Genomic DNA, 72,089 nt, shown 5'->3' on the forward strand with positions numbered 1-72,089 from the left:
AAGAAGGACATGGGATTCAAAACACAGTTTTTTGCTTTCAGCACTTGAAAAATGTGCCATTTCTTTTTGGACTCCATTGTTTTAGATGAGAAATCTGTTGTCATTGAAATTGGCCCTCCTTCCTATGCAATATCTCACTTCTCTCTGGCTTTTTAAAAATTGTATCCTTGTTAGTTTTCACGAGTTTGTTAGCTTTTAGAAGTTTAATTATGTTGTGTGTTGGCATGGATTTTGGGATTTGCTCAACTTCTTGAATCTGTAAGTTTCTCTCTTTTGCCAGATTTGCCAATGGGCTTTTCTGCCATTATTTCTTCCAATACATATTCATTTCCACACTTTGTCCTCTCCTACTTCTGGGGCTCTCCTAATATGAGTTCTGTGAATGCTAGACCTCCTTTTTCTATAGTCTTTTACGTTCCTGAGGGTCCTTTGTTTGTTTGTTTGTTTTTGTCAACTATGTTCTTTTTGCACAGACTAGGTAAGTTCTACTGATTTGTTTTCATGTTCATTGATGCTGTTCTCTGTCATTTTCACTTACTATCAAGTCTATCTAGCAAGTTTTAAAATTTTATTGCATTTCAGTTGTACAATCTCCACTTGGTTCTTTTTTCCCATTTTGTTCTTTATAAGTTCTCTTTCATTCTTTAAAATTTTATTTTTTTATTTGTTTCAAGAGAGAATTTGTAATTGATTATTGAAGCATATTTATGCCAACTGCTTTAAAATCCTTGTCCACTGGGGTTGCTGGGTGCCTTAGTTGGTTGAACGTCTGCCTTCAGTTCAGGTCATAATCCCAGAATCCTGAGACCAAGCCCAGCATCTGACTCCCTGAACCCTGCTTCTCCCTCTCCCTCTGCTGCTCCCCTGCTTGTGCACTCTCTCTCACTTTGTCACATAAATAAGTAAAATCTTAAAAAACAAACAAACAAACAACACAAACCAACCCAACGAAATCCTGTCTGACAATCCATATTACTTATCTTGGTATTCGTGTCAGCCAGTTTTCTTTTCTTAATTGAATTGCGGTTTCACTGGTTTTTGGTATGAGGAATGATTTTTCTGTTATGTCCTCAGTGTTTTTGTCATGATGTTGAGATTCTTTACCCCATTTTAGTATTCTGTTTCGCAGGTGGTTTTGCTGTTTAGGGTTAGCCTTTAGATTCCTACCTATTTTTTGTGAGCTTGACAGTATAGCTTCAGTCTTGCAATGCTGTTCTGATCTGCTTCATTCTTCTGGGGCTCCAGGGACTCCTGCTCAATTCCCGCTGGTGTTGTCTGTGGGGACAGGGAGTGTTCAACTGGGTTATCTGGTGTCCCTGTTGAAGAGGGGGGTTGGGTCACCTTCTGTTGAAGAGGGGGTTGGGTCAGAGGCCATTTCTTTTGGGTCTACTTATGCCATGGGTAAAGAAAGGGTAGGGAGACCCAGGGCTTTGCTGCTGCCGCTGCCATGAGCTGCTTTCTGATGACTCAGCTGTGGAGTGAGGGTTTAATTTCCTCAGTCTCTGTTGGGATTCTCCTTTCTTGTCCTTTGGCCAGTGAAAGCAGGATTTTATTATTGTTATGGTTTTGTATATACCAATTGGTAGTTCCGTGTTCCAAACCTCTCTGACCTGGATATATATGAGAGATATTATATTATATATTAATATAAGTCCTGGATATATATGAGAGATTAAACACATACACACGTGTGTACACACACACACACACACACACACACACAGGGAACACACCACATGTCACTCCTCAAATCACGAGGTTCCTAGTCAGTTTACTTTTATTTTTCCAGACTTTAGAGTGTCTTTTTACCGTTGTTTTCAATAATAATTTCTGAGGTATTCTGTTGCACGAGAAGGGAGAAGCAGGAAATAGTAAGTTTATGTCATCTTGTTATGGTGCTGGTGTAGCTAACATTGCCTTTGAGGAGAGGCTTTGCTGACCACCTCACTCTGACACTCTGGAAGTCCTATCCCTAAATCAGTTTAATTGTACATTTTCTGACAAAAGTCTCATTTATCCCATACTTGTATCCTCTTCTCAAGGGTCCTAGCACAGTCCCAATACCCCTCAACTATTCCCATGAATTTTAACTGTTACTTAAAATCTGCTTTTTAAATGGGTAAAGAAACTAATTGTATTACATAAACATTTGGGGGAACATTTTTTCCTGTATTCCTGGTCTGTTCTCTAGGTTCACCTTTGTTCTTGCTGAAATTATTCTTCAATAATTTCTTCAGTGAGGCTGTATGGGAGTAAGTTCTCTTGATTATTTTGTATCTTCAATGACTTTTTTTTCCCCCAAAAGACTTTATTTATTTGACAGACAGAGACCACAAGTAGGCAGAGAGAGAGGGGGAAGCAGGCTCCCAGGGAGCGTGATGCAGGGCTCAATCCCAGAACCCCAGGCAGAGGCTTTAACCCACTGAGCCAACCAGGTGCCCCTCTTCAATGACTTTTTTTAGACCTTACTTTTGAAATATAGACAGGTATAAAGTTTTTAGGCTGATACATATATCCCCTGATATATCCCACTGATATACCCCCTGATATCCCACACTGATATCAGGGCATGGTTATCTGAAGACACTGTAAATTTTGAGTCTTTGGGCAAGTACTTTCCCATGGACAAGATTTTGTGTTCTGGTGCCATAGTCAGTAATCGAAATGTGGACTCGTATGTGTTGGGTAAGTTACTAATCCTGTTTCCTTAAAGATAAAAGGGGGATAATCGTAAGAGTTACAGAATGCTTCTATAAGTCTCCCATGATGTCAAGTGCTTTGCCATTATTACCCTTTTTATTCCTCATGTAGTTCACTATTATTTTTGTCTTTTATAGATGATGGAGCTAAGATCCAGAGCAAACTTGAGGACCATGACATCATGACTCTTCTGCATATGAGCTAACCCTCAAATCTGAGTGTCTAGGCTTTACTCTGTGCTTGTAGTGCAATATTACATTCCATGTAGGGTCATTTTGATACTTAAATAAGATAATCATCTAAAGTGCTAACTGTGGTATGTGCCTTTTACTTGTGTTTGGTACATTTTATCCCTTATTACTTCTTCCTCCTCTGCTGGCCATATCTGCGGCCCCACACTCCCTTAGAAAATCCTCCCATTCCCCTTGGCTGCCATAGGAATGCTCATGTGTTGGCTGAGGATGACCAGACAGATGCTTCTCAACTTCTCATTCCTCAAGCCGCCAACAGAGGTGCTGGCCTTCATGTAGAGCCCACAGGAGCACTGCTTCCTCCCCCCAGATCTACTGTCTGGGTCATGACATGGAAACATCTGCATTCATGTCCAGAGCATCATAAAATCTCTCTTCAGTAACACCATCAATGTCTCCATAGGTGCTCAGATCAGTATATGGGATTGAGTTGAGGAGAGAGGTCAGTCTTTTGTCCCTAGACACCTTCCTCCTGTCTTGCCTGTGTCCCCTCCTCCAAATTTCCCTTGTCTTCTTATCCCATTGTCCCACTCACAGCCACTCATCTTCTCCATTGCTAGCTTTTTTGAATCAGACTTGGTTTCATGCTCTAGGATGGTGAGAGACACAGGGCAGAGCTTCAGCAGTTCAAAATAAAGGAGAACAAGGTGCCTGAGACCTGAATCAGAGGTAATTCCTGAAAGACAAGGGGTAGGTTGAGGCAAGGTGTGCCACCAACCCCAGAACAGAGGACTCTGTGAAGGCAGTGCCAGAGGAGGGCTAAATTGTTCTAGACTGGACAGAGACAGATCTGCTGGGAGGAGAGCTTAGTGTTAGAGAGAGGAATGATCCCGCAAGTGCCTTTCGAGGGTATTAAGGAGGGGGAGGTCCCATAGCAGCATCTCTTGGGCTGTTCACTGTGGAATGACAGACATGTGACAGGCACAGTAAGACCCTTACTGCATTTGTTTACTACAACCAATGCTGAGTCCCAGGGTGTGGCTGTAACCAGGGGACTGGGAAAGTTGACTGTGTCCAGAGCTCCTGGTCATTCCCCTAGCAGTGATCAAATAGATACAAAACAGGCCGGCCCTCAGCTCAGGGCCTCCAGATATAATGGATGATTCAGAGGACATGCCAAATGCCACATGGCTTATGTGCAAAGGGCAGTGTCTAGCACAGCTTGAGAGATCCTGGGTTCCTGGAGGGGTAGATGCTGACCTGAGGCAGGAGTCTCCCCTGCTGCCACTTCTGAATGGTCTCCTGAAAAGCACAATGCTCTGGCTTCTGCAGGTGAGACACTCTCCCAGAGGCATTAGATTTATTATCTGAGATGCTGCATTTTGCCCTGAGAGGCAGGGCCTGGATCTTTCCTGAAGGATGTGGCTACCCCACATCTTATAAACCAAGGTGTCCACGGACAAGTGGGTAGGTACAGAATAGCAGATGAGAGCCAGGTAAAAAAGGGAAGCCTGGGGACCACTGCTTATTTCCCTGTTAAGTCAGTGGAGTCAAAAGAGGTAGGTATGCCGCCTTTTACAATGCAGCTTTCAAAAAAACAAAACAAAAAACCAACTTCTTTCCCCCCTTCTTCCCCTGCATTTATCCAATGTTAACAACATTCTCAAATGAATGTATATGTATATACATAAATGGCACACAGAAAAAGTTGGTCACCACCTGTTTTACAAAAATAGCATTATAATATATATATTTCTCTGCCTCTTAACACACCTAAGAGATCTGCATGAATCAGTTAATAGGGATCTAGCACTTTCCTTTTAAGACCCTAATCCTGAGTGTCACCTTAACCCTAAAGGACCAAACCAAGTTCTAACCTTCAGGTTTTAAATTTAAGGCCCTAACTCCAATCCTAACATTAAGGTCCTCACCAGACCCTTAATCCCCACACCCTAATCCTACCAACCCTAATGGTGCTAATCCAAGGGGGAGAGAAACTGCAACGTACCCCCGCACTATTGAGGAACACCAGGATTTTTGCAATAACTTCCTTGTATGTGATCTTAATTAGTTATTTCCTCAGAATAGATATCCAGGAATGAGAGCAGAGGGCCCAAGGGTAGATATATTCTAATGCTATGAGGCATTGTCAAATTGTTTTTAAGGGTCTGAAAATGTTTCCTCCTGTGATGTGTGAAAGGACCCCCCCCCCCATTTTTCCTCATCACCAACCAGATATAGGATTCATCACTTCCAACTTCTTCGCATTTGAAATAGCCACTGACCAGGGGAGCTGGGTGGGGAAACAGGTCGCACTCATTCATTCCTAAACCTAAAAGGCCCAGAGGTGCCCAGGACTCTGCTCCCTCCTATCCCTCTGTTCTGCTTTGGAAGAGGAGAAGCATACTTGGGAAGAGAACGTGCTAACATTCTCAGAGCATCCCAGGGCCGCCCCCCACCCCCCGGAAATGAGTGAGGCCCTAGAAGAGCGTCAGACTGGGACAGACTGTGGGATCATTAAGGCAGAGTGATGGTGTCCTGGTCACCCAGGCCAGGTAGCGCTCACTGACATACACCCCGTGATCTTTGCAATGTGAGTTGGAAATATCCAGGTCCCGGGGCGCTGTCTGCTGCCCTGTTTCTTAAACATTGGGACAGATCTGTTTCATTGGGGGTGGGAAAGCCAAGATGGGAGAATTTGGCAACTAAGAATGGGAGGGTGGGGGGCAGAGGGTGCAGAACAGGCAAAGCTGGAAAGAAACCAAAGGGAGCACGGAAGGGGACTCAGAGAGTGCTAATGGGGATTACGGGAGAGAGGAATGGGACAGACACAGAAAGAAGGCAGGCGGCTGGCACAGCGCCCTGAGCGGGGTCCTCAATCTGGAGCCACCAGTCTGCCTGCGGGAGCTCCTTTCTGGCTGGACATGGGGACAGAGAGGCACCAATCTGGCGGGCTGGTTCTAAGCTCATTTGCATACACATTGACCCCTCGGGGGCGATTCCTGGGGGCACCACCTCTGTGCTAACTGAACTATAGTTGGGGAATTTCCTGCTATAGTGAAAGCCGAGCTCCCAGTCTGAGGCACTCTCCCCGAAGGATCCAAGGACCCCAACAGGGCTGATCCAGGAGAACAACGCTCCTTGCATTAAGGCACAGAGCAAACCCATTTAAAAAGCATTGTGAAAATGGAGAAAAGTGGAGAATTTCTAGAAAAGATGGGGGGAATAGGATAAAAGGAGGGTGGGATTGTGAACAGGGCAGGGGAAAAAATAAAGGTCCCCGCCCAGGGTCCAGTAACAGCCCTGGGGGAAGGGGTTTTGAGGCTTGGCCAGCTCATTGGTGGTGCTCTCTCGGGAGATAGGAAGTCAAGGACAACAGCGAGTTGGGGTCTGGGGCAGAGGGCCTGTTAGTGCTCACAGCATCCAAAAGGAGGCAGCACTGGGGGTTTTAGGAGGCTGGGCTCAGCTCTAAGGGCAGAAGAGAGCTCCGGAAGCAGACTAGGGGAAGTTCCAGGAGGTGGACCCGAGGGGACTCATGTCTAGCTCTGCCTGTCCAGAATGCAACCAGTCAACCCTGGGGGGAGATCCTGGAGAGGAAGCACAACCCCCCAGGAATACTCTCCAACTCCCTCCCTGGTCCTTCACTGCAGCCTTACTCTCCTCTGGAAGGCTAAATAGTTCTAATGTATTGGCCAGCCCTGCACCATGGTACAGAGATTCTCTCCTGCTGTGCATAGTAGATTCCAAGGTGTTTCTAAGGTTTGGAAGCTGAACACTGTCTTACCCATCTTGAAACCAACACCCTCATCAGGACACCTTGGTTTCCTGGTGGCTTGAATGCATCTCTGACCCCCTCCACCATCTCAAGTCCAGCCGGGTGTCCCACTGGCGAGGCAGTTGTGGACCAGCAGGTAGGGCCTGGCCAGTTTGCCAAGGCCTGGGGCTCTGCTGGGTCGGAGTGGAGAGAGAAGGGCAGTGACCACTCCTCCCCGGGCCAAAAGGGAACCTGAGCCCAGCTGCCAGGAACAGGGAGCTTTAGGGCAGATCAGAGGGACCGGCATCCGGGCACTTCGAGGGGAAGAACATTGCTCCCCCGGGGGAACGTGTGTTTCCTATTGCCACTGGACCAAAGTGCCACCAGCTTAGTGGCTTCAAACAACACACATCATTTAGCTTTACAGAAGGATTGCTGAGGTTCCCCATCTCAGGAAACCATGAGATCCTGAGGCCCTGCTGGCTGATACTTTGGGGGTGGGGTGGGGTTCCCTATAACTGGAGTCCTGTGGAAAGCAGCCTTTGCAACCAAGTAGACCAGGGGGCAGAAGGCACAAGGCAGAGATGTCTCACAGGGGCACAGGTTAACAGAACGGCAGTTGACTGTCGCTGGCCAGCGCTGGGCTCATGGACTCTTTTTCTTCCCGGGCAGAGGGCAGTTAGCTGGAGCTCCAGTATCTGACTGCACTCAGAGGCTGCACATTCCTACCTCCAGCCAGAGAGAGGGCAGGAACATAGCTCCCCCCACTCCCTCCTTTCTCATCTCCACTTTTTCCTCTTCTCTTCCCCTCCTAGACATTCCCTTCTGGACCTTCTCATCTTCTCCCTCCCCTGAGCCCCTGATCCTGCTCCTGGTCCCACCTCTATCTAAGGCCATCAGGAGCGAAACCAGGGGAGGATGGAAGGCTCTTGGGCTCAAGGTCCCCAGGAGGAACTTCTGCCACTCTTACCCCCAAGGTGGACACCCTGCTTTTGCTTCCTCTTCTTTCAAGCACCACACAGACTCAGGCCCTGGGATCCTGAATCTCCATCTGGGGTCAGGCACGGGCCCAGTCAATAGTCCCCATATGATCTACCAGGTAGAACTGCCATGTCCCCTCCTATACCTTTAGTCTCTTCTCCTGCAGCATCACTATTGGGTTTGCACATTGAAGTCCTTCTCCCACTGCCTTGAGGGCATGGGTTCTGACTCATTGACTTTTGTATCCACAGTGCCTTGAGGACCCCATTAGAAGCATGGGGAAATTGAGGCAGGGGGTGGGGCTCTCATGGCCCTTGGCAGTGTTCTGCAGGACACCCTTTCCTGAGATGTCTGTGGATCCCTTTATTCTGGGTAGTCAGGAGACTTTCTGCTTGGGGCAGAGGAAAGGGAGGGAGCATTGGACCTGCTCAGGCAGCAAGAGCAAAGGCCTTGAACAGAGAGAGCGTTACCTAGAGATGAGACTTCTATGTGGGGCAGGTATTCAGGACCAACTCTGGTGGGATGGTCCTCTAGGCTATGGATACCAGGGCCTGCCTGGAAGACAAAGGGTGCCTCTCTTAAGCCTTGCTGGAGCTCTACTCAGTGGGACAGATTAGCCTGTAATGGGAGGCTTGGTTTCAAACTTGACTTGGCTTTGAGTCTATCCCTCCTCAGTCTCTTCCAGTTCTTGGTCCCCTCACTAGGTTTAACCTCCTGGGAGAAAAATGCTGCAGCTGGCAGGTACCTTATGGGTGCCTCACTGAAGGATGAGTATAATATTTGCTCCGTGGATGCCTGGGGTCTTGTATTAGGATTCTCCGGAGAAACAGAACCAACTGTGTGTGTGTGTGTGGGGGGGGGGTAGCTGGTGTTTATTATAAGGAACTGGTTCACATCATTATGGAGTTTGAGAAATCCCACCATCTACCATCTGCAAATGGGAGACCAGGAAAAGCTGGTGGTGTAATTGAATTCTAATCTCAAGGCCAGAGAAACAGGGAATCCAGTGGTGCAGAGTCTAGTCTAGGTCTGAAGGTCTGTGACCCAGGAGTCCCAGGGGCGGGGAGCAGAAGACAGTTGTCCTAGCTTAAGCAATGAGGTGGAAAAGGGGTGAATTCTACCTTCCCTCACCTTATGTTCTATCCAGGCCCTCAAGGGACTGGATGATACCCACATTGGGGAGGGCAATTTACTTTAATGAGTCCTCTGATTCCAATGTTAATCTCATCCAGAAACACACATGTTCACAGCCACACCCAGAAACAATGTTTGATCTGGCTACCCCACTGATCAGGGAGCCGAAGGCAAGCTGAGGGCAGAGCACAAGCTGATACCTCACTCCACTGCCCACCCCCATACCCACCCCCAGGTTGGCTGTGTGTGGCTGGCATTCCTCAGGCACTCTGGCTGCCAGAAAGCTAAGGGAAAGGAAAAACAAACGGTGAACTGATAAAAATTAGAGGACCCGAGTCTTCATCAGTTTACCAATATCTTAGAGATTTACAAGAAAAAAGATTTCTTAACCAATCACCTAACTTCCAGAGACCCATAAGTCAAATTTCCTGGAGCCCTAACATCACCCTCCCCTCCACCAGGATGTGGGAAACAGGCAAAGGGAATGTAAACAAAATTAAATTACTTTATATCCTGCAGTCTATTGACAAGGACTTGTAATAGAGTATAGCATTCCTCAGGCATCTCCCAGCTGTCCTATTAATGCCTTTTAGAAGGAAAAACAACCTTAACTTGGCAAGAGCAACACCTCCGAAACTGAGTATTCTTCAGCATATGAAAGTCCTTTTGGACACCTCCCTTTATCCTTACCTCCCCCAGCTCCCAAGTATATAATCAGCCACCCCGCACAGCCCCGGTGAAGCAGCTCTTTCTGTCCACGGGTCCTGTCCCCCCTGCTTTAATAAAATTGCCTTTTCTGCACCAAAGACGTCTCAAGAATTCTCTCGGCTGATGGCTCCGGACCTCATCAACACATTCCAAAACTATCACCATGGCCAGTCAAAGTGACCTATAAAATTAACCATCACAGGCCTCTTCACGTTTTCATAGTTGTTCTACTGGAGTTCCTGTTTTATCTTCCTTTGGATTTTTTTTTTTCTGCAGGGGCACAGACAGGTGTAACTTATTTTCTGAAAACACATATCATATATATGTACATACACATAAGGTGTGGTGGATACAGAGATGGGCTACCTGGAAGGGGGGACTTGCTGGCTCACCTGCAAGGAGGTTGTTCAGGGCACAGCCCTTGGCTATCAGCTCCAGCAGTCACCTTCAGTGGCAGAGAGATGCCTCCTGAGGTCAGGTCCTTCCCTGGAAGCCCCTTCCTACGCCAGGGAGAGGTGTGGGTATAAAGATCTGGCCCCCGCATGTTGACCTAGCCAGCTCTCATAGGTCATGCTCGTTCTGGAATCCCTGTCGGCTGGCTGAGCTTCTTCTGAGCCGGCATTACAGTATCACGTCCCCCTCTGCCCAAGCCTGCTTCCGCTGACTTCTTTCATAGATGTGGACCCCTAATTGCTGCTTCTCCTCCAACCCACGGTCCCTCCACCATCTGCTCTGAAGAGCCCGATCTGTGACACAGGTGTATGTACTGTTTTAAAACCTGTTTTCAGTTAATTTAGCAACGTATGTAGTCAATTCAATGACAAGATAGTCACAGTATCATTTTTAATAACTGCACAGTGGTCTAAACAATTGCATATTTTTCTTAATTTTGCTATGATAAGCAATGCTTCTGTGTAATCCTTTAACTCACTACCCCTTTTCCTACTTCATGATTAATCCCTAAAAAAGGAACAGCTAGATCAAAGCAGACGCACATTTTTTTTTTTTAAGATTTATTTATTTATTTGACAGAGATCACAAGTAGGCAGAGAGGCAGGCAGAGAGAGAGGAGGAAGCAGGCTCCCTGCCGAACAGAGAGCCCGATGTGGGACTCGATCCCAGGACCTTGAGATCATGACCTGAGCTGAAGGCAGTGGCTTAACCCACTGAGCCACCCAGGCACCCAAAGCAGACGCACTTTTAAGAAAGCCTTTGGATTCCTTGATCCTAAAGGCTCACGGGAAGAGCACCTCATTTTTAATTTCCCACCTGGCCAGCTTACGACAGCCATAACCTCTTCTTGTAACGTTTCCCAGTCTGGTGGGAAAAACAATGTTCCTTGGCTCACAAGGTACTCCTAGGCCCCGCTGTCACTGTGACTTGGGAGGGTTTCCCATCATCCTCAAAGCCACCAAACATTGACCACAAAGGGGCGCTGCTCCCCTGTCCATGTCCTGGGGCGGCACACTCTCCATCCAGCTGCCTTTCCGGGCCAGGAATGCAAAGTTCCAAGCAGGGTTTACAGAGAGTAAGAAAACAGCCTCGATCCCGGGAAGCAGGTACTCCGGCCTCTTAAACGTCGTTTTCCCGCAACTTGTTTTCAACTCCGGTCAGCTGCAGCTCCGGCGGGGACCCTGAGCCTGCAGAAGGGGTGTGTCCGCGCCTCCGGCTCAGAATCCCTGGGGCACCTGTAGGGCAAGCCTCCAAGGGAGAGCCCCAGTACCACACCCGCCAGATTCGGGGGCGCCCCCAGGGGTCGTGTGTAGGAGGCAGAACCAGGAGGAGCAACTACATAAAATACAGATTGCCATCAGCAGAAAAAGTATTTTTTATCTATGGAACATTTTGTGCAAACCTTACAGGAACAACAGAACCACACTCCAGCGCAAAGAACAGCCTAAAACCAACAGAAGGGAGGGAATAATCAAGATGAGAGCATGGGAACAGCTGTGTAGCTGTCTGGAGCGAGGTCTTCGCAGAAGCGGGCCAACCGCAGCTCCAAGTGGACACTTCCCGTGATTCAATACTGAACATTGAAATACAAAACTCAGGCCAAACCTGGTGGAGAGGGTCAGCATCCTCCATGCTCTCCCCCACCCGCAAAGGACTTGGTGCATTGCAAACCCGCACTTTGGGGGCGCCTGCGTGGCTCAGTGGGTTAAGCCCCTGCCTTGGGCTCAGGTAATGATCTCCGAGTCCTGGGATCGAGTCCCCCATCGGGCTCTCTGCTCAGCAGGGAGCCTGCTTCCCCCTCTCTCTGCCTACTTGTGATTGATCTCTGTCAAATAAATAAATAAAATCTTTAAATAATATCTTTAAAACAAACCCTCTTCGTGGCCAGGGCCCAGCCCCCTACTAGGACCGTGGGTTTCCTACCCGAGAGCTTCTCCTGCTCGCAGGCTACCGCCGACTCTGCACTGCCTTAATCCCAGGGAATACAGGCACGGATGATGTCCCATACCTTATGATGTCCCCTGACTTTCATCTAATGTCCCCTGGCCTTCATTTAACCTGTCCTTGAGTGGGCTGGTTGCAGCTCGCTACTGGGTGTATCACGTGGGGATTAGAGCAGGTGGTCCTGAGAGGCGCCAGAGAAGACAGGTGACCCCTCCAGGCTGTCTTCGCCCAGGCCCAGCAGGGCTGCCTCCAGGCTAAGAGGACGCAATGGGCCTATTGTGAGGCAGCCATGACGGGAAGGCGTTTCAGGGACGTTGGTCCTCGGAGGCCCTATGGCCATTACCCTGCTCTCCCCTGGAAAGGGAGGACCCTGGGTGCCTGGATGGGTCACCCTCCCCATGCACCGAAGAGCGGCCCAATCTCCAGCTCCGGAATCGGGGACAAGGTGGCAGAGGGCGCCGGCGTAGCCCAATTCTCAGAAAGACTGAGACCGGCTCCCAGAAGTTGGGCTGAGTGTTCGGCACTAACTGTGGGTCTCTGCAAAAGAGGCTACGCGACTCCAGACTGCAGGCTCTGCGTCCCGGGTCTACCTTGCCATGGCTGACCTCGGCGAGGTGGCTTTACCTCTTCCAACCCCAGCTTCCAAACAGAACGTGGAAGGAAGCTGAGCTAAGCAGGAGAACCAAGCCCCGCCCGGACTGAGCCTAGAGCCACACAACACACCACCACCGAGGAAAACGCTGCGCAGGCGCGCTACAGGCTTCCGCCAGAAGGGCTGGCCAGGCGGAAGTGACCGCAAAGGCCTCTGGGGAGTGTAGTCTTTGCGACGAAAGAGTCCGAAGAGGACGGGCTTCCCTTGAGAGGTCACCGGCGGCTTCGCTTTGAGAAAACAGCGAGTGAGCCACCAGGGGCTGTAGTTCAGGAGGCGTGGCCTCGTCCTCTCAGGAGCGGGCCGAGCCCTCCAAGGATTCTGGGGACTGTAGTCCCGGTGTCTCTGTTAGCGGGTCCGTGAAGGGTGCTGCCCACTGTCCTTCAGACGTGGGGCGTGAGCGACGTGGGGGTGGAGGAGAGTCAAGAGAGGCTGCCGGTGGGGGGGCGGTCTCTGGCAAAGCTTAGGGTGGCGATCTCGATTGTTTCTCATTTTGGGAGAGAATGGGGGTGAATAACTGGCAGCTCGAGGAGAGAATTAGAGGAAGGAATTAGAGGTGGCGAGGCTTGGTGGTCAGTCCGTGGGTTGCGGGGCGTGCCTCGAGCAGAGCACCCAGGGCTGCCGGGCCACGATTTCTCTTTTGGGGGGAGGTGCGGGACTGTTTTGGGCCACAGTATTGGAGGTAGTAGTGCCCCAGCTCTAGTTTTCTCTTCACGTGGTGTGTGGGGCTTAGGATGGAAGACACCAGGGTTTTTGTGGGGTTGTCATAGTCCAGGTGGTGGTGAGGGGGTTGGGACTCCCCAGAGTATTTAATGGGAGGGGAGGGGCGTGAAGCCTGAGCGGTGTGGTGGTGGGTTAGAGCTCCTACCTGGATGAAGTTCAAGGTGTTTGCTAGCTTGGGGCTAGCTGCCATTCCCCAATTGTGGGGCATATTGGAGAGTGGGACAAGATTTGGCTTAGAAAAACTGCGAAACATTCCCAGGTGTGAATGGGTTGGGGTGGGAGTCGGTGGGGAGTATGTAGTGTGTTTTTGGGTGGTTAGGGCAACTTACCTTCTACAGGTTTGCTGTCCTACTCTTTGCTTCCGGCGGGGAGTATTGGCTTGGTTCAAAGGTCTTTGGGTTTGGCTGGAAATCCGAGTGACCAGTTTTGTTTGCCCGATTCCCTTTTAGACAGTGGGTGTTAATTGGCTACTTTCAGGGTTGGGACTGAGGACTGAATTCAGGGGTGGGTGGGTAGGTGGGGGAGGTAGACGGTGGGAGCCACTGGGTCTAGGTGTCAACAGCCCCTGGTGGCTGTTAGCTGACACCTAATTCACTGATAGAGGCCTCTCTGGTGGACTTTAGGCTTTGGGACCTTTATTTTGAGTTTTATATTATGACTTTATTTATTTATTTTTTTTAAAGTAGGCTCTACACCCATCTTGGGGCTTGAATTCCCAACTCTGAGATCAGAAATTGTGTGCTCTACCCACTGAACCAGCCAGGTGCCCCTGAACTTTATATTATGGAAAAAATTCAAGCATTCACTTTAGTAGAGAAAATAATGCAAGGTACCGTTGTGAATCTGTCTCCTAATTCCCACGCTTACCAACTCTTGGCCAACAGTGCTGTATCTAAGCCCGCAACCTCACTTGACTGGCTTACAGCTAGGATGACTGGTTAAGTGCATGACCTTCTACAGCCAGAATTTAAAGCCAAGTTAAGCCACTTTCTAGTCTAGTCTAGTCTAGCCTTACTGTGGCTTGGTTTTTTCATCTGTAAAGAGATTTGATGATGGGGCGCCTGGATGGCTCAGTGGGTTAAAGCCTCTGCCTTCGACTCAGGTCATGATCCCAGGGTGCTGGGATCGAGCCCCACATCGGGCACTCTGCTCAGCAGGGAGCCTGCTTCCTCCTCTCTCTGCCTGCCTCTCTGCCTACTTCTGATCTCTGCCTGTCAAATAAATAAATAAAATCTTAAAAAAAAAAAGAGATTGGATGATAAAAAGAGCAGTGGAGAGGCCTAGATGAGGCAAGACTCATACAACAACTGAACAGTCTTTGGTGTATAGTAAGTCCTCAAAGAGTGTTAACTCCTACTATTAATAATAAACCTTGAATTCCTGGAGCCACAAAGAGAATGGATTCTACTCTCTGTAGCACATCCAAGAAGGCTGTGTTTCACGGTGTCTAGTCCTAATGTCTAGAAGATTTGAAGGGCCTTATCACTCTGTTGTAAGTATTCTGACACCATTCATCCTTTGTGTTCCCCCAAACCCCTCACTTTCCCCAGGCTTTCACTTGGAGATTTCCAGCCTGGACTCTAGAAAGCCAGTGACAATCCTGGGGCTAGTACCACGTGTCTCTTCCACAGGCCAGCTTCTCAGCCTCCTGCCTTCCTGGAAAAAATGGCTTGTTGGGAGGGAAGATCCCAACAGCCCACTCTAAGATATGTATTTATGGTCCTCTAGAGTCTTTTTTGCTCCAAATAGTAGTTAGACTGCCTTTGTTAGTCCTTGACTTCTTGGGCCATGCAATGGCCCATTTGGAATTTGGAGCCTTAGGTGATCTGCAGGAAAGAAGACCATTCAAAGGACAAAAGCCTTTCACAGAATATGGTTCCCCAAACCTGTGGCCCTTGCATGGGGTTCCTCCATCATTGCCCCCAGCCCTTCTCCCACTCCCTCCAGGTGGCTGCATTCCCAGGCCCACCAGTGATGTGAAGTATGTGTCTGTCTGTGTGACAATACCATGCTGTTTTGATTACTACAGTTTTGTAATGTAACTTGAAGCCTGGAATTGCGATGCCTCCAACTTTGCTTTTCTTTTTCAAGGTTGCTTTGGGTATTCTGGGAATTTTGTGGTTCCATACAAATTTTAGGATTGTTTGCTCTAGCTCTGTGAAAAATGCTGATGCTATTTTGATAGGGATTGCATTAAATGTCTATATTGCTTTGGGTAGTATAGACATTCAAACAATATTTGTTCTTCCAATCCAAGAGCCTGGAATGCTTTTCCATTTCTTTGTGTCCTCTTCAATTAATTTCTTTCTTTCTTTCTTTCTTTGAGATTTCATTTATTTATTTGACAGAGAGAGATCACAAGTAGGCAGGGAGGCGGGCAGAGAGAGATGGGGAGGCAGGCTCCCTGCCAAGCAGAGAGCCCGATGTGGGGGCTTGATCCCAGGACCCTGAGATCTTGACCTGAGCTGAAGGCAGTGGCTTAACCCACTGAGCCGCCCAGGTGCCCCTTCAATTTCTTTCATAAGTGTTTTGTAGTTCTCAAAGAATAGGTCTTTTACTTCTTTGGTTGGGTTTATTCCTAGGTATCTTATGGGTTTTTGTGCAATTGTAAATGGTACTGATTCTTTAATTTCTCTTTGTCCTGCTTCATTATTGGTGTACAGAAATGCAACAGATTTCTGTATATTGATTTTATATATTTTATTTTATATATTTATTTTATTTTATTGTTATTTTATTTTTTATTATTTTATTATATTTTTAAATATTTTATTATATATATATTTTATATATTTATATATATTTTATATATATTTATTGATTTTCTGTATGTTGATTTTATATGAATTTTTATATCAGTGCCAACAAATTTTTGGTGGAGTCTTTCAGGTTTTCTATGTAGAGTATCATGTCCTCGGCAAATAGTGAAAACTTCACCTTTTCCTTGTTAATTAATTTGGTTACCTTTTATCTTTTTCTTGTCTGGTTGCTATAGCTAGGACTTCTACTACTACACTAAATAACAATGGTGAGAATGGACATCCCTGTCTTGCTCCTGACTATAGAGGAAAAGCTCTCAGTTTTTCCCCATTGAGGATGGTATTAGCTGTAGGGTTTTCATGAATGGCCTTTATTTTGCTGAGATATGTTCCCTCTAACCCTACTTTGTTGAGGTTTTTTGTTGTTGTTGTTGTTATTGTTGTTTTTTTTAAAATCAGGAATGGATGTTGTACTTTGTCAAATGCTTTTTCTGCACTTACTGAGAGGATCATATTTTTGTTATTCTTTCTTTTATTAATGTGGTGTAACATATCAGTTGATTGCAAATATTGAACCACCCTTGCAGCCTAGGACTAAATCCCACTTGATTGTGGTGGATGACTCTTTTAATGTACTGTTGGATTTGGTTGCTTTTTAAAAAAATTTTTTTTGTAGTATTTTATTGAGAATTTTTGCATCCATGTTCATCAGGGATATTGGACTACAGTTCTCTTTTTTTAGTGGAGTCTTTATCTGGTTTTGCTAACGGGGTAATGCTGACCTCATAAAATGAAGTTGTAAGTTTTCCTTCATTTTCTTTTCTTATAAACATTTATTTTTATCCCCAGGGGTACAGGTCTGTGAATCGTCAGGTTTACACACTTCACAGCACTCACCAAAGCACATACCCTCCCCAGGTCCTGAGTTCTTTTCTTTTCTTTTTGAAATAGTTTGAGAAGTATAAGTATTAATTCTTTAAATGTTTGGTAAAATTCACCTGTGAAACCATCTGGCCCTGGACTTTTGTTTGTTGGGAGATTTTTGACTTTGGATTCAGTTTCTTTGCTGGTTATCAGTCTGTTTAAGCTTTCTGTGTCTTTCTGTTTCAGTTCTGGTAGTTTTTATGTTTCTAGGAATTTACCCATTTCTTCTAGGTTGTCCAATTTGTTGGCATACAGTTTCTCATATATTCTTTTATAATTGTTTGTGTTTCTGTTGATTGTTATTTCTCCTCTCTCTTTTGTGATTTTATTTATTTGGGTCCTTTCTCTTTTTTTCTAGATAAGTCTGAGTAAAGATGATCAATTTTATTGATTTTTTTTTTCAAAGAACCAGCTCCTGCTTCCATTGATCTGTTTTTCATTTGTTTTTTTCTTTCTATATTATTTATTTAGTCTTTACTATTTCTCTCCTTATGCTGGCTTTAGGCTTTCTTTGTTCTTTCTTTAGCTCCTTTAGGTGTAAAGTTAAATTATTTATTTGAGATTTTTCTTGCCTCTTGAGGTAGACCTATATTGCTATAAACTTCCCCCTTAGAACCACTTTTGCTGTATTCCAAAGGTTTTGGACAGTGTGTTTTCATTTTCATCTGTTTCCATGTAATTTGAAGGTTTCTTCTTTGATATCCTGATTGACTATTTCATTGTTTAGTAGCATAATATTTAACCGCCATATATTTGTGGTTTTTCCAAATTTTTTCTTGGGATTGACTTCGAGTTTCAAGCATTATGGTTAGAAAAGATGCATGGTGAGATCTCATTCTGTTTGTATTTCCTGAGTTCTGATTTGTGACCTAGTATGTGATCTATTCTGGAGAATGTTCCATATGTAGTGGAAAAGAATGTATATTCTGTTGTCTTAGGATGAAATGCACTGAATATATCTCTTATGTCAACTGGCCCAGTGTGTCATTCAAAACCATTGTTTGTTTGTTGATTTTCTGCTTAGGTGATCTGTCCATTGATGTAAGTGGGAGTGTTAAAGTTCCTTACTATTATTGTATCATTATCAATGAGTTCCTTTCTGTTCAATTATTTTATATATTTGGGTGCTTCCATGTTTGGTGCATAAATATTTACAATTGTTAGATCTTCTGTTGTATAGTCCCTTTAATTATGCTATAGTACCCTTTTTCATCTCTTGTTACAGTCTTTAAAAGTCTAGTTTAAAGTCTAGTTTTAAAGTCTAGTTTGTCTGATATAAGTATGGCAACACCAGCTTTCTTTTGATGTACTTTTGCATGATAAATGTTTCTCCATCCTCTCACTTTCAATCTGCAGATGTCTTTAGGTCTAAAACGAGCCTCTTGCAGGCAGCATCTAAATGATCTTTGTTTTTTCATCCACTTTGACGCCCTATGTCTTTTGATGGGAGCATTTAATCAATTTACATTCAGAGTAATTACTGATAGATATGTATTTATTGCCATTTTGTTACTTATTTTGTGTTTGTTTCTGGAGATTTTCACTTTTGGTCTTTCCTTTCCACTCAAAGTCCCCTTTAGTATTTCTTGCCTGGCTGTTTTAGTGTCATGAACTCCTTTAGTTTTTCTTTGCCTGGGAAACTCTCTCTGTTCTGAATGATAGCCTTGCTGGATAGAGTATTCTTGGCTGCAGATTTTTCCCATTTCAGTATGCTCAATATATCTTGCCATTCTCTTCTGGCTTGCCAAGTTTCTGTTGAGAAATCTGGGTCTTCTCTTGTAAATTAAGGACTTCTTCTGTTTTGTTGCTTTTAAGATGTTTTTCATTATCACTATAGTTTGCAAATTTAATTACAATATGTTTTGATATTGACCTGGGTTTGTTGATTTTGATGGGAGTTCTCCGCTTCTTGGACCTGGTTGTAGGTTTATTTCCCCGATTAGGAAATTTTCAGCTAGGAGTTTCTCAAATCAATTTTCTGCCACTTTTTTCCTCTCTTCTTTTCCAGAGTTTTCTATACGAATGTTATTACATTGGATAATAAAACATCACTGAGTTTCCTAAGTCTATTCATGACATGTTCCATAATTTTGTTCAGCTTCCTATTTTTCATTATTTTATGTTCCGTATCACTTATTCTTTTGTTTCTTCCAGCTTTTTATTCCTGCATCAAGCCTGTTTCCAATCTCAGTTACTGCATTTCATCTGTTTTTTAACTCTCTTATCTCTGTGATAAGAATCTCCCTGATGTCTTCTACTCTTTTCTTAAGCCCAGTGAGTATCCTTATGGTTGATGCTTTAAATTCTCTATCAAGCATATTATTTAAATCTGTGCCCCTTAGATCTCTGATCTCTGTCCTTATCTTGTTCTTTCATTTGGGTTGAATTCCTCTGTCTTGGCATTTTGTCTAATTCTCAGTCTTCTCTGTGTTAGAAAAGCTCATTATGTTTCCTGATCTTAGAATGATGGCTTCCTGAAGAACAGGCCATATGGTGTCCAGGGTTTGACACTTAAGGAAGGGTCTCTGGTGTGTGCTGAGTGCCTTCTGCTGTTGTGTTTTGGCTGCTCTGTCATTCAGACCCCATTGTCTGTAGAGGATCTCCTTGCCTGAAGTGCACAATGTCTGGTCCTCTGCCAGAATTTGGTGTTAAGTGAGTTGTTTTGGTCTGCTTGTGAAATGAGACACTGAAGCCCTGCAGAACACTGTGGTTGGGAGATTTGGTGTGGGCAGGGTTTTGGCTTGTCTTCTAGGGAAGGGCCTGTGGCTCTAGGACTGTCAAGAGCTTGACTGAGAGGGGCAGTCCCACGAGAGCTCAGGCGTGTGGGACTTGGTGTAAGCAGGTTAGGCAGCCCGTGTTGCCACTGCACTGCTTACATCTGGGAGCTCTGTGTTTTTGCTGAGTGGCAAGGGAGGGAAATGGCACCAGCTGGCTCCTTTGTCCCTGAAGAGGAATCTTCCTGATTGTTTTCCCTCTGGGAAGCACTCTGAGCTAAGTGAATAATCTTCCTTCCCTCTGCGTGTCCCAGGTGTTTTTCAGATTGCTGTTTCCACACTACCTGCCTCTTGGTTGTTTGCCTGACTATCCCCAGGAACACTGACTTTTAAAACTCCAGGTTTTAGGGACTTGGTGTTGCGGAGAGTCTGTACTGGACTTCTGGGGGAGGGGCCCACTGTGCTGAGCTTTAGGCAAGCTTGTCTGAGCAAGACACTCTTGGGCCAGTAAGCAGCCAGTGTCATGCTCAGCTATTTCCCGTAGGTGGCTCTGTGTTTATGCCGAATGGTTGGGGAGGGACATGATGGCTGCGGCTCTTTTGTCCCGAGACGCAGCTCTGTGAAACTTGCTTCTCTGGGAGGCACTCCAAGACAAGCGAACAGTCTGTGTGCCCCAGGCATTCTTCAGATTGTTTCCAAGCTGTCTGCCCCTGTCTGCCTGCCTTCACTCCAGGAGCAGGATAGCACTCTTACGGCTCTATCCCGGCAAAGCCAACTGACCTTTAACACTCCAGTGTTTAAGTCCTGGTGGTTTTAAGAACTCATGGAAATTAGCCTTTCATATTTTCCCAGCTGGTGGGTCTGGGGAAACGTTCTCTGTGCATTCCACCATGTGCTTCTGTCTCTGTTTCTCTCTTTCTCCTGTCTCTGCAGCTTTGACATTCTCCCCTCCACAGCACCAGGGATCCGTTTCTCCCCCAAACCAAGGCTCTGCCCTTAACATCTTGGATGTGGCGACTTCCCTCCCTTTACTTTGGAATTTCAGTCTTCTTGATTTCTGGGGTATTTAGAATGATTTGATAGTTATCTATTTGTGTTTGATGAGGAGAGGAATCTAGGGTCCTCCTCCTCACTCACCATCTTAGCTTCTTCCCCCATTCTTTTTTTTTTTCTCTTTTCTTTCTTTCTTTCTTTTTTTTTTTTTTTTAGAATTGTTGTGGCTATTTTTATTTTTTTTGTGTGTGTTTCCACACATATTTTAGGATTGTTTCTTAAAAGGGTAGCCCCCTTCTACTTCTCCTGGTAGGTATGATGTGGGAAACAAAAGCAGAAGAAAAATTATTAAACTTCCTTACTACTTACAGCCCACTGACAAGTTCTTGAAAGAAGCAGAGTGACATTCCTTTAGGTACTCAACTACCTAGATGTTGACACTTCGATAAGGGCAAAAGGCATTCCTAGCCTCAACCCCTTTCTTCTTCCTGTGAGTCAACTTTAACATATAAGAATTCCTTTAGAAATTTCCTTTATCTCTAAACCCGGGAAGATATGTGTTGGCAATCATCCCCCAAGCATATGGCCCACTGATATACATCTAAAGGGTCTCATGCCTAAGGTTTTATTAGCAGTAATTTAATGACCTTTTCCCAACAATTGCTAGGCCCCTCAAGGTCCTGGAAACCTTGCTTCCAAAATTCCTTAGAAACTTATGCCATCCCTAACCCCGACCCAACTTGAAAGTATATAATGGGCCATTCATAAAACCACCTGTTTGCACCAAAGACGTCTCAGGAATTCTTTTTTGGTCATGGGCTTCGAACCCTAATGTCTTTCCTATATCATTCATTATATCAAGTGCCCTCCTTAATGCCTATCACTCAGCTACCCCATCTTCCCATTCTCCTCCCCTCCCCACCTTCTAATGTACAGATGTGTGGATATCTCCAAGGTCCTGGCATGTTATGCAGAAGAATCTTTTTTGGGTTATGTAAGACTTAGTAGTCATAAATTGAAGAAGAAAGACACACAAAGCGACTCACACTGCCATGGTGCTGTCACTCATTATCCTTATATTTACCTAAGTGGTGGCCAGGAGAGACACACAACACTATATTAAAGCCCATTGGCCAAAATTAGTCACATGGCCAGGCTGGCTGCAGGGGGCTTCTGGTGTGGTCTCCTGTGTTCCCCGGGACAAGACTCACAGAAGCCAGTGAGTGGTGATTGGTGGTCTGCTGAGGATGAATGCTGGGAGTTCTTTTTAAAAAATTTTAAAATTTATTTATTTATGAGAGAGTAGGGGAAAGGAGAAGGGCAGAGGGAGAGAATCTCAAGTGGACTTCCCACTGATCATGGAGTTCCATGTGGAGCTAGTTCCCATAACCCTGAGATCATGACCTGAGCCAAAACTAGAGTCAGAAGCTTAACTGACTGAGACCCCCAGGTGCCCCTGCTGAGAGCTCTTATAGCTGATGTGGTCAGAGGAAGAAAGCCCTGACAGGCATATTTTCTTACCTTCTGCTTCTCCAACATGCTTGGACAAAGGTCAGAATTAGGCCTGTAATCAAAATGTTACAGAAATATAATTTCAAGGATGGCAGAACCTAAATTTTTACCTGAAAGAAGTGTTCAGTTGCACCAAGCACACCGGTCTGATTGGGATAAAGTGAGCTGCTGAGCCATTACTGAGGGCATTGTCCACAGGGTGGGACCTTGGTCACAGGTCAAGGAGATCAGTACTCTGGGCACAGTATTCAGGAACCTAGGTCTACCAGAGTGCTAAGCTATTGGGTATTAGCAGACACTGTGCTGGAGTTAATAGGTGGTTATACGAAAAGATGCTGTAAGATAATGGGAAGATGCAGGCTATGGCCAAAGTGGGCTGGTCAGATACAATGCTGTGTCTGGGAGATCAGCAGACCTTTTGCTGGTAGCTGAAAGTGGTGACAAAACAAGAGTCCGTGAGCTAATGGTGAGTCAGCACTGGGAGACTGGTCCTGCCCCATTTTGAGCTCTGTCTTCAAAATATAGAGAGGCTGGTTTGAAGCAAAAAGTCCTGGATTCAAAGGGCGCAGGTAGTGACTCGTCTCTCCAGGTGGGGTCTTTATGTCTCCAGGGACCCTCATCGGTGCCCTCTGCCCCGCCCCCCCCCCCGCAGGTGACTCCACCTTTGGCCAAAGCCACACTGCCCCATCATTGGAGTGTAGGTGGGATACTCCATGATGCTCAAGTTGGATCAATATGGCCTGGGAGCCAAGAACCTGGGTTCCAGGTAGGGCTTCTCCCTCTGTGGAACTCAGTCTCCCCACCTGAGTTACAACCAGGGGATGGCAGATCCAAGCTTCTTCAGACACCATCTGATAGAGGCACCTGGGTCTTCATCAGCTGTCCTTTTCAACTTCTGAAACTTATCATTTCATATCATAATAAGAATAGTAATACCCCTTTTGGTAAAGTGTTGTTAGGGGAATAGATGGATAAAATACAGAAAAAGTACCATGTTATATATCAGTTATATTTCAATAAAAATAAATGGGTTAATAAAAAATGATGAATATTCTGAAAATGTAGATAAATTGAAGGAAATGCTTTATTTTAATGTTTATTAATCCCAAAATATTTCAGACTGACAAAAGTTATAAGGAGGAAACTCCTGTGATGGTTAGTTTTATGTAACAACTTAAGTGGGCTTAGGAATGCCCAGATATCTGGTTAAATATTATTTCTGGGTGTGCTCATGAGGGTATTCCTGGAAGAGATTAGCATTTAAATTGGTTGTAAAGTTGATAGCCCTTCCCAGGGTGGGTGGATATCATCCAATACACTGAGACCCTGAATAGAACAAAAAGGTGGAAAATGTTGAATTTTCTCTGCCTGACTACTGTGCTGGGGTATTGATTTTTTTGCACTTAGTTCTCCTGATTCTCTTGCCTTCAGACTTGGACAGATACCTATGCTATTAACTCTCAGTCCTTCAGGTCTTCAAACTATACCACTAGTTTCCTGGGTCTCCAGCGTGCAGACAGTAGATCATGGGACTTCTCAGCCTCCATAATCACGTGATATTATACCTTATAATCTTTTTATATAGGAATGTACACACACATACACACAATAAATATACTATAAATTCTGTTTCTCTAGAGAACTCTAACTAACAAAGCAACTAGACATCATGATCTAACTATTTAGATGAAAAACACGCAGTTCCAGATGAAATACCCATTATTATCCTTCCTGATCATATCCTCTTTCCATCCCAACTCTAAAGCCACTCCCCAAAGCAACCACTCTCCTGAATTTTGTGTTTATCTTACCTATGTTTTTCTTTATTTTTAATTTTTCTTTTTCTTCCAAGTTTTTACTTAAATTCATTAGTTAATACACAGCTAGTTTCATGTGTAGAATTTAGTGATTCATCACTTACATAAAACACCCAGTGCTTATCACAAGTGCACTCCTTACTGTATACCTCAAACATCTAATCTTTCCCTCCAACACCCCGACACACCTCCCCTCTAGCAACCCTCAGTTTGTTCTTTATAGTTAAGAGTCAGCTTTACGGTTTTTCTGTTTTTTCCCATGTTCATCTGTTATGTTTCTTAAATTCCAGATATGACTGAAATCATATAGTATTTGTCTTTCTGTGACTGATTTATTTCCCTTGCATAATACTCTCTAGCTCCATCTACATTATTGCAAATGGCAAGATTTCATTCCTTTTTATGATTAGGTATATATGGTATTATATACACCACATCTTCTTTATCCATTTATCAGTCAATGGACACTTAATTTGGCTATTGCTGAAAATGCTGCTATAAACATTGGGGTACATGTGTCCCTTTGAATCAGAATTTTTGTATCCTTTGGGGAAATACCTAGTAGTACAATTGCTAAATCATAGGGTAGTTTTATTATATTGATTTTTGTGATAGCTTATGTTTCCATATTTTACAAAAGTATATCTTATACCTTAAATTTTATAAATATGTTGTACTATATGTATTCTTTTTTGTCTATTGTTCTATGCCTTCAAAAAGTTTATAGATTGTTTCTATGTTGATTTTAGAATATTATTCTAGTAAAATAGGGCTCATAAATAAACTCAAAACATTTCCAATAATTTGTTCTTTTTTCTTTTCCTATAAATTATTGCCAAGATTCTTTAGGTACAGAAGAAAGCTGTCCCTTTAAAAGGGGAATTCTGACTTTTGAATGGGCATAGATGGAGATCCTACTTTTCAGTTTTGATCAAGTTTTGATCATCAAGCAGTTTTGATCATCTGTCCAAGGGCAGATATTTGGGTAGTAAGATGAGAGAAAAACAGTGATATTCTCTAGTCTCAGGCTTTTCTATGCTAGACTACCTTGTGCTGTCTGTAAAAGAACATTGGCATGTAGACATTGATCTAAAACATGAAGAACACACATAGGAAATCTCATAGGAATATGGCATTTAGGAATGCATTGCATGGTCAGGTCCAAACTACTTGGTTTTATAAGTATTGTGATATCCAGGAGTAATATTAGTGGTGCTGCTATAGTTATTGTTGTTTTAATCATCTTGATATAGATCAGCATGTTGATGATTCAGAAGAAAAGGGAAAAGGGCCGAATCCATGTTAAGATTTTCAGTTTGAGCTATCTTACAGTTAATGGGACTGATACCAATGGCCTGAAAGCTACTTAGAAAATAAGTTGTTCACAGGAAAAGACCTCAGGAAATGGAAAGAACATGACAGCCTCATAACTAAAATTATTAAAAATGTGTCTAATTTTGAAGACTGACATTCTTTCTGTCATGACAGAAATGTCATGGCATTTGTCCGTCTGACAAAGTTAGTGGCTGAGATCATGTCTGCAGGCCTGCTTTGTATGGCTGACTTAACAAAAGTTTGTATGTATAACAAGAAGTGCAATGAGTTTCCCAGGAACCCAAAGCCAATTTTAGAGATGGAGAAAATCTTCAGAAACACATCCATTGGAAACATTGTCCTCATGGCTTCTTTAGATCTTTAGAATGCAGGCAGCACAACCTAAAAAAATCATACAAATACAATTTAAAATGAAAAGTTAGAAGTAACTAAACCTTGGAAAAAGAAAACAAGACGTCTTTAGTGCTTCATTATTCATGTATAGAAATGTGAAATTTCTGTACATTGACTTTGTATTCTACAACTTTACCAAATTTGTTTATCAGTTCTAGCAGTTTTTGTTTGTTTGTTTTTTTATTTTGGTGGAGTCTACTGGGTTTTCTACATAGAATATTATGTCATCTGCAAACAGTGAAAGTTTTACTTCTTTCTTGCTCATTTGGATGCCTTTTATTTCTTCCTGTTGTCAGATTTCTGAGGCTAGGACTTCCAGGTCTATGTTACCTAACAATGGTGAGGCTGTCCTGTTTGTGACCATAGAGGAAAAGCTCTCAGTTTTTCCCAATTGGGGATCATATTAGCTGTGGTATTTTTGTATTTGGCCTTTATTATGTTGAGGTATGTTCCCTCTATCCCTACTTTGTCGAGGCTTTTTATTAAGAATGGATACTATGCTTGGCCAAGTGCTTTTTCTCCATCTATTGAAATGATAATAAGGTTCTTCCTTTTTATTTAAGAATTACTTAAATTCTTGATAGTTTCATGTGATATTAGCTTAGGTGTACAATTCAGTGATTCAGCACTTCCATACAACACAAGTTACTGATTACAATAAGTGAATTCCTTAATCCTTATCAGCTATTTAACCCATCTCCTGACCCACCTCCCTTCTGATAACCATCAGTTTGTTTTCTGTAAGTAAGAGTCTATTTCTTGGTTTGCTTCTCTCATTTTCCCCCTTTGATCATTTGTTTTGTTTCTTAAATCCCACATATGAGTGAAATCATGTGGTATTTGTCTTTCTCTGATTGACTTCTTTCGCTTAGCATAACACTCTCCACATCCACCCACATCATGGCACACACATCATGGCAAATGTCCAGATTTCATTCACTTTTCATGGCTTAGTAATATTACACACACACACACACACACACACACACACACACACATCTCACATCTTCTTTATCCTTTCATCCGTTGATGGGCACTCAGGCTATTTCCATAGTTTGGCAATTGTAGATAATGCTGCTATAAACATTGGGGTGCATGTATCCATTTGAATTAGTATTTTTTGTATTCTTTGGGTAAATACCAGTAATACAATTTCTGGAGCATAAGGTAGTTCTATTTTTAACTTTTTGAGAGACTTCCATATGTTTTCCAGAGTGACTGCATTAGTTTGCATTCCTAGCATAGTGCAAGAAGGGCTCCTTTTTCCCTCATCCTTGCCAACACCTGATGTTTTCTTGTGCTGTTGATTTGGAAAACTGTCTATTCGTATCTTATGCCCTTTTTAAGTTGGATTATTCATTTGGGGGGTTGGATTTTATAAGATTTTTAAATAAATTTTGGATACTAACTCTTTATCAGATATGCCATTTGTAAAAATCTTTGCCCATTCCATAGGTTGCTTTTTGGTTTTGTTGATTTTTTCTTTTGCTGTGGAGAAGTTTTTTATTTTGATGCTGTTGCAATAGTTTATTTTTGCTTTTGTTTCCCTTGCCTCAGGAGACCTAGCTATAAAGGAGCAACTATGTCTAATGTCAGAGAAGTTACTGCCTATTTTATTTTCTAGGGTTTTTATAGTTTCAGGCCTCACATTTAGGTCTTTAGTCAACTTTGAATATATTTTTGTGTATGGTGTCAGAATGTGGTCCAGTTTCATTCTTTTGCATATTATTGTCCAGTTTTCCAACACCATTTGTTGAAGAGACATCTCCCCGCCCCCCTCCCCCCCCCCCGGATATTCTTTCCTGCTTTGTTGAAGATTATTTGGCCATATAGTTGTGGGTTCATTTTTGGATTTTCTATTTGATTCCATTGATCTATGTGTCTGTTTTGGTGCTAGTACCATACTATTTTGATCACTACAGCTTTGTAACATGAAGTCTGGAAAAAAAGAAAAGCTTTGCTTTCTTTTTTTTCCAGGTTGCTTTGGCGTTTTAGGGTCTTTTGGGGTTCCATACAAATTTTAGGATTGTTTGTTCTAGCTCTAAAAAAAATGTTGTTGGTATTTTGATAGGGATTGCATAAATATGTAGATTGCTTTTGGGCAGTAGAGATTTTAACAGATGCAAAAAAAGCATTTGACAAAGGACAACATCCATTCATGATAAAAGTCTTCAACAAAGTAGGGCTAAAGGGAACATATTTCAACATAATAAAGGCCATCTATGGAAAGCACTCAGTAACATCAAACTCCATAGGGAAAAACTGAGAGCTTTTCCTCTATGGTCAGAAAAAAGACAGGGATGTCCTCTCTCACCACTGTTATTTAGCACAGTACTGGAAGTCCTAACCTCAGAAACCAGACAACACAAAGAGATAAAAGGCATCCAAAATGGCAAGGGAGAAGTAAAACTTTCATTATTTCCAGATGACATGATACTTTATATAGAAAACCTGAAAAACTCCACCAAAATTTTGCTAGAAATGATACACAAATTTAGTGAAGTCACAGGATACAAAATCAGCATATGGAAATCTCTTGCCTTTCTATAAAACAATAATGAAGGAGTAGAAAAGAAATTAAGGAATCAATCCCATTTATAATTGCACCAAATACAATAAGATACTTACAAATAAACTTAACTAAAGAGGTAACAAGCATGTACTCTGAAAAATATAAAACAATGATGAAAGAAATTGAAGACACAAAGAAATGGAACGATATTTCATGCTCATGAAGAACAGACATTGTTTTGTGTTTTTTTTGTCATTTTAAAATATATTGGCATAAAGTTGTATTTTTTTAATTAACATATATTATTTGTTTCAGGAGTACAGGTCTGTGATTCATCAGTCTTACACAGTTCACAGTACTCAGCATAGCATATACCCTCCCTAATGCCCATCACCCAGCCACCCATCTCTCTCACACCCTTGCCCTCCAGCAACCCTCAGTTTGTTTCCTGAGATTAAGAGTCTCTTATGGTGGGACGCCTGGGTGGCTCAGTTGGTAGGTTCCTGGGATCAAGTCCCGCATTGGGTTCCTTGCTCAGAGGAGAGCCTGCTTCTCTCTCTGACAAATAAATAAAACCTTAAAAAACAAAACAAAAAAAGTCTCCGATGGTTTTTCTAAAGAACAAACTGTTAAAATGCCTATTTTACCCAAAGCAATCTACATATTTAATGCAATTCCCATCTTCTTTTTTAATAGGACAAAATTTTTAATTCATTTTTTTAATGTGTAGATTTCCCAAATTTTATACCATCTTGCCTTAGTAAGTAGTACAATTAAAGGGCTTTCTATGGTCAAGTATTGTGGAGAAGCTTCAAGTAAGGTAAAGTTACAGATGTTTACTTACTGAATTAGTTGGGATAACTAAGTTGTTTAAGGTTATAACAATCAAAATAAGGTGTTTTGCAAATGCAGAGAACATGATATATTTTATTCTCCAAAAATTTGTTAATTACCTTTGACCCTCATAGTTCAATATGCTTTGGGTAAACTAGTTAAAACCAGATCAACACGGTTTTCCCATTCCTAAATTTGAAACTACGTGTTTTTTTTAACAACGTGGATGGACCTCGATAGTGTAAGTGAAATAAGTCAGTCAGAGAGAGGTGAATACCATATATCTTCCCTCATATGTGGAATTTAAGAAAGAGAACAAATAAACAAACAAAGAGAGGGACAAGCAAAAAATCAGACTCTTAAAGTAAGCCCCTTCTCTTTAACAAATACCGAACTGAAAACCTGATTCTTGAAGTACCATAGAAATGGCAAACATTATTCTCAATTGTTTGGTTACTTTCTACTTAGCTTCCTAGTCTCTTTCCTTAAACATTGCAAGGACTGCTTGATTTCTTAGGAGAAATATAAATTACTTTTCATGGCCTTCCTACTCTTTGGAACCTGGCACTAAAATCCTGAATTTCTTAGGAGCTTGACCTCCACTTTGTCTCTTCGGTCCTATAAAGTCATCAGAAGCTCTCCTGGCTTCTCTGTTCCTTGGAAAAATGTTTTCAGTGCCTCCATAGTTTTTGTCTCATGTCAATGGTTGGAATAATTCCCATGGGGAAATTTTCTTATAAATTATTAGGCCACTATATGCAGTTTTTCCTACTCTATGACCTCGGTTTTTCAAATCCTCGTCATGAACAGTTTCCTCAAAGATTTGTTTTGTTTTCCTCAAATTTTAGCTTTCCTGGGTTATAGTTTTGTTCTTCTAAAATTTCTCTTAAGGCAAAGCAGAAACCTGTATTCATTATTTCTGATGAAGAAATACTTATTCTGTTTTAGGTATTTTGTTATTTTTCAGTTATTTACTTCCTTTCTAATAACAGCACAACAAAAATGATTTTCAGTGATGTGATATTCAGAATTTTCTTCTAAAATTACACAGTTTTGGTTTTGCGGTCACTTATGACCTATACTGATATCTTATTAATTTGTGTTTAATAAAGAACTCCACAGGTGAGATTATGTGAACTTTGGCTAATATGTTAATTAAAATTTTTAGGAGAACACACAGATTAAATATTCTTTTGACTAAAAAAATTTTCTGGATGGTGGCTATAATGTAAATTTCCCAAGAGGCAAAGGAACTTTCTATCTGCCCAATATATTTATTGAACATATTCCAATCCCAGCAACTCCCATTGAGCACAGATCAAACCAAAGCATCTGTGTTTATTTTTATTTCCCCCTTGTTTCTCTTGTTTTGGATTATCAACATGCTAAATAATATCCCAGACATACAAAATAGCATGGATATAAACATCTCTTGTTGGGTGTAGTTATCTAGGAAATATTATACACCAGCAGGGAACAATGTTCAATTATGAGAAGCATAGTTATTTGTAATTTCCTCTTTGTGTTCTTCATGGTCTGGGCCAGTTTCTACAAACACTGAAAGAAAATTCAAGACATGAGCAAGATCAAGCACACACAGATATCCCCCTCAAAGTAGAAAGCCTCCCAAACTATCCTCTTCCTTCTGGTTCTGTCTTTATTTCTTTAAGCAATTCTTTCTTCATTGAACTCTTGGTATTTACCCAAGAATCTTACTTGGCAGTGCGTCAGTGTCTTCTCTGCAGTTACCCAACCCTCTGCCCTTTGATCCTGATCCACAGTAACAGGATCATTCCTAATTTCTGAGCTGCTCTTACTCAGATTAAAACCTCTATGCTTATAAAGCAATTTTGGATGCCATCTCCAGAGTTTTTGTTGCATCTGAAGATTCCATGAGAAGATTTCCATTTCAAAGTGGGAGCCTTCTTCGAGAATTTAATGTAGACTGGCTTCTTTTACTTAAAAAATATAAACTTAAGCTTCATCCATTTCTTTGCATGGATTGATAGCCCTTTAAAAAAATTGCTGAACAGTATTCCACTGTATGGATGTACTACTTTATTTATTATTCATCTATTGAAGGACATCTTGTGCACTTCTCATTTTGGATGGTTGTTCATAAAGCTGGTAGCAACAGGGATGCTTAGGTGGCTCAGTCAGTTAAGCAACTGCCTTTGGCTCAGGTCATGATCCCAGGGTCCTGGGATCGAGTCCTACAATAGGCCCCTTGCTAGAAGGAGTCTGCTTCTCTTTCTACCTGCTGCTCCCTCTGCTTGTGCTTTCTGTCAAATGAATAAATAAAATCTTTAAAAAATAAAGCTGGTATCAACAATCACATGCAAGTTTTTGTGTGGGGCATAAAGTTTGAAACCCGTCAGGTAAATACCTAGTACTATGATTGCTGGGTCATACAGTAAGGCAATGTTTAGCTGGGCCTTTTATGTTTTAAACTGAAAATATTAATTTACTCAATTCACCTGAATTTTTAAAAACCAGATGTCTACATAGTGAGTGAAAACTATGTCCCTAGTCTCAATCCAGAAGTTACTGTATGGGAATGAAGAGTATGCTAATTTTTATTGGGTAAATTGAAGGATGTAACAGAAAACATTTTGTAGCCTAGCTTTATTTTATTGTTTATCTCTCAAACTGTCTTATTGGTGTAAATTCAGCCAAAATCACTGCTATAAATACCATACACCTTAATCATAGTAAAAAAATGATGAGATATTATGAATAGGGAGTCTGCTCCTTTGTTTTTTGTTTCTTCCTTTTATTCTGTTCCCCAAGAGTATCTAGTTTATTCTTCTTTCTATTCAGACCAATAAAATGTTGGGGACTATATAAATACTCCTAAGAATTTAATAACACATTTATTAACCTAGATATTTTTAAACTTCAGAGAAGATGTGGAGAAACAGGCTTCGGTGCCTCAGGAAGTTCATCCTTCTTGCTACTTATTCCTTCTCCCCAGGCCCCTCATCATTTCACAATAATTGATCACTTAGGGGCTCTTCCTTCAGAGATGTTTTTGCAGAGTAAACAAGTGAAGGTTGCAATGGATTTGAAACACGGGGTCATCACACTTCTCAAAGCTCCCTGGGCACTTACTATAAAAGTTGCCTGAAATCACGAACTAAGTCTTTTGGAGGGGAAGAAAGAACTCCTAGCCACCAGGCTAAATCAACATCTTGATTTATAAGATGTTGTTGATATACAAGATGTTTACAAAACATCTTGGGGTTCATTGAGCACAATGGACAGGCTCTCAGCTGACAGGTGCCAGAAATTGACATAGCTTATAGAAACCTAGGTGTACTAGATATTAACCTTGATCCATTACAAACTCTTTTTTTTTTTTTTAAAGACTCAGGATCATGTCTTTGCCCATTTCTGGGAGGGAAATGAGAAGAGGATGAGGACATGACTTGGGGGCATATAATAATTTCTAAGAGTGGGACACAAACAAATAGTTCGTGGGCTAAAGCAGAAAAGAATGATAAGAAGAGAAGCAAAAGGAGGTGCTGGCAGGTTTTGCTAAATCCCACCTTTTGTCCTTGGTCCCACTATGCTGTTGTGGTGGATAAGTTTTACTCACTCTGAAATGAAGACTTGTTAGCCTTGGCAAGGAGAAAACTCAGTTCTGCATCTTGCTGCTTGGGCAATTACTTTGGTTGTGGTAGGGAGATGAGACCCCTGTGTCTGAGAGAGCCCTAGCATAGCTTCCCTTCTCTACCCAAGTATTCGGATTTCTCTACCCACACTAGGACTTTATGTGTGATAAAGAGTGTGAGAGAAACATAACTTTTAACACATCAGACTGAAAAATGTGTGTGAAGGTGAGTATTGTTTCTTTACCCTCAATCTCTCTAGATGCAGGGTTGTAGCTGGGAGGGACTGAAAAGCCAGGACATAGGTCTCATGAGTGCCCAAATTAGACTTTCCACATTGGCATAAAACTGGGTCATTAATGCCTTTAAGGTTCTACAAAGGTGTTTTTTTTTTAATTAAAAGGACACTTCTTTATAATAAAGATGACAACTGGGGTTGAACGCTTGATCTTTCCTCCATTCTTTTTACAATCCTGAGTAGTCAGGATTGGCAATGGTTTTTGTTGAATAACTGGCAGCTCCCCCTCTACACTTCACCCTCTACTCAATAAACATTTACCAATTGCCTGGTATGTGCCAGGCACTAGGAGCTATAACTACAAGGGGATTATATGAATAACCACCTATAATAATACAAGCACTATTATATTACAGTTTAGTGATCATGAACTTTGGAACCAGTTAACAGTTTAACGTTCATGTGTATAATCTTCTATAATTTTCAAGATAACCCTATGAAAAAATATTATGATATTGTCACTTAAAATTTTTTTTAAAAAGATTTTATTTATTTATTTGACAGAGAGAGAGATCACAAGTAGGCAGAGAGGCAGGCAGAGAGAGAGGGGAAGCAGGTTCCCCGCTGAGCAGAGAGCCCGATGTGGCATTGGGCTCTCTTGATCTCAGGATCCTGAGATCCTGACCTGAGCGGAAGTCAGAGGCTTAACTTCACTTATAAACTGGCTCTCCCATTATATATGTATCCCCCTTGCTTCTGTGCAATCCCAAATTACTCACAATCAATTTTCCTTCTCCTGTCTCCTCACCTTGTTTTAAGCCACCCAGGTGCCCCAATATTTTCATTTTTTAAACCAAGACCCACAAAGGTTAAAGACATTCCCAAGTTCACATATGTAGTAAATGGCTGAGCCAGACAGAGTCCTCTTGATTTCATGTTTAATACTCTAGGCTGTACATTATAGCCTTTTCAAGTTTTCTGAATCAGTTCAAACAAGAATCACTGAGTGAACTCATCTATCATTGATTATGATGAGTTTAATATCCTTAGTTCTTTATCAAATTTTAGCAAACCTGTATAACTCTTTGATGAACTCATTCCTCTTATTCCAATTAAACCTTTTCTCTTCACCATCACCATTTTCCTCGTGTCTCCTTATTCTCCCCATGGAGAATCTGAACAGTTTTTCTAAGAAAGACGTTGTGTGGTAGTTCATTTTGTGGTTCAATTATCATGATATAAAAAAGTAAAAAGCAGCTGTCAGATTATTTTTATTATAACTGGCTTTTGTAAAATTTAAAGACTTCAAAGTAGTCCAAAGAAGTGAAGAATTGAATTTTCTCTACCTGTACATAGGGTTTTACCTCTTGTTTCAGTTTGCCAAGTTCATATTACAAAGATATATAATATATGTCAAGCCCACTTCCACAGGAAGAACATGAAATAATTTGTAATCAAATGCATAGAAAACTGCAGAGTCTTCATAGGGCCTGGGGTTGATGGAACCACAGAGTCACATGATGGCAAGACCTTGATTTGGCAATGGATGTATGGAGTTTAATCTCAAATGGCCAAAGACAGTAGATGGGGCAAGGTGGATATGTGAGGCAGTGTGGGGCGGGGAGATAGACAGTAGTGAAGACTGGGAACTAGAGAGGAATGTCTGCTTAAAGTTTACCCCCAACAAATTAGCATTGTAGATGAATATTGGCTTGGTGCTACACCAATTTTTTTTTTTTTTGCTACACCAATTTTTAAACGAGATACTAGAAATTGTAATTAAAAAATAAAATCCCCCAATTTTAAAAGTTTTATGTGAGTCAAACAAAATATGAGTTTCCAGTTTTGGTTCAAAGGTCACACACTCGAGATCTTTAAACAGATATTAACTGACTTTAAAAAGATATTAATATGCACTTGTCACTTGCCAGACATTTGACAGCGGATGGAGATTTATTAATGAACAAAACTGATGGAGATTTAATAATGAACATTGTCACATCTCTGAGCTCTGTCCTCAGGGTGTCTGAGAACTCAATTTTTCACTTATAAATTGGCTCTACCATTACATCCTGTATGTTTTCCCCTTGCTTCTGTGCAATCCCAAATTATTCCCAATCAATTTTCCTTCCCCTGTCTCCTCACTTTGTTTTAATTCGTAGTGAGTTTTTAAATTTATGCATAAATTATTAGAAAATTATTCACTCTTACAGTATGTAAAAGCTTCCTTATTAAATTTGTTTAATCATTAGTTCTAATGAACTGTGGACAAAGACACAAAGAATATTTTATATACACCATTGCCCCACCCTTACCATCTCAATATGCTCAGTCCAAAGGCATGAAGAGTGCAGATAATAACCTGCATACCAATAGAGAGATAAGATACTGTTGCAAGGAGGGAGGCCAGAAGCTCTAAGAAAAAGTCTTTCTTAATTCAATGAGTAGTGAAGGGGAAAATACAGTTTGAAAGACTTGAATATCTCAAAACTTATTGAAGTCAGTGGCACTCTATCTCCAAGACAATTCTATGAAGTATTTCTGTTTAACAGAAGAGGGATAACTGGAAAAGTCAGAGAAAGAATCGAGGTAGACATTTTTAATGGTACAGATGGAGATGACCTTTTGCTTCACTGTCTGATTTCTCCTTTAACTTCTGTTCCAATAGAGTGAATTTGTTATCTAATTTTGCTTTCTTTCTTTGTACCATTTTTTATAATTCCTATTTAAAGTACTCAAATTACTTTACCTTCTAGCTCATTTATTAGAGATCTATTGCCTTACTATCATTGACAGGAGCTACTCCAAGAAAGTGGGTGTCTCACAAAATTTTGTCCCACAAAACTGAGTGTTCCATTGCCTCTGGTACATAAGAATAAAATGAATCTGGTTGCCTTATATTTGACTCAAATTAAAAAGGATGTGAAACATACAATCATATGTATAATTTATAAGAAAATTATTTTTTAAGTGATTTTATCATTCTCAGACTAGTCATCCAGAGTAGTTTCATCCACATGAAAATTTAAATAAGTCAAGAGCGTAGGAGGAGGGGTGACCTGGGTGGCTCTGTCAGTTAAGCATCTGCCTTGGGCTCAGATCATGACCTCAGGGTCCTGGGATGGAGCCCTGCATTGTTCTTTGCACAGCAGGGAGTCTTCTCCCTTTCTCTCTGCCCCCTGCCCCTACTTGTTCTATCTCTAAAATAAATAAATAAAATCATTTTAAAAATTGAGAGGAGATAATTAGAGAATTTGTGAAGATTCGTTTGGAATGAACAATAGCCTGAGTCTGAAACCATTCCCTTCAAATAGGAAAGGGTGTTTTGAAGTACTTGCTCCCAATGGTGGGAGACTTCCCAAGAGCTACTTGGGGATTTCAGTAAGTGCATATTTTAGTTGGGAGAGAGCAGAGTGGACCAGGTCAGAAATTCTGGGGGATGAGAAAAGAGCCAACAGCTACTACAGTGCAGATTCAAAACCATCTTGGCTGCTGCAATGGTTTTGAGACAAATATGAAAGGGACCTTCCTCTGTGTTGGAGGAGGGCCACAGGAAAAGGGAGAGCTAGTGCAAGGTTGTCCCAAGTCTAAACCAATAGGGCCATCAGTGGGACAAAGGGATCAAATAGTATGATGCTGGGAGAGAATGCTGGATCTCCAGAGGCTGCAAAAGTTGATGGAAGCTTCATAGGAGGAGATGCACCAGCCCAGGCTGGGAACCGGCCAAATTGTTGTCCCAGTAAGGAAGCTTCTAAGAACCTGAGCTCTTCCCATGAGAGAAGAGTCAGCTCTTTAAACATCTCCTAGGCTCAGAGAGTAAGAACTGTTTTGTAACTCCTTCCCTTCCCCTATGCACTTCCCAAATAGGAGGACCCTATGGTCAGGGGCAGGGGGAGAGAGAAACTGCCCAAATCCTTTCCCTCAAGCACAAGGGTGTCACCAGGAAGGAGTCCTATCTGGGGAGAGGATAAGACTGAATGTTAATCAGATTATGAATTTTTAGTATTCATGGGATCGGGCTTTCAAATTAGTGAACTTAGATGCTGTTTGTGTTTATAACTGAAATTGGTTGTGATACATTTATTACTGTGGAAGTCATGTACCTACAGGAGTTTCATCCAATTGCCGGGAGAAATAAGATAGAAAGGAAAATAAGAAGCAAAAATATAGAATTTAGGTTACATCTAAGGACCATGCTTAAATCCATTATGTATATTAATTACCCACTTATTCTTAAATCCCACTGCAGAGAGTGTGGGATCTCCTGCAGTGATAGGGCTGAAGAGGAGATTGAAACAGCTAATGACAGCACAGGTGGGGATTTCATCTTAGTGGGCTTCTCTGAGCGGCCTGAGTTAGAGCTGATTCTCTCCCTCTTTGTCCTGACATTCTACACGATAACCCTTGTGGGCAATGTGGCCATCATCTTGCTCTCGATCCTGGACACTGGATTCCACACACCCATGTACTTCTTCCTTAGAAACCTCTCTGTTCTTGACCTCTGCTTCACTACCAGCATTGTCCCTCAGATGCTCGTGAACATGTGGGGTGGCAACAAGAAGATTAGCTATGCTGGCTGCATGGTCCAGTACTGGGTGGCCTTGGCACTTGGCTCCACTGAGTGTGTTCTCCTTGCAGTGATGGCAATAGACCGCAGCTTCCTGGTGTTCTGGTTTTGCCAACTCCTTTCTACAGTCCTCAATGGCCATGGTGCTGCCTCGATGTGGAAACCGGCGTGTGGACCATTTCTTTTGTGAACTGTTGATCATTGTTAAACTCTCCTGTGTGGATACTGGCCCAACAGAATCTAAAATGTTTATCGCCCGGCTAATCATCCTAGGCATGCCTGTCTCCATCATCTTGACCACTTATCTGTGCATCACCAGAGCCGTAGTAAAAATGCGCCCAGCAGAAGGAAGGAAAAAGGCCTTTGGGACCTGTGCCTCCCACCTAATGGTAGTCTCACTCTTCTATGGGACCATTATGTTTTTGTATCTGCAGCCCAAGGACAACTACTCCCAGGACCAGAGCACAGCACTGGCGGTGCTATACATGATCCTTGCTCCCACACTCAACCCTCTGATCTACACACTGAGGAATAAGGATGTGAAGAAAGCAGTCAGGAGGTTGATAGGGAAGGAGCAGGTATAGGGAGATCAAGAGTGGGAAGAACAGGTGAGGCAACCACTGGAGACATATGTGGGGTGTACCTGTTTTAACTGCACTTGCTTCATCTTCCTTTGAGGGGCTTGGAAAATCTGCTGTGTTCTAACCAATAGCTATTCCTGGGATCCTTATAGGGTGGGCACTCACCGGAAGGAAACTTGACCATTCCTTAAAGTAACCTCTGGCCAAGGCAATCCTCACTGGCAAATAATTCTGTGACCCACTGTTGATGATTTCCTATTTTCAATGCATAGTCACTAACTTATTCAAATGCACCAAATATACATTTAGATACTATAATAATACCAGTGATAATTCTACTATATTTATTAAGCTGCTACATGGCCCTAGAAGCTTCTTAATTTTCTCCATCACCACATTCACTGCACCATTATCAAAACAGTCAGGCATATGGTTTAGTCAGTAACATACAGTGCGATACTTGTCCATCATGAATAAATATATGAGAACAAGAACAAAAGAATAAAAGATGAGTAGACAGAGTTTACACAGTGTCCCAAGGATTTCTGTTTCTCAGAACTGGAAGGAATACCATGACTATTCAAGGCCAGGTTATAGAACATGTCAAACTCCATCCAGTTTAGGACAGTTTTAAAGATGTTTGAATAATAGGAATAAACACATTTGCTTGCTGGATATATAGACAATCAATAAATTTCAAAATTACAAAAATGATAACTGAACAAGGGGACTATTATTATTTATTAAATGGATACAAGCTAACTTGATGTCAATGAGATTCTAAAGGGAATCTCTGCTTACCTTCATAGAAAGAAGAGGAAAATCTAAGTGACCACAAAAGGAAGTGACCACAAAGGAAGTCAGGGGACTTGATCTGCATTGCTACATCTACATGGTTTTCACATGACCATGGTCCCATGGTTTCTAATCCACATTGTCGTTAACAAGTTGCTCACTCATTCATTGTGTGGCCCAATATGGGACCCAAGTGCATCCTATTTTCTGACATTTGGCTCAGCCTATAATGACATATCCTTGTAAGAGGAAGTCTCCATTAATTAAAGCAGGACTTGAGAAAAACCACCTCCGACTCCCAGAAGAGTGGTTTCTTCTTACATGGCAGCTCTTGATGACATGCAGTTATGCCCTGCTAGGACAGACTGAAAGCATTACTTCCGCCCTTCTTAAATTGCTCATCTATGTGCTTAGAAAGGAGCCTAACACTCTGTAAATAATCAATAAATATGGGTTGAATGAATGAATGAACATGGAAAGGTGTCCATACAAGACGGCAGCACAGTTCAGAATATCTCTGAGACATCTTTGTGGAGTTCTATGCAACATTTCATTCTATAGGATGGACACTTTGTATTGGCAAGTGACTGAAGATGCCGACTGAAAAAATAAAATTATCATACATATAATGGGCTACAGTCATGTCTATTGAACTCTAATAACCATACTAAAACACAATAGTCAGGCATTAGTCAAAGTATAAATCATTGCTTTAAAGGAGAAAAAAAATAACTTCAGTGTTTTTCATCAGGTTTTTGATTAAAGCAGTGGTTCTCAACATGAGGCAGTTTTGCCCCACACCCTCACTGCAGGAGACACTTGGCAATGTCTGGAGACAGTTTTGGTGATCATAGCCTAGGAGAGAGGGATTACTGGCATCTAGTAAGTAGAGGCCAAGGATTTTTCTAAATATTATACAATGCACAGTATAGTCTCCTTCAACAAAGGATTATCCAGCCCAAAATGTCAACAGTGATAAGGTTGGAAGCCCTGAATTAGAGAAATAAAATATTATGGATGTTCTGATGAAAGGTATAACATTTATGAAGGCAACAATAATCATGACAGTGAAATAAATTGATATTATCTGGATTTTTATGAAGTCATTGATTACCCTGTGTCAGAAGGGATCTAACTATGAAAATAGAAACAACTTATTATTATTTATAAGGGAGGCTATTTAATGCAGAACATTGGTATCCCAAGTGATAAATGGGTTGTAAATCCAAACAAGATATATTGAAGAAACCCTGAGATTTGTAACAGTATGAAGCTGCTAACATCCCTATACTTGAGATAAAAGAAGTTGGTTTTAATAGAACCCAAGAAGTAGGGTTATCTGGGAGAAATGGCAGCCAGAATGGCAGACTGGTTTTGCAGGAAATTGAGCAGTAGTTCACTGCTACTCCCTGAGGTGACACCTGAAACAATATGGGGGACAGTACTAGCTTGCCTTATCCCTTCATTCTGTCCTCCAATATTCTGTGGATATAAGAACCAAGAAGATGCAGCCTGCAGGGTCATTAGCGACTCATTGTACTCCCTCAAAATGACTAGATGAGGGAAGGGAAATAAATGTATTTGGGGACTAACAAATATCATATTTGTCTTTCTCTGACTGACTTATTTCACTTAGCATAATATCCTCTAGTTCCAGCCACATCATTGCAAATGGCAGATTTCATTCTTTTTGATACCTGAGTAACTTTCCAATATATATATATATAATTATAATATATAATTTATTTTATATTATATATTTATATATTATATTATATACATTACATATATCATATATAATATATATATTTATCACATTTTCTTTGTCCATTCATTTGACTATGGATATCTGGACTCTTTCTATATTTTGGATATTAAGGACATTGCTGCTATGAACATTGGGGTGCATGTGCCCCTCTTGTCACTATATCTGCATCTCTGGGGTAAATACCTAGTAGTTCAATTGCTGGGTCATAGGGTAGCTCTATTTTTAGCATCTTAAGGGACCTCCATACTGTTTTCCAGAGTGGATGTATCAGCATGCTTTCCCATGAACAGTGTAAGAGGGTTCCCCTTTCTCCACATTCTCACCAACATTTGTTGTTCCCTGTCTTCTTAATTTTTGCCATTCTAACTGGTGTAGGATGGTATCTCATTGTGGTTTTGATCTGTATTTCCCTGATGGCTAGTGATGCTGAACATTTTTTCATGTGTCTGTTAGCCATTTGAATGTCTTGTTTGGAGAAATGTCTGTTCATGTGTTCATGTCTTCTGCCCATTTCTTTTTTTTTTTTTATAAACATATAATATATTTTTATCCCCAGGGGTACAGGTCTGTGAATCACCAGGTTTACACACTTCACAGCACTCACCAAAGCACATACCCTCCCCAATGTCCACAACCCCACCCTCCTCCCAACTCCCTTCCCCCCAGACCCTCAGTTTGTTTTGTGAGATTAAGAGTCACTTATGGTTTGTCTCCCTCCCAATCCCATCTTGTTTCATTTATTCTTCTCCTACCCCCTTAAGCCCCCATGTTGCATCACCACTTCCTCATATCAGGGAGATCATACGATAGCTGTCTTTCTCCGCTTGACTTATTTCGCTAAGCATGATACGCTCTAGTTCCATCCATGTTGTCCCAAATGGCAAGATTTCATTTCTTTTGATGGCTGCATAGTATTCCATTGTGTATATATACCACCTCTTCTTTATCCATTCATCTGTTGATGGACATCTAGGTTCTTTCCATAGTTTGGCTATTGTGGACATTGTTGCTATAAACATTCGGGTGCACGTGCCCCTTTGGATCACTACGTTTGTATCTTTAGGGTAAATACCCAATAGTGCAATTGCTGGGTCATAGGGCAGTTCTATTTTCAACATTTTGAGGAACCTCCATGCTGTTTTCCAGAGTGGCTGCACCAGCTTGCATTCCCACCAACAGTGTAGGAGGGTTCCCCTTTCTCCGCATCCTCGCTAGCGTCTGTCATTTCCGGACTTGCTAATTTTAGCCATTCTGACTGGTGTGAGGCGATATCTCCTTGTGGTTTTCATTTGTATATCCCTGATGCCGAGTGATATGGAGCACCTTTTCATGTGTCTGTTGGCCATCTGGATGTCTTCTTTGTAGAAATGTCTGTTCATGTCCTCTGCCCATTTTTTGATTGGATTATTTGTTCTTTGAGTGTTGAGTTTGCTAAGTTCTTTATGGATTTTGGACACTAGTCTTTTATCTCATATGTCATTTGCAAATATCTTGTCCCATTCTGTCAGTTGTCTTTTGATTTTGTTAACTGTTTCCTTTGCTGTGCAAAAGCTTTTGATCTTGATGAAATCCCAATATTTCATTTTTGCCCTTGCTTGCCTTGCCTTTGGCGATGTTCCTAGGAAGAAGTTGCTGCAGCTGAGGTTGCAGAGGTTGCTGCCTGTGTTCTCCTCAAGGATTTTGATGGATTCCTTTCTCACACTGAGGTCCTTCATGCATTTTGAGTCTATTTTCATGTGTGGTGTAAGGAAATGGTCCAATTTAATTTTTCTGCATGTGGCGGTCCAATTTTCCCAACACCATTTATTGAAGAGGCTGCCTTTTTTCCATTGGACATTCTTTCCTGCTTTGTCGAAGATGAGTTGACCATAGATTTGAGGGTCTATTTCTGGGCTCTCTATTCTGTTCCATTGATCTATGTGTCTGTTTTTGTGCCAGTATCATGCTGTCTTGATGATGACAGCTTTGTAATAGAGCTTGAAGTCCGGAATTGTGATGCCACCAACTTTGGCTTTCTTTTTCAATATTCCTTTGGCTATTCGAGGTCTTTTCTGGTTCTATATAAATTTTTGGATTATTTGTTCCATTTCTTTAAAAAAGATGGATGGTACTTTGATAGGAATTGCATTAAATGTGTAGATTGTTTTAGGTAGCATAGACATTTTCACAATATTTATTCTTCCAATCCAGGAGCATGGAACATTTTTCTATTTCTTTCTGTCTTCCTCAATTTCTTTCATGTGTACTTTATAGTTTTCTGAGTATAGATTCTTTGGTTAGGTGCCTCTTTGGTTAGGTTTATTCCTAGGTATCTTATGGTTTTGAGTGCAATTGTAAATGGGATTGACTCTTTAATTTCTCTTTCTTCTGTCTTGCTGTTGGTGTAGAGAAATGCAACTGAATTCTGTGCATTGACTTTATATCCTAACACTTTACTGAATTCCTCTACAAGTCATAGCAGTTTTGGAGTGGAGTCTTTTGGGTTTTCCACATATAGTATCATATCATCTGTGAAGAGTGATAGTTTGACTTCTTCTTTGCCGATTTGGATGCCTTTAATTTCATTTTGTTGTCTGATTGCTGAGGCTAGGACTTCTAGTACTATGTTGATAGCAGTGGTGATAGTGGACATCTCTGCCATGTTCCTGACCATAGCGGAAAAGCTCTTCGTTTTTCTCCATTGAGAATGATATTTGCGGTGGGTTTTTCATAAATGGCTTTGATAATATTGAGGTATGTGCCCTCTATCCCTACACTTTGAAGAGTTTTGATCAGGAAGGGATGCTGTACTTTGTCAAATGCTTTTTCAGGATCTATTGAGAGTATCCTATGGTTCTTGTTCTTTCTTTTATTGATGTGTTGTATCACATTGACTGATTTGCGGATGTTGAACCAACCTTGCAGCCCTGGAATAAATCCCACTTGGTCGTGGTGAATAATCCTTTTAATGTACTGTTGAATCCTATTGGCTAGTATTTTGTTGAGTATTTTCGCATCTGTGTTCATCAGGATATTGGTCTATAGCTCTCTTTTTTAATTGGATCCTTTTCTGGTTTTGGGATCGTGGTGATGCTGGCCTCATAAAATGAGTTTGGAAGTTTTCCTTCCATTTCTACTTTTTGGAACAGTTTCAGGAGAGTAGGAATTAGTTCTTCTTTAAATGTTTGGTAGAACTCCCCCAGGAAGCCGTCTGGCCCACCGCTTTTGTTTGTTTGGAGATTTTTAATGACTGTTTCAATCTCCTTACCGGTTATGGGTCTCTTCAGGCTTTCTATTTCTTCCTGGTTCAGTTGTGGTAGTTTATATGTTTCTAGGAATGCATCCATTTCTTCCAGATTGTCAAATTTGTTGGCATAGAGTTGCTCATAGTATGTTCTTATAATTGTTTGTATTTCTTTGGTGTTAGCTGTGATCTCTCCTCTTTCATTCATAATTTTATTTATTTGGGTCCTTTCTCTTTGCTTTTTGATAAGTCTGGCCAGGGGGTTATCAATTTTATTAATTCTTTCAAAGAACCAGCTCCTAGTTTTGTTGATTTGTTCTATTGTTTTTTTTGGTTTCTATTTCATTGATTTCTGCTCTGATCTTTATGATTTCTCTTCTCCTGCTGGGTTTAGGGTTTCTTTCTTGTTCTTTCTCCAGCTCCTTTAGGTGTAGGGTTAGGTTGTGTACCTGAGACCTTTCTTGTTTCTTGAGAAAGGCTTGTACCGCTCTATAATTTCCTCTCAGGACTGCCTTTGTTGTGTCCCACAGATTTTGAACTTTTGTGTTTTCATTATCATTTGTTTCCATGATTTTTTTCAATTCTTCTTTAATTTCCCAGTTTACCCATTCATTCTTTAGAAGGATGCTGTTTAGTCTCCATGTATTTGGGTTCTTTCCAAACTTCCTTTTGTGGTTGAGTTCTAGCTTTAGAGCATAGTGGTCTGAAAATATGCAGGGAATGATCCCAATCTTTTGATACCGGTTGAGTCCTGATTTAGGACTGAGGATGTGATCTATTCTGGAGAATGTTCCATGTGCACTAGAGAAGAATGTGTATTCTGTTGCTTTGGGATGAAATGTTCTGAATATATCTGTGATGTCCATCTGGTCCAGTGTGTCGTTTAAGGCCTTTATTTCCTTGCTGATCTTTTGCTTGGATGATCTGTCCATTTCAGTGAGGGGAGTGTTAAAGCCCCCTACTATTATTGTATTATTCTTGATGTGTTTCTTTGATTTTGTTATTAATTGGTTTATATAGTTGGCTGCTCCCACGTTGGGGGCATAGACATTTAAAATTGTTAGAACTTCTTGTTGGACAGACCCTTTGAGTATGATATAGTGTCCTTCCTCATCTCTTATTATAGTCTTTGGCTTAAAATCTAATTGATCTGATATAAGGATTGCCACTCCGCCTTTCTTCTGATGTCCATTAGCATGGTAAATTGTTTTCCACCCCCTCACTTTAAATCTGGAGGTGTCTTCAGGCTTAAAATGAGTTTCTTATAGGCAAATATAGATGGGTTTTGTTTTTTTATCCATTCTAATATCCTGTGTCTTTTGACAGGGGCATTTAGCCCATTAACATTCAGGGTAACTATTGAGAGATATGAATTTAGTGCCATTGTATTGCGTGTAAGGTGCCTGTTACTGTATATTGTCTCTGTTCCTTTGTGATCTACCACTTGTAGGCTCTCTGTTTGCTTAGAGGACCCCTTTCAATATTTCCTGTAGAGCTGGTTTGGTGTTTGCCAATTCTTTCAGTTTTTGCTTGTCCTGGAAGCTTTTAATCTCTCCTTCTATTTTCAATGATAGCCTAGCTGGATATAGTATTTTTGGCTGCATGTTTTTCTCATTTAGTGCTCTGAATATTTCATGCCAGCTCTTTCTGGCCTTCCAGGTCTGTGGATAAGTCTGCTGCCAATCTAATATTTTTACCATTGTATGTTACAGACTTCTTTTCCCGGGCTGCTTTCAGGATTTTCTCTTTGTCACTGAGACTTGTAAATTTTTCTATTAGGTGATGGGGTGTGGGCCTATTCATATTGATTTTGAGGGGCATTCTCTGCACCTCCTGGATTTTGATGCTTGTTCCCTTTGCCATATTGGGGGAGATTCTCCCCAATAATTCTCTCCAGTATATCTTATGCTCCCCTCTCTCTTTCTTCTTCTTCTGGAATCCCATATATTCTAATGTTGTTTCATCTTATGCTGTCACTTATCTCTCGAATTCTCCCCTCATGTTCCAGTAGCTGTTTGTCCCTCTTTGCTCAGCTTCTTTATTCTCTGTCATTTGGTCTTCTATATCGCTAATTCTTTCTTCTGTTCATTTATTGTAGCAGTGAGAGCCTCCATTTTTTATTCCATCTCATTAATAGCTTTTTTGATTTCAACTTGGTTAGATTTTAGTTCTTTTATTTCTCCAGAAAAGGCTTTTATATCTCCCGAGAGGGTTTCTCTAATATCTTCCATGCCTTTTTTGACCCGGCTAGAACCTTGAGAATTGTCATTCTGAACTCTAGATCTGCCATATTACCAATGTCTGTATTGATTAGGTCCCTAGCCTTAGGTACTGCCTCTTGTTCTTTTTTTTTTTTTTTTTTGTGGTGAATTTTTCCCCCTTGTCATTTTTTCCAGATAATAGTATATGAAGGAGCAAGTAGAATACTAAAAGGGTGACAACAACCCCAGGAAAATATGCTTTAACCAAATAAGTAGAGATCCCATATTGTGAGGGGGGGTGAAAGGCGATAAAAAGTGGTTCAGAAAGAAAGAAGGAAAAAAAAAAAAGGAAAGAAAGAAAAGAATTAAAAAAAGAAAGCAAATAAAGAAAAGTATAAAAATAATAAATATATATTAGATAAACTAAAAACTTAAAAAAGAAAAGGGTAAAAGTTAAAAAAATTTTAGCAGAAGAAGGGAAAAAAATGAAAAAAAAATTAAATTATCTGCAAGACTAAAGGATCATAGGGAGAAAACCATGAGTTCCGTGCTTTGCTTTCTCCTCCTCTAGAATTCTGCTGCTCTCCTTGGTATTGTAACTGCACTCCTTGGTAGGTGAACTTGGTCTTGGCTGGATTTCTTGTTGATCTTCTGGGGAGGGGCCTGTTGTAGTGATTCTCAATTGTCTTTGCCCCAGGCAGAATTGCACTGCCCTTACCAGGGGCTGGCCTGAGTAATCTGCTCAGGTTTGCTTTCAGGAGCTTTTGTTCCCTGAGCACTTTCCATAGAGTTCCAGAGGATGGGAATACAAATGGCAGCCTCCTGGCCTCTGGCCTGGAGGACCCAAGAGCCTGGGGCCCCACTCCTCAGTGCGCCCTCAGAGAGCAGTGCCCAGTAACTCCCGTCTGCCTGACCTCCAGCCATGCTCCAAGCTCACCGAGCCTGCGACCGGTTCAAGGTAACCCCGAGCTGTGACCTCACTGTCAGCTCTGTCTCTGTAACTGGCTTCCCTGTTCTAATACCTGTAAGCTCTGCAACACTTAGACACCCCCCATCCTTCTGTGACCCTGTGGGACCTGAGGCCACGCTGACTCCGTGTGGGCTTCACCCCAGTTTAGCCTCTGGAGCCATGTCCCTCAGTGGAACAGACTTTTTAAAGTCCTGATTTTGTGCTCCATTACTCCGCCACTTGCCTGGAGCCGGCCCCTCCCCCTGGAGTCTATCTTCCCGTTGCTTTGAATTCACTTCTCTGCCAGTCCTATCTTTCAGAAAGTGGTTGCTTTTATGTGTCTAGAATTTCTGTTCTTCTTCTCTTCGATCTCCCGATGGATTTGTAGGTGTTTACAATCTTTAGATAAGCTATCTATCTGATCTCCTGCTAGCTGAAGTAATCTCAGCCTGCTACTTCTCCGCCATCTTGACTCCTCCCCTTCTGCCCATTTCTTGACTGGAATATTTGTTTTTGGCTGTTGAGTTGGTAAGCTGTTTATCGATTTTGGATACTAGCCCTTTGTCTGATGAGATGCCTGCAAATATTTTTTTTTTAGTTTTGTCAACCGTTTCCTTTGTTGTGAAAAAGTTTTTGATCCTGACGAAGTCCCAATAGTTAATTTTTGCTTTTGTTTCCCTGGCCTTTGGAGACATGTCTTGCAAGAAGTTACTGCAGCTGAGGTCTGCATTCTCCTCTAGGACTGTGATGGATTCCTGTGTCACATTTTGGTATTTCATGCATTTTTAATTTATCTTTGTGTGTGGTCTAAGAACGTGATATAGTTTCATTTTTCTGCATGTGGCTGTTTAGTTTTCCCAACCCCATTTGTTGAAGAGACTGTTTTTTTCCCATTGGGTATTCTTTCCTACTTTGTTGAAGATTAGTTGGCCATAGAGCTGAGGGTCCATTTCTGGGGTTTCTATTCTGTTCCATGGATCTATGATCTGTTTTTTATGCCAGTATCATACTGTCTTGATTTTTACAGCTTTGTAATAGAGTTTGAATTCGGGCATTGTGATGCCACCAGCTTTGATTTTCTTTTTCAACATTCCTGTGGCTGTTTGGGGTCTGTTTTCGATTCCATACAAGTTTTAGGATTGTTTGTTCCAGCTCAGTGAAAAATGTTCATTGTATTTTGATAGGGATTGCATTGAATGTGTGGATTGATTGAGTAGCATAGACATTTTAACAATATTTGTTCTCATCTGTGGGCATGAAATGTTTTTCCATTTCTTTGTGTCTTTGTCAATTTCTTTCATGAGTACTTTATAGTTTTCTGAGTATAGATCTCTTCCCTCTTTTGTTAGGTTTATTTCTAGGTATTTTATGGTTTTTGGTGTAATTGTAAATGGGATTGATTCTTTGATTTCTGTTTTTCTGCCTCATTGTTAGTGTGTAGAAATGCAGCTGACTCCTGAACATTGATTTTATAGCCTGCCACTTTGCTGAATTCCTGTATAAGTTCTAGTGATTTTCGGGTGGGATCTTTTGGGTTTTCCACATAGAATGTGGGCTTCCACATTTCATGTCATCTGGGAAGAGCAAAAGTTTTATTTCTTCTTTGCTGATTTGGATGCCTCTTATTTCTTTTGTTGTTGATTGCTGAGGCTAGGACTCCTAGTACTGTTTTGAACAACAGTGGTGAAAGTGGACATCCCTGTTGTGTTTCTGACATTAGGGGAAAAGCTCTCCATTTTCCCCTCATTGAGAATGATATTGGCTGTTGGGTTTTTGTATATGGCTTTTTTTTAAAAAAAGATTTTATTTATTTATTTGACAGAGAGAGATAACAAGTAGGCAGAAAGGCAGGCAGAGAGAGAGAGAAATAGAGGGAAGCAGGCTCCCTGCTCAGCAGAGAGCCTGATGCAGAGCTTAATCCCAGGACTCTGAGATCATGACCTGAGCCTAAGGCAGAGGCTTTAACTCACTGAGCCACCCAGGCACCTCTGTATATGGCTTTTAATATTGAATTTTGTTCCCTCTGTCCTTACACTGCAGAGAGATTTAATCAATAAAATATGCTGTATATTGTCACATGCTTTTACTGCATCTATTGAGAGGATTATATCGTTCTTGTCCTTTCTTTTATTTAATCAGTGTATCACACTGATTGATTTGCAGATGTTGAACCACCCTTCCAGTCCAGGAATAAATACTTGGCTGTGGTGAATTATCTTATTAATGTACTATTGGATCCTATTGGCTAGTATCTTGCTGAGAATTTTTGCATTCATGTTTACCAGAGATATTAGTATCTAATTCTCCATTTTGGTGGGGACTTTGGTCTGGGGATCAAGGTGATGTTGGCCTCATAGAATGTATTTGGAAGTTTTCATTTCTATTTTTAAAATAGCTTCAGGAGAATAGGTACTAATTTTTCTTTAAATGTTTGGTAGAATTCTGCTGGGAGGCCATCGGGCCCTAGGTTCTTTTTCCACCCCCCCCCAGAGATTTTGATTACTGATTTAATTGTTTTGGTGGTTATGGGTCTGTTAAGGTTTTCTATTTCTTTCTGTTTCAATTTTTAGTATATATGTTCCTAGGAGTGCATCCATTACTTTCAGATTGCCCAATTTTTTGGCAGATAATTGCTCATAATAGTCTCTGAAACTTTTTTGTATTTCTTTGGTATTGGTTGTGATCTCTCCTCTTTCATTCATGATTTTATTGACTTGAGATCTTTCACTTTTCTTTTTGATAAGTCTGGCCAGGTGTTTAGTGATCTTATTAATTCTTTCAAAGAACCAGCTCCTGATTTCATTCATCTATTCTACTGTTCTTTTGATTATATTTCACTGATTTCTGTTCTAATCTTTATTATTTCTCTTCCCCTTCTGGATTTAGGCTTTATTTGCTGTTCTTTGTCCAGTTCTTTTAGGTATAAGGTTAGCTTGTGTATTTGAGACTTTTCTTCTTCTTGAGAAAGACTTCTATTGCTATCTATATATTTCTCTATATACATCCCCTTGGGATGCCTACATCCCAAAGTTTCTTAACTGTTATTTTCTTCTTTTTTATTTGTTTCCATGCATTTTAAAAATTCTTCTTTAATTTCTTGGTTGAGCCATTGGTTTTTTACTAGTATGCTCTTTAATCTGAGTGTGTCTGTTTCCTTCCAAATTTTCTCCTGTGATTGAGTGCAAGTTTTAAAACATTGTGGTCTGAAAGTGTGCAGGCATAATCTCAATGTTTTGGAACCAGTTGAAACCTGATTTATGACCCAGTATGTGATGTATTCTGGAGAATGTTCCATGGGCACTCAAGAAGAATGTCTATTCTGGGGATGCCTGGGTGGCTCAGTTGGTTAAGCGGCTGCCTTCAGCTCAGGTCATGATCTCAGTGTCCTGGGATCGAGTCCCACATCAGGCTCCTTTCTCAGCAGGGAGCCTGCTTCTCCCTCTGCCTCTAGCCTGCTGCTCTGTCTGCCTCTGCTTGTGGTCTGTCTTTCCCTCTCTTTCTAACAAATAAATAAAATCTTAAAAAAAAAAAAAAGGATGGAGATCCCTCGTGAGGACGGAATCTAGAGGTGCAGGCGAAGGCAGAAATGGCTGTTTTTCAGGTCTCACTGTGTCAAAGCCAGACCTGATTATGTTTTTGGAGCAAGACAACTGACTCTGGGATGTGAAGAGGAAGGAGAACATAGGCTTCCATCCAGGTCTCCTTCTGTCAAAGCCAGTCTTGATCATGTTTTTGGAGCAAGAGAAGCAGCTCTGGGATGTGAAGAGAAAGGAGACTGGAGGCTTCCATCCAGGGGGAGGAGTCAAGATGGCGGAGAAGTAGCTGGCTGAGACTACTTCAGCTAGCCGGAGATCAGCTAGATAGCTTATCTAAAGATTGCAAACACCTGAAAATCCATCGGAGATCGAAGAGAAGAAGAACAGCAATTCTGGAAACAGAAAAACAACCACTTTCTGAAAGGTAGGACCGGCGGAGAAGTGAATCCAAAGTGACGGGAAGATAGACCCCGGTGGGAGGGGCCGGCTCCCGGCAAGCGGCGGAGCAACCGCGCACAAAATCAGGACTTTTAAAAGTCTGTTCTGCTGAGGGACATCGCTCCAGAGGCTACCCGGGGCGAAGCCCACGCGGGGTCAGCGTGGCCTCAGATCCCGCAGGGTCACAGAAGGATCGGGGGTGTCTGAGTGTCGCAGAGCTTGCGGGTATTGGAACGGGAAAGCCGGCTAAAGAGACAGAGCCGACAGTAAGCTCGCAGCTCGGGGTGACCTTGAACCGGTCGCAGGCTCGGTGAGCTCAGAGCGTGGCCGGAGGTCAGGCAGACGGGAGTAACTGGGCGCGGTTCTCTGAGCGCGCACTGAGGAGTGGGGCCCTGGGCTCTCGGCTCCTCCAGGGCTGGAAACCAGGAGGCCGCCATTTGTATTCCCGTCCTCCGGAGCTCTACGGAAAGCGCTCAGGGAACAAAGCTCCTGAAAGCAAACCCAAGCAGATTACACACCCCGGCCCCGGGTAAGGGCGGTGCAATTCCGCCTGGGGCAAAGACACTTGAGAATCACTACAACAAGCCCCTCCCCCAGAAGATCAACAAGAAATCCAGCCGAGACCAAGTTCACCTACCAAAGAGTGCGGTTTCAATACCAAGGAGAGCAGCAGAATTCTAGAGGAGGAGAAAGCAAAGCACGGAACTCATGGCTTTTTCCCTGTGATTTTTTTTTTTTTTAGTCTTGCGGTTAATTTAATTTTTTTCTTTTTGATTTTTTTTTTTCTCGCCTTCGGGTAAATTTTTTTTAACTTTTACCTTTTTCTTTTTTAACGATTTTTTACTAGTTTATCTAATATATATATCTTGTCTTTTTTATATTTTTCTTAGGTGTTTTCTTTTCTTTTAAATTCTTTTCTTTTTTTTTCTTTTTTCTTTTTTTTTTCTTTTCTTTCTTCCTTTTTGAACCTCTTTTTATCCCCTTTCTCCCCCCTCACGATTTGGGATCTCTTCTAATTTGGTTAAAGTATATTTTCCTGGGGTTGTTGCCACCCTTTTAGTATTTTACTTGCCCCTTCATATACTCTTCTCAGGACAAAATGACAAGACGGAAAAATTCAACTCAAAAAAAAGAACAAGAGGCAGTACCAAAGGCTAGGGACCTAATCAATACAGACATTGGTGATATGTCAGATCTAGAATTCAGAATGACAATTCTCAAGGTTCTAGCCAGGCTCGAAAAAGGCATGGAAGATATTAGAGAAACGCTCTCGAGAGATATAAAAGCCCTTTCTGGAGAAATAAAAGAACTAAAATCTAACCAAGTTGAAATCAAAAAAGCTATTAATGAGGTGCAATCAAAAATGGAGGCTCTCACTGCTAGGATAAATGAGGCAGAAGAAAGAATTAGTGATATAGACGACCAAATGACAGAGAATAAAGAAGCTGAGCAAAAGAGGGACAAACAGCTACTGGACCACGAGGGGAGAATTCGAGAGATAAGTGACACCATAAGACGAAACAACATTAGAATAATTGGGATTCCAGAAGAAGAAGAAAGAGAGAGGGGAGCAGAAGGTATACTAGAGAGAATTATTGGGGAGAATTTCCCCAATATGGCAAAGGGAACGAGCATCAAAATTCAGGAGGTTCAGAGAATGCCCCTCAAAATCAATAAGAATAGGCACACACCCCGTCACCTAATAGTAAAATTTACAAGTCTCAGTGACAAAGAGAAAATCCTGAAAGCAGCCCGGGAAAAGAAGTCTGTAACATACAATGGTAAAAATATTAGATTGGCAGCTGACTTATCCACAGAGACCTGGCAGGCCAGAAAGAGCTGGCATGATATTTTCAGAGCACTAAATGAGAAAAACATGCAGCCAAGAATACTATATCCAGCTAGGCTATCATTGAAAATAGAAGGAGAGATTAAAAGCTTCCAGGACAAACAACAACTGAAAGAATTTGCAAACACCAAACCAGCTCTACAGGAAATATTGAAAGGGGTCCTCTAAGCAAAGAGAGAGCCTACAAGTGGTAGATCAGAAAGGAACAGAGACCATATACAGTAACAGTCACCTTACAGGCAAAACAATGGCACTAAATTCATATCTCTCAATAGTTACCTTGAATGTTAATGGGCTAAATGCCCCTGTCAAAAGACACAGGGTATCAGAATGGATAAAAAAACAAAATCCATCTATATGTTGCCTCCAAGAAACTCATTTTAAGCCCAAAGACACCTCCAGATTTAAAGTGAGGGGGTGGAAAAGAATTTACCATGCTAATGGACATCAGAAGAAAGCAGGAGTGGCAATCCTCATAGCAGATCAATTAGATTTTAAGCCAAAGACTATAATAAGAGATGAGGAAGGACACTATATCATACTCAAAGGGTCTGTCCAACAAGAAGATTTAACAATTTTAAATATCTATGCCCCCAACGTGGGAGCAGCCAACTATATAAACCAATTAATAACAAAATCAAAGAAACACATCAACAATCATACAATAATAGTAGGCGACTTTAACACTCCCCTCACTGAAATGGACAGATCATCCAAGCAAAAGATCAGCAAGGAAATAAAGGCCTTAAATGACACACTGGACCAGATGGACATCACAGATATATTCAGAACATTTCATCCCAAAGCAACAGAATACACATTCTTCTCTAGTGCACATGGAACATTCTCCAGAATAGATCACATCCTCGGTCCTAAATCAGGACTCAACCGGTATCAAAAGATTGGGATCATTCCCTGCATATTTTCAGACCACAATGCTCTAAAGCTAGAACTCAACCACAAAAAGAAGTTTGAAAAGAACCCAAATACATGGAGACTAAACAGCATCCTTCTAAAGAATGAATGGGTCAACCGGGAAATTAAAGAAGAATTGAAAAAAATCATGGAAACAAATGATAATGAAAATACAACGGTTCAAAATCTGTGGGACACAACAAAGGCAGTCCTGAGAGGAAAATATAGAGCGGTACAAGCCTTTCTCAAGAAGCAAGAAAGGGGGGCACCTGGGTGGCTCAGTGGGTTAGGCCACTGCCTTCGGCTCGGGTCATGATCTCTGGGTTCTGGGATCGAGTCCCGCATCGGGCTCTCTGCTCAGCGGGGGCCTGTGCTTCCCTTCCTCTCTCTCTGCCTGCCTCTCTGCCTACCTGTGATCTCTGTCTGTCAAATAAATAAAATCTTAAAAAAAAAAAAAGAAGCAAGAAAGGTCTCAGGTACACAACCTAACCCTACACCTAAAGGAGCTGGAGAAAGAACAAGAAAGAAACCCTAAACCCAGCAGGAGAAGAGAAATCATAAAGATCAGAGCAGAAATCAATGAAATAGAAACCAAAAAAACAATTGAACAAATCAACGAAAGTAGGAGCTGGTTCTTTGTAAGAATTAATAAAATTGATAACCCCCTGGCCCGACTTATCAAAAAGAAAAGAGAAAGGGCCCAAATAAATACAATCATGAATGAAAGAGGAGAGATCACAACTAACACCAAAGAAATACAAAGTATTATAAGAACATACTATGAGCAACTCTACGGCAATAAATTTGACAATCTGGAAGAAATGAATGCATTCCTAGAAACATATAAACTACCACAACTGAACCAGGAAGAAATAGAGAGCCTGAACAGACCCATAACCAGTAAGGAGATTGAAACAGTCATTAAAAATCTCCAAACAAACAAAAGCCCAGGACCAGACGGCTTCCCGGGGGAATTCTACCAAACATTTAAAGAAGAACTAATTCCTATTCTCCTAAAACTGTTCCAAAAAATAGAAATGGAAGGAAAACTTCCAAACTCATTTTATGAGGCCAGCATCACCTTGATCCCAAAACCAGACAAGGATCCCACCAAAAAAGAGAGCTATAGACCAATATCCTTGATGAACACAGATGCGAAAATACTCAACAAAATACTAGCCAATAGGATTCAACAGTACATTAAAAGGATTATTCACCACGACCAAGTGGGATTTATTCCAGGGCTGCAAGGTTGGTTCAACATCCGCAAATCAGTCAATGTGATACAACACATCAATAAAAGAAAGAACAAGAAACATATGATACTCTCAATAGATGATGAAATAGCATTTGACAAAGTACAACATCCCTTCCTGATCAAAACTCTTCAAAGTGTAGGGATAGAGGGCACATACCTCAATATCATCAAAGCCATCTATGAAAAACCCACCGCAAATATCATTCTCAATGGAGAAAAACTGAAAGCTTTTCCGCTAAGGTCAGGAACACGGCAGGGATGTCCATTATCACCACTGCTATTCAACATCGTACTAGAGGTCCTAGCCTCAGCAATCAGACAACAAAAGGAAATTAAAGGCATCCAAATCGGCAAAGAAGAAGTCAAATTATCACTCTTCGCCGATGATATAACACTATATGTGGAAAACCCAAAAGACTCCACTCCAAAACTGCTAGAACTTGGACGGGAATTCAGTAAAGTGTCAGGATATAAAATCAATGCACAGAAATCAGTTGCATTTCTCTACACCAACAGCAAGACAGAAGAAAGAGAAATTAAGGAGTCATTCCCATTTACAATTGCACCCAAAACCATGAGATACCTAGGAATAAACCTAACCAAAGAGACACAGAATCTATACTCAGAAAACTATAAAGTACTCATGAAAGAAATTGAGGAAGACACAAAGAAATGGAAAAATGTTCCATGCTCCTGGATTGGAAGAATAAATATTGTGAAAATGTCTATGCTACCTAAAGCAATCTACACATTTAATGCAATTCCTATCAAAGTACCATCCATCTTTTTCAAAGAAATGGAACAAATAATTCTAAAATTTATATGGAACCAGAAAAGACCTCGAATAGCCAAAGGGATATTGAAAAAGAAAGCCAACGTTGGTGGCATCACAATTCCGGACTTCAAGCTCTATTACAAAGCTGTCATCATCAAGACAGCATGGTACTGGCACAAAAACAGACCCATAGATCAATGGAACAGAATAGAGAGCCCAGAAATAGACTCTCAACTCTATGGTCAACTAATCTTCGACAAAGCAGGAAAGAATGTCCAATGGAAAAAAGACAGCCTCTTCAATAAATGGTGCTGGGAAAATTGGACAGCCACATGCAGAAAAATGAAATTGGACCATTTCCTTACACCACACACAAAAATAGACTCAAAATGGATGAAGGACCTCAATGTGAGAAAGGAATCCATCAAAATCCTTGAGGAGAACACAGGCAGCAACCTCTTCGACCTCAGCCGCAGCAACATCTTCCTAGGAACAACGCAAAAGGCAAGGGAAGCAAGGGCAAAAATGAACTATTGGGATTTCATCAAGATCAAAAGCTTTTGCACAGCAAAGGAAACAGTTAACAAAATCAAAAGACAACTGACAGAATGGGAGAAGATATTTGCAAACGACATATTAGATAAAGGACTAGTGTCCAGAATCTATAAAGAGCTTAGCAAACTCAACACCCAAAGAACAAATAATCCAATCAAGAAATGGGCAGAGGACATGAACAGACATTTCTGCAAAGAAGACATCCAGATGGCCAACAGACACATGAAAAAGTGCTCCATATCACTCGGCATCAGGGAAATACAAATCAAAACCACAATGAGATATCACCTCACACCAGTCAGAATGGCTAAAATCAACAAGTCAGGAAATGACAGATGCTGGCGAGGATGCGGAGAAAGGGGAACCCTCCTACACTGTTGGTGGGAATGCAAGCTGGTGCAACCTCTCTGGAAAACAGCATGGAGGTTCCTCAGAATGTTGAAAATAGAACTGCCCTATGACCCAGCAATTGCACTATTGGGTATTTACCCTAAAGATACAAACGTAGTGATCCAAAGGGGCACGTGCACCCGAATGTTTATAGCAGCAATTTCCACAATAGCCAAACTATGGAAAGAACCTAGATGTCCATCAACAGATGAATGGATCAAGAAGATGTGGTATATATACACAATGGAATACTATGCATCCATCAAAAGAGATGAAATCTTGCCATTTGCGACAACATGGATGGAACTAGAGCGTATCATGCTTAGGGAAATAAGTCAGGCGGAGAAAGACAACTATCATATGATCTCCCTGATATGAGGAAGTGGTGTTGCAACATGGGGGCTTAAGTGGGTACGAGAAGAATAAATGAAGGAAGATGGGATTGGGAGGGAGACAAACCATAAGTGACTCTTAATCTCACAAAACAAACTGAGGGTTGCTGGGGGGAGGGGGTTTGGGAGAAGGGGGTGGGATTATGGACATTGGGGAGGGTATGTGCTTTGGTGAGTGCTGTGAAGTGTGTAAACCTGTTGATTCACAGACCTGTACCACTGGGGATAAAAATACATGTTTATAAAAAATAAAAAATTATATTAAAAAAAGGATGTGTATTCTGTTGGTTTAGGATAAAAGGCTAGTCTGTGAAGTCCATCTGGTCCAGTGCATTATTCAAAGCCCTTGTTCAACGTTATATCCTACTTAGATGATCTGTTCATTGCTGTGAGAGGGGTGTTAATGTCTCCTGCCATTGTTGTATTATTTTCAATGTGTTTCTTTAATTTTATTTAATTGGTTTATGTAATTGGTTGGTTCCAAGTTAGGGGCATAAATATTTACACTTATTTAATCTTCTTGTTGGATAGACCCTTTTATAATCATATTGTATCCTTTACCTCTTATTATAGTATTTGGCTTAAAATCTAGTTTTTCTGATGTAAGGATGGCTACTCTAGATTTTTTTTTATGTCTGTTGGCATGAAAAATTGTTTTCTACCCCCTCAATTTCAGTCTGAAGATAACTTTGTGTTTAAAATGACTCTCTTGTAGACAGCGTATGGATGGGTCTTTTTTTTTTTTTTTAAATATTTAATCCAGTCTGATACCCTGTGTCTTTTTATTGAAGCTTTTAGCCCATTTACATTCAGAATGATTATTGAAAGATATGAATTTAGTTACATTGTATTACCTGTAAGATCACAGTTTCTTTAGATTGTTTAGATTATTTTCTGGTCTTTGTTACTTTGGGGCTCTCAGCTCAAAGGATCCCCTTTAATATTTCTTACAAGTCTCATTTAGTGTTCATGAATTCCTTTAGTTTTTGTTTGCCCTGGAAACTCTTTATCTCTTCTCCTACTCTGAATGAGAGCCCTGCTGGATAAAGTATTCTTGGCTGCATATTTTCCCCATTTAGCTCTTTGAATGTATGACACCTGTCCTTTTTGGCCTGCCATGTTTCAGCATATAGGTCTGCTGCCAGCCTTATATTTCTACTCTTATAGGTTAAGAACCTCTTGTTCCAAGCTGCTTTCAGGATTTTTCCCTTTATCTCTGCAATTTGCAAGCTTCACTGTTAGAAGTCAGGGTGTTGACCTATATTTATTGATTTTGAGAGGAGTTCTCTGTGCTTTCTGGACTTGAATGCCTATTTCCTTCCTCAGATTAAGAAAGTTTTCAACTATAATTTGTTCAAATAAACCTTCTGTTCCTCTCTGTCCTCCTCTTCTGGGACCTCTATGTTATTTTCCTTTATCAAATTGCAGATTTCTTGAATTCTCCCTTTGTTATCCAGTAGTTATCTTTCTCTCTTTTTCTCAGCTTCCTTATTCTCTTTCACTTTGTCCTCCATATCACTGACTCTCTTCTGCCTCTTTTATTCTGGCAGAGAGAGCTTCCTTTTGGGAATACATTTAATAACTGCATTTTAAATTTTGGCCTGATTAGATTTTAGTTCTTTTATTTCTCCAGTAAGGGATTCTCTAGTCTTTTATATGCTCTTTTCTATCCCAGCTAGTATCTTTACAGTAGTTGTTTTGAATGCCTTTTCTGACATCTTACTTATATCCATATTGGTGAGTACTGTCTCCAGCTTTTTCTTTTGAGGTGAGTTTCTCCATCTCATCATTATATCCAGAGTAGTTGAAAGAGAGAAATGACAAAAATATCACAACAATGCCAGAAAAAGACATAGAAAACAAGTCAGAAGAAAAAAAAATCAAACAAGAAGTAAAATTGAAGAAAACAATAAACTAGATCCTCGGTGTACTTTGGTCTGTTAAAAGACATTAGATCGCACACACACACACACACACACAAAATAAAATACAATGACAGGAAACCAAAACTTAAAAAACACATATAAATAAAAACTTAAAAATGAATTAAAAGAAAGAATTGATAAAATAAGAAAATGGCAATAAAATAAAATAAAATAAAATAAAACTGAAAAACTACAGGATAATAAAAGATGAGGAATGCTATATACTGTTTCCCCAAGAGCCAAAGTTTTGCAGTTCTCTATGATTGGTGAACTTGGTGTTAGCTGGTTTTTCTTGCTGGTTCTCTGGAGGAGGGGCCTGTTGTGCTGATTCTCAGGTCACTTTAATATGGTGGAATTAAGGCCCCCTTGCCAGGGGCCCTGGCTCAGTGTAAGTGGCTCCAGATTGCAGTATGTGGTGTCGTTTTACTACCTGAAGGCTTTCTACACCTATGGGGAGGATGAAAATGGAAGCACCCACATCTCTAGCCCTGGAGCTGAAAGTTTGCATCCCCACTACTCTTCAGTGATCCCTCACAGAAAAGCAGCCAATCCCTCTTGTCTCCTGGGTTTCCATCTGAGCTCTGTGTTCACCAAGCCTGTGATAGTGTTTTTATTTCAAATACCTGACCCAGTTTCTAGTCTCCAAACTATGAACTCCTGTGGCACAGACCCATGCACTTCCTCCCAGGGGATGGAAGTGGGTCATGCTGGGTTTCTGCCTTTTGCTGGGCCCCTGCTGAGAGAGCAGTCACCTGACCATACAGTGGTTCCCAGTTTATGGCAACACTGAGCAGAGAGCTAGAGCTTCACTTCACTGCTTTCAGCTGGCTTCCCTTCTCTGATGCTTGGGAACTCTGCCACACTCATGCACTCCCATTCTTTTTGTGACACCAGGGATCCTGAGACCATGCTATGCCACCTGGAATTCTGACCTGCTTCATCACCTGAGCAAATTTATACCAGGGGCATCCTCAACTGTAGCAGACTTGTAAAAGTTTGGATTTTGTGCTTCACTGGTTATAATACTTTCTGGTAACCTCCTTAAGCAAGTTCCCTCTCCCTCTGCAGTTTATCTTCTAATACATATCACCTGTATTCACATCTCCACACCTCCTACTTTCCAAAAAGTGATCGCTTTTCTATTTGTGGAATTGCAGCAATTCTTTTCTCAGCTGTCCCATTGGTTCACGGGTGTTTAGAAGGATTTGATCACTATCTGGCTGAAATCCAGGGACTAGAGGAAACTAAGGTCTGCTACTTCTCTACCTTCTTAACTCTTCTAAGAGTTCATTCTTTTTATGGCTGAGTGATTTTTCATTATATATATTCATTATATCTATCTATCATCTATCTATCTATCTATCTATCTATCTATCTATCATCTATCTCACTTCTTTATCCAATCATCAATTGATGGACACTTGGGCTGTTTCTATAATTTGGCATGGTAGATAATGCTGCTGTAAACATCAGGGTGCATATATCTTTTAAAATTAGTATTTCTAATTCTTTGAAATTCTATAATATTTTTATATTCTTTGAATAAACACCTAGTAGTGTGATTGCTGGATGATAGGGTTGCTCTTTTTTTTTTTTTTTAACTTTTTGAGGAAACTCTGTACTATTTTCTAGAGTGGCTGTAGCAATTTGTATTCCCAAATAAAAGAGGGTTCCCTTTTCCCACCGTGTCACCAACACCTGTTGTTTTCTTTTGTGTATGTGTGTGTGTGTGTTTTATTTTTATTTAGCTTTTATTAGATTTCACATAATTAACATACAGTATAATATTGTTTCAGATATACAATTTAGTGATTCAACACTTACATATAACACCTGGTGCTCATCATAACAAATGCATTCCTTGATACCCACCACACACTCAATCCATCTTCTCACCCACCTGCCCTCTGATAACTATCAGTTTGTTCTCTATAGTTAAAATTCCATTTCATGGTTTTCCTTTCTATTTTTTCCCCTATGATCATGTGTTTTGTTTCCTAAATTCCACATATGAGTGAAATCATATGGAATTTGTCTTTCTCTGACTGACTTACTTCACTTAGCATAATAAGCTCTAGCTCCATCTATATCATTGCAAATGGAAAGATTTCATTCTTTTTTTATCCATCTATCTGTTGATCCATATTTGGGTTCTTTCTAGCATTTGGCTATTGGTCTATAATTTTCTCTTTCTTCTTTCTTTCTTTCTTTCTTTCTTTCTTTCTTTCTCTTTTTCCTTGGTATTAGGGCAATGATAGTCTCAGAAAGAGGCTATGAATTCTAGAAAGACTGGTTTCAATTCTTCTTTAAATATTCACCACTGAAGACATCTAGCCCTGACTCCTCTTTGTTGGGATACATGTTTTTTTTTTTTTAATAAAATACATAATATTCTTTTTGGTCTTTTGTCACCTTAAGTATGTATGAATCATTCTGTGTTATACATCCTGTTTTTTTCTTTTTTTCACTCTGTTTTTAAAGGTGTAATTTACATTCGGTAAAACATACAGATATAAGTGTACATCTTTTGTCTGTAAATGTATTGGAGGACAATTTTTGACAAATTTGAGCTGAATTATGATATTGAATGATTACCACTATAGAAAGTTTCTCATGTTATTTTGCAGTTTATTAGTCCCTCTCAAGCAACCACTAAGTTTTTTTTTAAAGATTTTATTTATTTATTTGACAGAGAGAAATCACAAGTAGTGGGAGAGGCAGGCAGAGAGAGAGAGAGAGAGGAAAGCAGGCTCCCTGCTGAGCAGAGAGCCTGATGTGGGACTCGATCCCAGGACTCTGAGATCATGACCTGAGCCAAAAGCAGCGGCCTAACCCACTGAGCCACCCAGGCACCCCAGCAACCACTAAGTTTTTAAAGCCTTATTTATTTGAGAGAAAGAGAGGGAGAGGCTAGAGGGAGAGAGGGAATCCTCTTGGAGGAGCCTGTTCCAGGGCTTTACATGGAGCTCTGTCTCATAACCCTGAGATTGTGACCTGAGTTGAATTCAAGAGTCAGGAGCTTAACCTACTGGGACACCCAGGTGCCCCAAAAACAATCAATAGTTTTATTTATATCCTTCACTATTATGGTTTTTATACAAACAGACTAAGTGCTTTTTCTTGATCTTCATATACATTTAAACATCTTTTGTATCTGGCTTCTTTGTTCAGCAAGATATTTTTGAACCTTCTATTAGTAGTTTATTCCTTTGTTGCTCATTACTGTATAAATGTTACAATTTGTTTAAAAAATTTTATGTTCTAATATGCCATTATAACTTTCTTGCAGAATATTTGTTGTGTTTTTAGTTGTTGCTATAGGCATTACAAAAGTATTCTTATTTCTCAGAGTTTATCAGATGTTATCACTTCATTCTAGTAAAATATAAAAACTTCACTCTAACATTACTCCATTTCTTATATCTTTTGTACTTTTTCATCCTGAAAATTATACCTTGATTTAAGCCCAATAATGTATTTTTATTGTTTTATACAGTTTCCTTTAATTAGTTTAAAGAAGAAAAGAGGAAAATGTATTTAAACTATCTCTTAGGTTTTACTTTTACAATATTATTTACTTTTTTTTCTTATTTTCTTCATGTGTATTTGAGGGACTGCTTGATGTCATTTCTGTTTAATATGTAGTTTTTATTTTACCATTTCTTGTAGGGTAGGTCTGCTAGCAACAACATATACCAGTGTTTGTTTATTTGTAAATGTGTTCATTTTGCATTCAGTTTTTATTTAAGTATGACTGACACACAATGCTACATCAGTGTCAGGTGTACAATATAGTGATCAACATCTCTATATATAGTTATGCTATACTTGCCACAAATGTAACTACCATCTGTCACCATACAGTGTTACATAACATCATTGATTGTATTCCCCATGTTGTACCTTTTATTTCCATGACTTCTCTGTTCTATAACTGGAGGCCTGTATCTCATGCTTGCTTCTCCCATTTTGCTCATCCCCTGACAACATCTCCCTCTGGCAAGGACCAGTTTCTTCTTAGTATTTATTAGTCTCATTCTGCTTTTTATTGTTTGCTTATTCATTTGTTTTGTTTCTTAGGTTCCACATATAAGTGGAATCATATGGTATTTGTATTTCTTAGTCTGATTTATTTTACTTAACATAATACCTTCTAAGTCTATTCCTGTTGTCACCAATGTCAAAACGTCATCTGTTTTATACACACACACACACACACACACACACATGAATATATGACATAGCCTTTATCAATTCATCTATCAGTGGACATTTAAGCTGCTTCCATATTATGGCTATTGTAAATAATGGTGCAGTAAACAGGGGGTGAACATATCTCTTTAAGTTAGTGTTTTTGTGCGCATCTAGCTGACTTAGGTGACTCTTGATCTTGGGGGTTGTAAATTTGAATTAGTGTTTTCATTTTCTCAAAGAAATATCCAGGAGTGGAATTATTGGATCAAATGGAATTTCTACTTTTAATTTTTTGAGGAACTTCCATACCGTTTTCCACAGTGGCTGCATCAATTCGTATTCCCACCAACAGTGTACAAAGGTTTCTTTTTTCCACATCCTTGGTAATACTTGTTAATTCTTGTCTTTTTTATTTTAGCCATTTGAACAGATATATAGTGATATTTGATAGCCACTTTGATTTGCATTTCCCTGATGATTAGTGATGTTGAGTATCTTTGATGTGTATCCTTGTATGTCATTTTTTGGAGGAATGTCTATTCAGGTCCTCTGCCCATTTTTTTTTTAATCAGTTTTTTTTTTTTTTTTTTGGTGGTAAGTTGTATAAGTTCTTTATGTGTTTTGGATATTAACCCCTTATTGGATATTTCATTTGCAAAACAATTCTCCCATCCAGTAGATTGGCTTTCTGTTTTGATATTGATTGCCTTTGCTCTACAAAATCTTTTTATATTGATGTAAACCCATAGTTTGTTTTTTACTTTTCTTTCTCTTGCCTGAAAAGACATATCCAGTAGGTATGTTGTTAAGGCCAATGTCTGCAGAAATGTGGCTTCACATCTCACTTTTAGGCTTCAATCATCTATTTTTGTGTATGGTGTAGGAAATTGCTCCAATTTCATTATTTTACATGTAGCTGTCCAGTTTTTCAGGAACCACTTTTTGAAAGGACTATCTTTTCCCCATCATATATTCTAGTATCCTTAATTGACCATATAGTTTGGGCTTAATTCTGGGCACCCGATCCTGTTCTATTCATCTATCTGTTTTTCTGCCAGTAGCATACTGTTTTAATTACATAGCTTTGTACTATATCTTAAAATATGGAATTGTGAACCCTCCAACTTATTTCTTCTTCCTTGATATTCTATAGCATTCAAAAAGTGTTTTGTGGTTTTGATTATATTTTAGTATTGTTTGTTTTAGTTCAGTGAAAAGTGCTATTGGCATTTTGATATGGATTGCATTGAATCTATAGATTGCTTTGAATAGTATGGACATTTTAACCATTTTAAACCTTCCAGCTATTAGTATACTATGTCTTTCCAATTGACTGTGTCATGTTCAATTTCTTTGATGAATTATACATTTCCAAGTATAGATCTGGACTTTTTTTTGTTAAAAAAATTTTTAAAAAATTTTTTTATTTTTTATAAACATATATTTTTATCCCCAGGGGTACAGGTCTGTGAATCACCAGGTTTACACACTTCACAGCACTCACCAAAGCACATACCCTCCCCAATGTCCATAATCCCACCCCCTTCTCCCAAACCCCCTTCCCCCAGCAACCCTCAGTTTGTTTTGTGAGATTAAGAGTCACTTATGGTTTTCTCCCTCCCAATCCCATCTTGTTTCATTGACTCTTCTCCTATCCCCTTAAGCCCCCATGTTGCATCACCACTTCCTCATATCAGGGAGATCATATGATAGTTGTCTTTCTCTGCTTGACTTATTTCGCTAAGCATGATACGCTCTATTCCATCCATGTTGTTGCAAATGACAAGATTTCATTTCTTTTGATGGCTGCATAGTATTCCATTGTGTATATATACCACATCTTCTTGATCCATTCATCTTTGATGGACATCTAGGTTCTTTCCATAGTTTGGCTATTGTGGACATTGTTGCTATAAACATTCGGGTGCACGTGCCCCTTTGGATCACTACGTTTGTATCTTTAGGGTAAATACCCAATAGTGCAATTGCTGGGTCATAGGGCAGTTCTATTTTCAACATTTTGAGGAACCTCCATGCTGTTTTCCAGAGTGGCTGCACCAGCTTGCATTCCCACCAACAGTGTAGGGGGGTTCCCCTTTCTCCGCATCCTCGCCAGCATCTGTCATTTCCTGACTTGTTGATGTTAGCCATTCTGACTGGTGTGAGGTGATATCTCATTGTGGTTTTGATTTGTATTTCCCTGATGCCGAGTGATATGGAGCACTTTTTCATGTGTCTGTTGGCCATCTGGATGTCTTCTTTGCAAAAATGTCTGTTCATGTCCTCTGCCCATTTCTTGATTGGATTATTTGTTCTTTGGGTGTTGAGTTTGCTAAGTTCTTTATAGATTCTGGACACTAGTCCTTTATCTGATATGTCGTTTGCAAATATCTTGTCCCATTCTTTCAGTTGTCTTTTGATTTTGTTAACTGTTTCCTTTGCTGTGCAAAAGCTTTTGATCTTGATGAAATCCCAATAGTTCATTTTTGCCCTTGCTTCCCTTGCCTTTTGCGTTGTTCCTAGGAAGATGTTGCTGCGGCTGAGGTCGAAGAGGTTGCTGCCTGTGTTCTCCTCAAGGATTTTGATGGATTCCTTTTGCACATTGAGGTCCTTCATCCATTTTGAGTCTATTTTTGTGTGTGGTGTAAGGAAATGGTCCAATTTCATTTTTCTGCATGTGGCTGTCCAGTTTTCCCAGCACCATTTATTGAAGAGGCTGCCTTTTTTCCATTGGACATTCTTTCCTGCTTTGTCGAAGATGAGTTGACCATAGAGTTGAGAGTCTATTTCTGGGCTCTCTATTCTGTTCCATTGATCTATGTGTCTGTTTTTGTGCCAGTACCATGCTGTCTTGATGATGACAGCTTTGTAATAGAGCTTGAAGTCCGGAATTGTGATGCCACCAACGTTGGCTTTCTTTTTCAATATCCCTTTGGCTATTCGAGGTCTTTTCTGGTTCCATATAAATTTTAGAATTATTTGTTCCATTTCTTTGAAAAAGATGGATGGTACTTTGATAGGAATTGCATTAAATGTGTAGATTGCTTTAGGTAGCATAGACATTTTCACAATATTTATTCTTCCAATCCAGGAGCATGGAACATTTTTCCATTTCTTTGTGTCTTCCTCAATTTCTTTCATGAGTACTTTATAGTTTTCTGAGTATAGATTCTGTGTCTCTTTGGTTAGGTTTATTCCTAGGTATCTCATGGTTTTGGGTGCAATTGTAAATGGGAATGACTCCTTAATTTCTCTTTCTTCTGTCTTGCTGTTGGTGTAGAGAAATGCAACTGATTTCTGTGCATTGATTTTATATCCTGACACTTTACTGAATTCCCGTCCAAGTTCTAGCAGTTTTGGAGTGGAGTCTTTTGGGTTTTCCACATATAGTGTTATATCATCGGCGAAGAGTGATAATTTGACTTCTTCTTTGCCGATTTGGATGCCTTTAATTTCCTTTTGTTGTCTGATTGCTGAGGCTAGGACCTCTAGTACTATGTTGAATAGCAGTGGTGATAATGGACATCCCTGCCGTGTTCCTGACCTTAGCGGAAAAGCTTTCAGTTTTTCTCCATTGAGAATGATATTTGCGGTGGGTTTTTCATAGATGCCTTTGATGATGTTGAGGTATGTGCCCTCTATCCCTACACTTTGAAGAGTTTTGATCAGGAAGGGATGCTGTACTTTGTCAAATGCTTTTTCAGGATCTATTGAGAGTATCCTATGGTTCTTGTTCTTTCTTTTATTGATGTGTTGTATCACATTGACTGATTTGCGGATGTTGAACCAACCTTGCAGCCCTGGAATAAATCCCACTTGGTCGTGGTGAATAATCCTTTTAATGTACTGTTGAATCCTATTGGCTAGTATTTTGTTGAGTATTTTCGCATCTGTGTTCATCAAGGATATTGGTCTATAGCTCTCTTTTTTGGTGGGATCCTTTTCTGGTTTGGGGATCAAGGTGATGCTGGCCTCATAAAATGAGTTTGGAAGTTTTCCTTCCATTTCTATTTTTTGGAACAGTTTCAGGAGAATAGGAATTAGTTCTTCTTTAAATGTTTGGTAGAATTCCCCCGGGAAGCCATCTGGCCCTGGGCTTTTGTTTGTTTGGAGATTTTTAATGACTGTTTCAATCTCCTTACTGGTTATGGGTCGGTTCAGCTTTCTATTTCTTCCTGGTTCAGTTGTGGTAGTTTATATGTTTCTAGGAATACATCCATTTCTTCCAGATTGTCAAATTTGTTGGCATAGAGTTGCTCATAGTATGTTCTTATAATTGTTTGTATTTCTTTGGTGTTAGTTGTGATCTCTCCTCTTTCGTTCATGATTGCATTTATTTGCGTCCTTTCTCTTTTCTTTTTGATAAGTCGGGCCAGGGGGTTATCAATTTTATTAATTCTTTCAAAGAACCAGCTCCTAGTTTCGTTGATTTGTTCTATTGTTTTTTTGGTTTCTATTTCATTGATTTCTGCTCTGATCTTTATGATTTCTCTTCTCCTGCTGGGCTTAGGGTTTCTTTCTTGTTCTTTCTCCAGCTCCTTTAGGTGTAGGGTTAGGTTGTGTACCTGAGACCTTTCTTATTTCTTGAGAAAGGCTTCTACCGCTCTATATTTTCCTCTCAGGACTGCCTTTGTTGTGTCCCACAGATTTTGAACCGTTGTATTTTCATTATCATTTGTTTCCATGATTTTTTTCAATTCTTCTTTAATTTCCCGGTTGACCCATTCATTCTTTAGAAGGATGCTGTTTAGTCTCCATGTATTTGGGTTCTTTCCAAACTTCCTTTTGTGGTTGAGTTCTAGCTTTAGAGCATAGTGGTCTGAAAATATGCAGGGAATGATCCCAATCTTCTGATACCGGTTGAGTCCTGATTTAGGACTGAGGATGTGATCTATTCTGGAGAATGTTCCATGTGCACTAGAGAAGAATGTGTATTCTGTTGCTTTGGGATGAAATGTTCTGAATATATCTGTGATGTCCATCTGGTCCAGTGTGTCGTTTAAGGCCTTTATTTCCTTGCTGATCTTTTGCTTGGATGACCTGTCCATTTCAGTGAGGGGAGTGTTAAAGCCCCCTACTATTATTGTATTATTCTTGATGTGTTTCTTTGATTTTGTTATTAATTGGTTTATATAGTTGGCTGCTCCCACGTTGGGGGCATAGATATTAAAAATTGTTAAATCTTCTTGTTGGACAGACCCTTCGAGTATGATATAGTGTCCTTCCTCATCTCTTATTATAGTCTTTGGCTTAAAATTGAATTGATCTGATATAAGGATTGCCACACCGCCTTTCTTCTGATGTCCATTAGCATGGTAAATTGTTTTCCACCCCCTCACTTTAAATCTGGAGGTGTCTTCGGGCTTAAAATGAGTTTCGTGGAGGCAACATATAGATGGATTTTGTTTTTTTATCCATTCTGATACCCTGTGTCTTTTGACAGGGGCATTTAACCCATTAACATTCAGGGTAACTATTGAGAGATATGAATTTAGTGCCATTGTATTGCCTGTAAGGTGACTGTTACTGTATATGGTCTCTGTTCCTTTCTGATCTACCACTTGTAGGCTCTCTCTTTGCTTAGAGGACCCCTTTCAATATTTCCTGTAGAGCTGGTTTGGTGTTTGCAAATTCTTTCAGTTGTTGTTTGTCCTGGAAGCTTTTAATCTCTCCTTCTATTTTCAATGATAGCCTAGCTGGATATAGTATTCTTGGCTGCATGTTTTTCTCGTTTAGTGTTCTGAATATAACATTCCAGCTCTTTCAGGCATGCCAGGTCTCTGTGGATAAGTCAGCTGCCAATCTAATATTTTTACCATTGTATGTTACAGACTTCTTTTCCCGGGCTGCTTTCAGGATTTTCTCTTTGTCACTGAGACTTGTAAATTTTACTATTAGGTGACGGGGTGTGTGCCTATTCTTATTGATTTTGAGGGGCATTCTCTTAACCTCCTGAATTTTGATGCTCGTTCCCTTTGCCATATTGGGGAAATTCTCCCCAATAATTCTCTCCAGTATACCTTCTGCTCCCCTCTCTCTTTCTTCTTCTTCTGGAATCCCAAATATTCTAATGTTGTTTCGTCTTATGGTGTCACTTATCTCTCGAATTCTCTCCTCGTGGTCCAGTAGCTGTTTGTCCCTCTTTTGCTCAGCTTCTTTATTCTCTGTCATTTGGTCGTCTATATCACTAATTCTTTCTTCTGCCTCATTTATCCTAGCAGTGAGAGCCTCCATTTTTTATTGCACCTCATTAATAGCTTTTTTGATTTCAACTTGGTTAGATTTTAGTTCTTTTATTTCTCCAGAAAGGGCTTTTATATCTCTCGAGAGGGTTTCTCTAATATCTTCCATGCCTTTTTCGAGCCCGGCTAGAACCTTGAGAATTGTCATTCTGAACTCTAGATCTGACATATTACCAATGTCTGTATTGATTAGGTCCCTAGCCTTCTGTATTGCCTCTTGTTCTTTTTTTTTGTGTTGAATTTTTCCTTCTTGTCATTTTGTCCAGATAAGAGTATATTAAGGAGGAAGCAAAATACTAAAAGGGTGGCAACAACCCCAGGAAAATATGCTTTAAGCAAATTAGAAGAGATCCCAAATCGTGAGGGGGGAGAAAGGGGATAAAAAGAGGTTCAAAAAGGAAGAAAGAAAAAAAAAAGAAAAAAGAAAAAATAAAGAAAAGAATTAAAAAAAAGAAAAATAAAAAAATATAAAAAAGAAAAAATATATATATTAGATAAACTGGTTAAAAAACGTTAAAAAAGAAAAAGGTAAAAGTTAAAAAAAATTTTACCAGAAGGCGAGAAAAAAACAAAAAATGAAAAAGAAAGAAATTAAATTAACTGCAAGTCAAAAAAAAATCACAGGGAAAAAGCCATGAGTTCCTTCCTTTGCTTTCTCCTCCTCTGGAATTCTGCTGCTCTCCTTGGTATTGAAACCGCATTCCTTGGTAGGTGAACTTGGTCTCGGCTGGATTTCTTGTTGATCTTCTGGGGGAGGGGCCTGTTGTAGTGATTCTCAAGTGTCTTTGCCCCAGGCGGAATTGCACTGCCCTTAGCAGGGGCCGGGGTGAGTAATCTGCTCGGGTTTGCTTTCAGGAGCTTTTGTTCCCTGAGCGCTTTCTGTAGAGTTCCAGAGGATGGGAATACAAATGGTGGCCTCCTGTTCTCCAACCTAGAGGAGCCGAGAGCCCAGGGCCCCACTCCTCAGTGCGCCCTCAGAGAACAGTGCCCAGTTACTCCCGTCTGCCTGACCTTTGGCCGCGCTCCGAGCTCACCGAGCCTGCGACAGGTTCAAGGTAACACGGAGCTGTGAGCTTACTGTGGGCTCTGTCTCTGTAGCCGGCTTTCCCGTTCCAATACCTGCAAGCTCTGCTACACTCAGACACCCCCGATCCTTCTGTGACCCTGCGGGACCTGAGGCCACGCTGACCCCGCGTGGGCTTCGCCCCGGTTTAGCCTCAGGAGCGATGTCCCTCAGCAGAACAGACTTTTAAAAGTCCTGATTTTGTGCTCCATTGCTCCGCCGCTTGCTGGGAGCCGGCCCCTCCCACCGGGGTCTATCTTCCCGTCGCTGTGGATTCACTTCTCCGCTGGTCCTACCTTTCAGAAAGTGGTTGTTTTTCTGTTTCTAGAATCGCTGTTCTTCTCTTCGATCTGCCGATGGATTTTCAGGTGTTTGCAATCTTTAGATAAGCTATCTAGCTGATCTCTGGCTAGCTGAAGTAGTCTCAGCCTGCTATTTCTATGCCATCTTGACTCCTCCCCCCTGTTAAAATTTTTTTTATTACTGGGTTAGTATCATGACTACTAACCAGTCTGTTTAAATTTTCTATTTATTCCTGATTCACTCTTGGAAAATTGTATGTTTTTAAAAATTTATCTATTGTTTTTAGGTTGTTTAGTCTGCTAACGTATAATATTTTCTTAGAATCCTTTGTGTTTCTGTCTGTTATTTTTTCTCCTTCATTTTTGATTTTATCTATTTGAATCTTCTGTCTTTTTTTCATGTTGAGTCTGGCTTGAGGCTTATCAATTTTGTTTATATTTTTAAAGAATCGGCTCTTGGTTTTTTTTCTTTCTATTTCATTTATTTCTGTTCTGGTCACTATGATTTCCTCTGTCTACTAGATTTGGGCACCGTTCTTCTTTTTCTGCTTACTTTACGTGTAAGTTTAGGTTGTTTATATGAGATTTTTCTTGTTTTTATATAAGCCTTTATTGCTATAAACTTCCCTTTTAGAACTGATTTTGCAAAGGTTTTTGGATCATCGAATTTTCTTTTTCATTTGTCTCCTTGTACTTTTTGGTTTTCTCTTATATCTTCACTGATCTAGTCATTGCGTGGTAGCATGTGGTGTAGTTTCCAAATCTTTTTTTTTTTTTAAAGATTTTATTTATTTATTTGAGAGAGGGAGAGAGAGAGCGAGCATGCATAAGCATGGGGGAGGGGCAGAGGAAAAGGTAAAAGCAGATTTCCTGATGAACAGGGAACCCTATGCAAGACTCCATTCTAGGACCCTAAGATCATGACCTGAGTAGAAGGCAACAACTTAACTGACTGAGCCACCCAGGTACCCCTCCACATCCCCCCCCCCCGAGTTTTTTCTTGTAATTTATTTCTAGTTTTATACTGTTATCATCAGAAATGGTGCTTGACATGATTTTAGTCTTCTTAAGTTCATAGAATCTATGTTTGCGGCCTAACATGTGATCTACTCTGGAAAATATTTCTTGTGTACTTGAAAGAATGTGCATTCTTGTTTTTGAATGAAATGTTCTGTGTATCTGTGCTGTGTCCCTCTGGTCTGATGTGCCGTTCAAAGCCACCATTTCCTTGTTGGTTTTCTGTCTGGAGTATCTGTCCATTGGTGCAAGTGGGATATTGAAGTCCCCTCCTG

At 40.7% G+C, this 72,089-nt stretch overlaps 2 protein-coding genes across 2 annotated transcripts in view; both read left to right on the plus strand.

Moving 5' to 3' along the window:
- Positions 1-3,005, plus strand: part of LOC101673783 (nuclear envelope pore membrane protein POM 121-like) — a 22,498-nt gene extending 19,493 nt beyond the window's left edge. The window contains exon 2 of the mRNA XM_004758977.2: positions 2,838-3,005. Within this exon, the coding sequence (XP_004759034.1) occupies positions 2,838-2,841 (4 nt within the window). The 3' untranslated portion in view covers positions 2,842-3,005. The remainder of the gene's footprint in view (positions 1-2,837) is intronic.
- A 33,957-nt stretch (positions 3,006-36,962) lies between these two features.
- LOC123388903 (olfactory receptor 10) lies at positions 36,963-38,779 on the plus strand. The gene is given in 2 exon segments (XM_045069328.1): positions 36,963-37,533; positions 37,535-38,779. Coding segments are annotated over 2 exon segments (1,053 nt in total). The 5' UTR covers positions 36,963-36,976; the 3' UTR covers positions 38,031-38,779.
- The last annotated feature ends 33,310 nt before the right edge of the window (positions 38,780-72,089 follow it).

This window comes from Mustela putorius, unplaced genomic scaffold, assembly GCF_011764305.1.
Source record: "Mustela putorius furo isolate JIRA1106 unplaced genomic scaffold, ASM1176430v1.1 tig00003923_pilon_pilon_pilon, whole genome shotgun sequence".
In the NCBI taxonomy this organism is placed as follows: domain Eukaryota; kingdom Metazoa; phylum Chordata; class Mammalia; order Carnivora; family Mustelidae; genus Mustela; species Mustela putorius.